A 72,089-nucleotide genomic window follows, 5' to 3' on the forward strand; every position below is an offset into this window, starting at 1 on the left:
TGGAGGGGGAAAAAGCAACGGCTAAAATTTCGCTATTCCCACGAATTTCGAATTTTCACACCTCCCACCCATCAAATCTTGGAAGATTTAAGTACCTACAACTTGCCCCCACCCTGCAAATGCCCTGCAACCTGCATGCACCTCGACATGACCTTGCACAAACTTTGGTTTACCATTGTCTTCTTTCACGTAAGTTTTCTATTCTTTGCTTGCCTCACCAGCTAGCTTCTCTAGGTGTATTCTGGACTAATTGTGGCCATGGCGTTAATGGCAAAATGCAACTCGCCATGGCATGCACCATGGTTATTTCTTTTGATTCCCTATTAGTGCTAACTCACCATTAAGACAATGCATAAAAAAAGATAGGACTCGTTAAGTTTATAAGATTTAAGTTATAATGTTTTGAAGAAATAGAAGTCTACATATTTAATTGATGAACATGAAGCTCTTCCCTTTTTTTCAAACCCAAAATAATGAAAACTTAAAAAATTAAAAAAGAGAAAAAAATGCAATTGTAAAATAAGAACATTGTAAAACAATGAACACAAATCCATGTGTGATGTGTGGGGAGAGGTGGCACACTTCCTCTCTAGTTATTTATAATACGAGAGAGGGGCCCCTCTCTTGTCAGCTAACTATTTTGTTTTTAGCTCTCCTTTCTGTCTAGCTCTTATTGCTTAGCTTTCTATTTTTCTTCACTTACTTCAAATCTTGAAAGTTAACCTATAATGGTTTCCTCGTGTGCTTTTTATACCTACAAAGCAATGGAAACACGTGTTCAATTGAGAAGTGGAAAGAAGGGATTCACAACATAAATTATTTATTAAAAAACGTGTAATTGTTTTTTATGATTTTTTTAAAAATTAAATTTGAAAGAGAAGGAACATCACTAGCACATGCAACCCAACACAAAACCGGTGCTTTTCTCCATATAGCTAAAAAGTGGCTGGCTACTACATGCGCATACAACACTATTGCGGATTGTTTGGGTAATTGCAAATGTTTCTCCTTAAAGATTCTTGCAAAATTAGGGGGAATTCTGTTGGTTTTTAAAAATGTGCATAAAATTTACAGTAAAAATTTATCATAAGGCTAAAATATACAATATTTTAGGTTCTTGAAAATTTTCAGAATATACAATATTCACTAAAACTAGACACTAAAACTTCTCATTTTGGGATGCAAGGAAACTATAATGAGACGGTATGTAATTCAATACCCTAAAAGATATTAGAAGATATGAGCAAATGAAACATTATTAGATTTTTTTACTCCTTTTATTGAATTGGATCTAGTGCTTGTACATACACATAATTTATCTCTAAATTTCTTACAATTTGAATTAAATCAAGCATTATTGCTTTACATGCACACATGATGCCTCAAATTTTATTAAATTTATGAAATGATCATGCTTGAAATCATGAAGATCACAAGATAAGTGCAGCAATTCAATTTTTAGCTACATACTCTGAAAGATAAGAAATGAAACTATTATATACAGCATAGCTTATATTTGTCATTTAAATTTGTTAAAATTTGAAACTACTAAATATTACATTGTTTGTCACATCATGCTCGAGATAGATTTAATAAAACCATGTTTGATGGTATTCAATGTGGGGCATACATAAGATATATCATCCTATAAGGTAGAGAGTTCATAATGCATTTTGGGTATTATGCAGAAATCTTGCAAAGTTTTAATGTCACCACTTTTGATCCAACTTATCTCCACTCAACTTCACCCATCCATAATAGGAGGATGACGGAATAGGAGGAAGGAGGAAACATTGGAGAAGGATTCAACTCAAGGCAAAGAAACAAAGGAAAGAAGAAGAAAAGGAAGGCAAGAATAAGAAAAGGAAGAAACTAAAAGGATGGATAACATTGGCTTCAAAAATGTGGAACATTCAAAGGGTGTAATAAAAAGCTATGAGCAAGACAATAATAGAAAGAAATGAAAAACAATGAAGGTCCATACCTATATCAAACGTGGAGGTCTTGCAAAGATGAATGCACTTACAAAGTCTTGCAAAGTCTATATGGAGTGTTAGAGTAGATGGACTTCCAAAAAGATGGCCTCCTCATAATATTCAAAATCTCTAGGGCATGGGAAAGGGGAAAAAATTGAGGTGCCTTTAATGAGGGGACCTAAGAGAAGGAAGTGATGAAGCTAAGAAGGCTGTCGGCTATGGTAGCCTCGTTACTTCCTTGCTCTTTTCCCATTGAGACTTTGTGAGAATCCATTATCACGTGGAAACACTCATGTCTTTCATATGTGTATATGATAATGTTAGTAATCTTAAGTGTGTCAAAACTATCTTAATAAAAAAGGACAAATACAATAGCTTTTTTGGTTCAAGATCTACCATGTTAGTGAATGATGGTTCTAGTGATGGAACTGTCTTGAGAGCAATACCAATTTGAAATTGTACAACTAGTTGAGAATGGCTTCAAGGATGGCTCCATTGACAAAACTATCCTCAAAACCACACCAATTTAAAATCCTACAACTTAATGAGATTGACTTCAAGGATGGTTTCATTGTGGAATTGTTCTGAAAGCTACACCTAATGAAAGACATATGTGTCTCAGTCTGGGTCTAGGCTTGAGTTTCATTTTGAGTCAGAGTTTGAGTTCTGGTTTGGGTCTAGGTCCAAGTTTGGGAGTTTGAGGTGACTTTGGTTCAAGTCTAGTCTAATTTTGGGCCTCGAGTTTGGGAGGGGTTCAAATTTGGGAGGGAAATTCAAGATCAAATTCCACACTTTGAGAGGGAACAAATTTGGGGGGGGGGGGGGGAGTTTAGGATCTAGTTCCAATCTAAAGGGGACTACATTTGACTGAGCTAGTCCAAGAGTCGAGGACTAGAGTTACCCAAGGTTTCTAAATTTGGGGGGCCTAGATTTGGAGCCAAGGGGTTGAATTCTAGGAGGCCTAGATTCAAAGGGTGAGATCGATATCCTAAATCTATTCAAAATTTGAGGACTAGATTTAGCTCCAAAGGGTCCAAATGTAGGGGGTCTAGTTGGAAGTGAGTTCAAGATCCAAGGAATAGCTCCAAATAAAAGACAAATGTCTACCTTCAGTTTGCTAGGTTAATTGCCGATCTCATGGAAGTGATCGACTTGGTCTTCTATTGATATAATCTTTTATATCTTCAAGGATGGTTCCATTGATGGAACTATCTTGAGGGCTACATCATCATTTCCAAATTTTTTGAGTATGGTACACCATATGCACGGCTTTCCTTTTGGCAGTTAAATAGCTCATTTCTATTGTCGAGAACATTACATAGGAAATCCAAGTTCCCATTTGGTTGAGCCAAAATGGGCACAATCACCATCTCAAATGCATCCACATGCACATGGAAGCTCATGTTCCATTGTAGGAGAGGGGCTTTAATGGCTCTCCCTTACAAGATATGAAATGCTTTTGATCATGCTTCATTCCACTCAAACTTTGTATCCTAGCTTGTTACTGATGCAATGGTCAGCTAAGCCAACAAATTTTTTAATGAACCATCAATAGAAACCAAGGAAGCCCACGAATTACACACTTTATTGGCATCATTTAGCTCTTTCATCTTTTTTATGGCATTGGTTTTTTGAAATTTTGGTCATGATGCCTTCAGCTAAAATGTGTCCTAGGAACACTCCTAAAAAGTAGAGAGCACACACTGGTAGGGGTTGAGGGAGATTCATGTCTATTGACAATTTTGGAACACTTTTGCAAAAATTCCAAGTCTGTATGCTTCGTGTTGAAGATAGAGAAATGATCCAAGAAAATTGTGAGGAACTCATCAATTTACTCTTGGAAGGTTTCCACCATGAAGCACTGAAACATGGCCAGTGCATTCTTCAACCCAAAATGGCATTGCTTTACTTGAGCCATATGCTCCCCATCTGATCATGAGGGCTGTCTTTTCGTGCTCTTTGTTGGATTTTTGTCTTGTGTTGGTCGTTAACCTCATAGGGGCAACATCTAGTATCTCTAAGGTCCAAGAGTGGTAGGAAATTTCGTGACACTAGATAGCTTGGCATGCAATACTAAACATGGTTTGGTGGCTCTTGGAACCTCAAACATTTTGGGTCCTTTCTTCCTATCAATTCACGGAAGCTTCACTCCTGAGAGAGTCACAGCAGCACGGTGGTCTTTGGGATGGCGATGGAGCTGGCTAATTAGAGACAATTCATTGTGATTTTCTCTTGGTAGAAGATGGTTCCTTGCTAGAGAAGGTGGTGACTTTTCCTTCTTGGCTACATCCATCTCTTGGGCAGTGTCATGGTGCCTACGGCTTCTATTGATATACATTGTTCTTAAGAACAAGTGTGGCATATAGTGTTTCTAGAGGTTAGTATTTCTTTAGCTAGTCTTTGAGTTCATAGATAGCCTATGTGGGGTTTTTCTCTATCAACCTATGTGGTGATCAGTTAGAGCCTTGTGTGTTAGCTTTTGTAGATGAGTACATGAAGTGTTTTTGTGAACCACAAAAAGTCGAGTAGGGATGATTGGTGGTCGTCTCCCTAGCTAAGTCTTTCTCCATAATAAAAGGTGTGGTTTCAGGTGTTCATATATTCTTTCATGCAGTATTTTATGTGGGCAATCTCTATCTATTTGTCTTCCAATTTGAGAGTTAAAGAGAGGTTGCTTCTTTGATTTCTAACACTGGTATCAAAGTGTTTTTGTACTAGGAATCTTCAGTCTTTTGCTGAGTCAAGATGGAGAATTAGTCCAAGTTCTCCACCAAGTCGGGTTTGCTAAAAACTTCAAAAGTAAAGTTGGATGTGAATAGTTTCCCCCCTTGAGAAACAAAGTGCAAAAACGAAGGATGGAGGGAGCCAGCAAAAGCAGAATGCCAAAGTAGAGGGTGACCAAGCAAATGAGGAAGCACACAAGGGCGAAGAGCAATGAGCTGTTGAGCCAACAAAGATATAATTAACCAAAGATGGAAGGGGCTAGCAAACAACACACATACCCATTAAGAGGTTGATGCATAGATGAATCAAGTAACCAGTGACGCTGTAAGATAGGTAGTCAAGGCTAAACGATAGGGAGCTGAGGGGAAGAACAAGACCTAGTCTACTAATAAAGTGGCAATGGAGCTAGTGGTTGTAGCCAACAAAGTTGCAAACAGAGCAATCAAAGCAAATAGTAAGACCATGGACAAAGTGACCAAGGAGCTGACAACAATGGAAGACAAAACGCGAGCAATCAAAGAAGAAATAAGGCAAACCAAGGAGCCCAAAGCACAAGCCGAGTAGGAAGCAAAAGTTGCAAGGCCCTCGAGGCCAAATTCCTAGCTTCGCTCAAGCAAGGCTATAAAATCGATGAGGTTGAATGGAGGAGTATTGCTAAGTAGAGGGAATAGTAGCAGGAATGGTAAAAGAAGAATCGATCGGCCTAGATCTCTTGAAGCCACCATCTCCATGAAAGACCCGGCAACAAGCTCATTTACAGGCAACAGAAGGAGGAAGGGGTGAACACAATGAATAGTCCTCTCCCCATCGATCCCCCTCAAGACTAAGTAGGCATGCAAATGAGCCATCATACCTAAGGCTCAACCACATGAAAAAGATCCACAAAGTGGCCACGAACCATAGATTGTCATTACTCGACAATCTACACACTTCAGTTGCTCCAAGATCCACAGAACCAACATGAGTCAATCGTTAGTATGAAGATGGCTAAAGACATGTATCTAGCAAATGAACAAGATATGGGTCATTGAGGCCTACAATTTGTTTGACTTCTTCCTAGAATGTTGGATCCTTCTAACCCCTCCATAGATAATACGTGCCAACACTTATATGGTAAGAACCAGTAGGTTAGAGCCAAGAGGATGTGGCTCAAAACAGAGGTGCAAAGAGTATTGACCCTTGAATGTGACATTTTGGGTATTCGACTTCGGTTAAGGTAAAGTTCATAAACTGAAAGACGAAGCATGCAAATGAGATCTTGAATGAAGAATGATTGGAGCAGCTAGCAAAGGATTAGGCAAAGCAAGGAAAAGCTTGGACTGGTGGCCTGTCAACATCATGTTTAGGATGCCCAGTCCATAGGCAACAAGGATGGATTGTGTGTCAAGGTCACCAAGGCCATTGCATCACGTGGAGGTGAAGAAGCTAAGTCCAATGGTGCTAGATGACAAGGTAAGAGGCATGCAATGGGCACAGATGCCAAGAAAAGCATCATTACGTTAATTGACGAAGAGTCATACTATTGGACCAAGGACGTTGTGAAAGGCCATGCATAGATAATTCATCTAGGCTAAAGTTCTCGTCAGCTTGGATGGGGGCACTAAGTTATGGCACATACCCTCCCAATAAGGGAGGTGCAAACCATTGTAAATGTGGTGAATGTCAATTAGGAGTCTTGTACATAAGGTGCTAGAGTCCTAGAAGTTAGGTTGTTCCTGCAACATAGGCATGTAGATGCAGCCTAGAGCTATTTGTATGCAAGCTTATTTGGCTAAGTAATAGAAAGACTCCAACGAGTGATCTTTAGTTCTCTCTTTCTTTCAACATTCGCTTCGTTTTGAGTTGTTAATTTTGCCTTACCCCCATGCTACGCATATGTTCACTCAACTCTCCTCTAGTTATGCGGAAAAGGCGATACCCAGATGAACAAAGAACCATGGGATGTAGAGCCGAATAGGTAGAACCATCACCAAAATTAGCATATGTTACAATATTCAAAAGTTTCAGGGCTATTTATCAAAGAACCCATTCGCATTCTCTGTGGATCACCAGGCCTAGTTACAAGACAATTATGAAACTAATATTGATTAGATGCATGCTTCTACTTCAAGAGTTCAATTTCAAAATTGTTCATAAACCTGGTTTATCCCTATGGAGTAGATTATTCATCTCACATGGAAGACAACAGATTTAAAGAAAAGATGGATGGTGTGTACAATTGTTCTCTATTTCAATGTACAAGGATATGAATGAAAAGATCTGACAATACCTTTCCACATCCACATTTCTTGAAGATTCATCAATATAACAATGACGGATTGCACTTAAATCCTAAAAATACACATTGATCATTGGTCATCTATAGGCCCCCACGATGACTTTTTTTCGTGGATTAGTATCCGTAGCAAGGAGGATGAAAAAATTAAGCTAAGCGAAGGCACAATGATTAAAAGGTAAGCGAAAGCAACGCAAGCGATGATTTAATGGCTTTGGGAAGCTTCTAGCTTATTCGGGAAATGTCCTTCACTACCTTGCCTCCCTTATATCTTCCCTTCATTCCTACATCTCCTTCTGCGCCCCCTCCAACCCTCTCTCTCTCTCTCTCTCTCTCTCTCTCTCCTTTCATCTACCACCTCTCACCCCCTCCCTCTCCCTTGCTACCTCTCTCTCTCTCTCTCTCTCTCTCTCCAGGCTCATCTTTTGCCCCTCTCTCCCGGCATCATCTTCCGTGTCTCTCTCCCTTCATTAGCTAGGGGGATGATAAATCAAGCTTAAATTAAGCTTAATCAAACACATGAAAACATAAACCAATCAAATTAAGCTTAATCAAACACATGATTAATCTTAATCAAACACATGAAAGCATAAACCAATCGAATAGTCGTCCCTCTCTCACAAGCTGTCATCCAAGATGTAGTAGCCACTTGCAACTATCATGGAAATTTCGTTTACAAAATTAGGCAAGTGATTAGAGCTATGAATGGTTGTTAGATCGTTGGATATGAATTTGCGAAGTGAGGAGAGTGAATAGGTGAAAAGACTATATAGAAAGGGAGGGGATATGACCTTGGACGATGTGGCTTTCCACATGAAAGGGAGATAGTAGCACATTAAGGAGTGATAGGAGGTCATTTCTTGATCCACATCATAGTAAAGGAAGGCATGAGTGCCACATCAAGAAAAGGAAATTCAAGGAAGACATCGTCATGGGGTTTGTGTAGAGACATCGAGATCCCCAACAAACATCCATTCATAATAGAGGAATTTGTAAGGGGCTATGTGTTGGCGAGACAATGTGAAATTTGGAGGGCTAGGGGGTAGCGAAATATGAAAGCCTCTCCGCCTATAGCCATACACGCCTAGATGGTAGTGAAATGTAAATGTTGGTGGTAGTGAAATATGAAAGCTGTAGCCATACACGCCTAGATGGGAATGCTCACTTGGACACTCTAAACCCAGCCTCAGGCTACTTACGCCGACGGACCCTTGATGAAAAATAGAGGAATTTGAGGAAAGACTGGAGCTTCCACTGCCAGTTAGCTCTTCTTGTGTGGGATTATGCAGTTTCTTGATCATGGTGTTGGGATTCTCCTACGGCGATCTCCTCTTTCTGATGGTTGGAACTGTTGTACTTTTAGGTTCGTCCTCCTGCTTGTCAAATTCATCTGCATTTCTTCGGATTTCTAAGCTCTTTGCTTCACTTTTGCCTCACAATTCTACCTGCCATCTTCTTTCAGGTCCCAAAGACCTTCCCATCGTCGCACGAGCAGCTGGCAGGTTGACTGGCAAGGCCGTAGGCTTCATGCAAACCATGCGCGGCCAAGTCGATGCACTCATGCAGCAGTCGCAAACCAGCCAGGTTTCTGCCTCCTCATTCCATCATTTCATTTTTTTCTGCGAATATATATTGGCGAAGAGTCGTTTGATGATATAATTTGACCAAGAGGGCTGCTTTGTATACTTACGCAGGTTCAGAAAGAGCTGCGTGACACCATGGCACAGCTGGACGCCATTCGCCATGAGATTCGTACCGGCATGTCAATCATGCATCCAGGACCTCTTGTAAGGGAGAATATGGAGAACTCTCAGTCGCGTTTGCAACATGGTCGCTTTTTAACCCTATCTCCTCACACTTTTGGAGGTTTTTTATCAGCTTGGAAGTTAGGATTTCAAGATTTTGCATTCACTCTACTCAAGTTTGTACTGTGGTAAAGTTTGCAAATGTAGTCCACCGGAATCGTAATTGCATATTGAGATGGATATGATGGACACTCACCCCACGGGATTGTTTCTGAGGTCTATTCTTCTTGGTCTTTTTTGGAATGCAGCCTTACAGATTCCTTATCTCGTTTGCAGCAACAACGGTGGTGCGGAAATTTGAAAGTACTCTAGATCGATTTGTTGATTCTACGGAGAAAGAGCCACGTGCTGCAATGGAGAGAGAGTCACATGCTCCAGTTGAGGTGCACGCTGATTGACCGAAGTGTGTATAAATCGTTGACAGTTTTAGCTTACCTCTGAAAATATAACCGAAAAATCAACCAACTCGTATGTCTTCATCTTTTGTGGGTCTGCCTTCATTATCTTGGCATTAGATACCTTCTTTGGAGCTTCTTTGTTATTCCCCATCATTTATTCCGTGCCAGCTGCTCATAAATGTTGTGGCCTCATCTTTTACGTCAGACATATGATTTTGCCTTTGCTCTACTAGCAGTGATGGTGACCTGAAGATATTCTCTGAGTTGGGGCTTGTTTCGTGGAGCTTTCTAGTATTTCTGAAGTCTCCTTATTAATACCTCCGGAAAAGAGCTGCTGCTTCTCTATCGTCATTGCAACACCAAATGATTGGGACCAACGATAACCTAAACCACCCCTTTTTTTGGGATATGCCACCAAGTCTTTTTTGCTTAATGCTTGAGCTTTCGATAAGGTATTCTTGCCAAAGGATTTCCTATTGGTCTGCACTTTGAAATGCCTTCAAGTATGAGCTTGCTCTCAGCTTCTTGCCATAGTAGCCCACCAGAATGGTGCGATTTTCAAATTTTAATTCAGCAAACCAAAGCTTGGATGCCTCTTAATATTTTCTCGTTGAAATAGTAGTGTAGGTCTCGAGCCCATGCAGGCAAAACAAGAGTAGGGTATAGTCATGTGAAGACGATGGAGAAGCAGAAGGGGGCACATGGAGTCCTCTCGAAGACTGCATGGATTTATCTAGATTGTATCAAGGAATACTTGCCGAAAGCAAACCCCATTTCTATTAGATTGAGAGAATCTGGGGCGGGAAGAAGATTGTCAACCAAGTTGGTTCTTCCTTCATGAATGGGGAGTGCAGATACGATTTTGATAGAAATTGAAAGATGGGGACATAAAGTGAAACTTGGCGTGAAAACATCAAGTGTCAACTAGAATTTCCATGCAGAGCTGTGGGTTCACACTCCAAGGGTAGTTTGGTCATATGCAAGGAATCTGATCTGTTCCTGCATGTCCTAAAATACAAAACGAGCAATGTTGAGCTACAGCCTGCCAGGGAATCAATCCAGAGAAGTTGGACTATGTGCGTAGCCTGATTCAAGGGTTTCTGAGATTTCCATGTGCATACCCCAACCCTTCACTATGAGTTTATGGTTTTCAATCTTATGAGTGACTATCGTGAGATTGAAACTGCACTATGTTGTGTTTTTAGAGGATGAGTTTGGGAATGTTCTTGGATTCATCTACGTATATGCTTCTGCCGTATTAGCGGACATGCAAATTTCACCTTGTGAAGTTTTCGTTCAAGTTGCGGCCTGCTGGTATTGCGATAATCCTTTCTATCTTAAATGGTGCGTTGCCCTATCAGCTAGATTTAGATTTAGATGCTCATTTGGGAGAGACTAAAATGAAATCGTTTAGACTTCACAAGCAGTTGTAGCTTGAATGAAGAGATTTGGACTACTTTTTGATTAGCCTTCTCCTTTAGTGGTAGCCTTCATTATGGCTGAGTTTGCCCTTCACCTTCGGAGTGCCGATAGAAACTTAAAACGAAGACTTTGTATAAATGGATGCTCAAGTATGTGTGGGTGTGTGGATTTGTATGTGTGAGACCATACTTTTATACTATGGTCTACACCCACTGTTGGGCGCTGATGAGGTCAGTGGGGTTGTATAGTAGCTAGTCCTTGCTATGCGTGATGGAGTTTATGGTTTTCAATCTTATGAGTGACTATCGTGAGATTGAAACTGCACTATGTTGTGTTTTTAGAGGATGAGTTTGGGAATGTTCTTGGATTCATCTAGGTATATGCTTATGCCGTATTAGCAAACATGCAAATTTCACCTTGTGAAGTTTTCGTCCAAGTTGCGGCCTGTTGGTATTGCGATAATTCTTTTTATCTTAAATGGTGCATTGCCCTATCAGCTAGATTTAGATTTAGATGCTCGTTTGGGAGAGACTAAAATGAAATTGTTTAGACTTCACAAGCAATTGTAGCTTGAATGAAGAGATTTGGACTACTTTTTGATTAGCCTTCTACTTCAGTGGTAGCCTTCGTCATGGCTGAGTTTGCCCTTCACCTCCGGACTGCCGATAGAAACTCAGTACGAAGACTTTGTATAAATGCTCAAGTATGTGTGGGTGTGTGGATTTGTATGTGTGAGAGCATACATTTATACTATAGTCTGCACCCATTGTTGGGCGCTGATGACGTCAGTGGGGATGTCATAGTAGCTAGTCCCTGCTATGCGTGATGGAGTTTATGGTTTTCAATCTTATGAGTGACTATCGTGAGATTGAAACTGCACTATGTTGTGTTTTTAGAGGATGAGTTTGGGAATGTTCTTGGATTCATCTAGGTATATGCTTATGCCATATTAGCGGACATGCAAATTTCACCTTGTGAAGTTTTCGTCCAGGTTGCGGCTTGCTGGTATTGCGATAATTCTTTCTATCTTAAATGGTGCGTTGCCCTATTAGCTAGATTTAGATTTAGATGCTCGTTTGGGAGAGACTAAAATGAAATCGTTCAGACTTCACAAGCAGTTGTAGCTTGAATTAAGAGATTTGGACTACTTTTTGATTAGCCTTCTCCTTCAGTGGTAGCCTTCATCATGGCTGAGTTTGCCCTTCACCTCTGGAGTGCTGATAGAAACTCAGTACGAAGACTTTGTATAAATGGATGCTCAAGTATGTGTGGGTGTGTGGATTTGTATGTGTGAGAGCATACTTTTATACTATGGTCTACACCCACTGTTGGGCGCTGATGACGTCAGTGGGGATGTCATAGTAGCTAGCCTTGCTATGCGTGATGCAGTTTATGGTTTTCAATCTTATGAGTGACTATCGTGAGATTGAAACTACACTATGTTGTGTTTTTAGAGGATGAGTTTGGGAATGTTTCTGGATTCATCTAGGTATATGCTTATGTCATGTTAGCGGACATGCAAATTTCACTTTGTGAAGTTTTCGTCCAAGTTGCGGCCTGCTAGTGTTGCGATAATTCTTTCTATCTTAAATGGTGCGTTGCCCTATCAGCTAGATTTAGATTTAGATGCTCATTTGGGAGAGACTAAAATGGAATTGTTTAGACTTCACAACCAATTGTAGCTTGAATGAAGAGATTTGGACTACTTTTTGATTAGCCTTCTCCTTTAGTAGTAGCCTTCGTCATGGCTGAGTTTGCCCTTCACCTCTGGAGTGCCGATAGGAACTCAGTATGAAGACTTTCTGTAAATGGATGCTCAAGTATGTGTGGGTGTGTGGATTTGTATGTGTGAGAGCATACTTTTATATTACGGTCTACACCCACTGTTGGGCGCTGATGACGTCAGTGGGGATGTCATAGTAGCTAGTCCCTGCTATGCATGATGGAGTTTATGGTTTTCAATCTTATGAGTGTCTATCGTGAGATTGAAACTGCACTATGTTGTGTTTTTAGAGGATGAGTTTGGGAATGTTCCCGGATTCATCTAGGTATATGCTTATGCCGTATTAGCGGACATGCAGATTTCACCTTGTGAAGTTTTCGTCCAAGTTGCGGCCTGCTGGTATTGCGATAATTCTTTCTATCTTAAATGGTGCGTTGCCCTATCAGCTAGATTTAGATTTAGATGCTCGTTTGGGAGAGACTAAAATGAAATCGTTTAGACTTCACAAGCAGTTGTAGCTTGAATGAAGAGATTTGGACTACTTTTTGATTAGCCTTCTTCTTTAGTGCTAGCCTTCGTCATGGCTGAGTTTTCCCTTCACCTCCGGAGTCCCGATAGAAACTCAGTACGAAGACTTTGTATAAATGTATGCTCAAGTATGTGTGGGTGTGTGGATTTGTATGTGTGAGAGCATACTTTTGGTCTACACCCACTGTTGGGCACTGATGAGGTTAGTGGGGATGTCATAGTAGCGAGTCCCTGCTTTGCGTGATGGAGTTTATGGTTTTCAATCTTACGAGTGACTATCGTAAGATTGAAACTGCAGTATGTTGTGTTTTTAGAGGATGAGTTTGGGAATGTGCCTGGATTGACCTAGGTATATGCTTCTGCCGTATTAGCGGACATGCAGATTTCGCCTTGTGAAGTTTTCGTCCAAGTTGCGGCCTGCTGGTATTGCGATAATGCTTTCTATCTTAAATGGTGTGTTGCCCTATCAGCTAGATTTAGATTTAGATGCTCGTTTGCGAGAGAGTAAAATGAAATCGTTTAGACTTCACAAGCAGTTGTAGCTTGAATGAAGAGATTTGGACTACTTTTTGATTAGCCTTCTCCTTTAGTGCTAGCCTTCGTCAAGTGCGGATAGAAACTCAGTACAAAGACTTTGTTAGAGAATAGGAGGGAATGAATCACTCAAACCTCCACCCAAGATCTCTCCAACTCTTACACACACTCAACTCATATAGATGATCATAGATGCAATAAACACTCACTCAGAAATAACTTGGACAGAGAGAGAGAGAGAGTATATTCATCCACCGGATGGTGGGCAGAAAAAACAGCTCACAGGGAGCAATACAAAATATAGTAAACTGCCGGAGAATACTGAAGGACTCTCTCTCTCACAAACTGCTCCAGAACTGAGTGCACATCACAGCCTTGGAAGGAGGCTTTCTGAAACCGGCCTCTAATCACTTAGAGGGCAGTGGAACTAAACCTTTAATCACTTCAGCACTTATTTACAGCTCACAAAGCATATATCACAACCATTAACCATTGCATGATCACCTTTTGGCATTTACCCATTTGTTCACAAACAAAACCATTGAAAAAGGGATGGAGGATAGAATGCCCCTGCTCAACAAACATAGACAAGTGCACCCGATTGGCCCCAAACATCGTGGCGCCCCTTTCGGTATTTTTTTATATTTCACAGTGAAATGATTACAAGTTGCATCTGGGAGACCTTCCTTGCAACTGAGCACGCAGCCCCAATTCACTAAGCCTTCGCAAGGCTTTCAAGCATAGAACACCATCACATAAGTGCACTTAATCCATAGGCTCAACCCAAAGGCATTCTCTTTTCCTAGTGCAATTCCATTGGCTGTCCAGATGCAATCACACTGCACCCCATCTGCACACTTTTTGAGTGGTTTCTAGATGGCATTCACAAAGCTTTTCAAAGCTCCAAAATAAAATCAGCAAAGTACCCAACCAAGGAATGACTCATGTAGCACTGTCTGGGCACCTGTGAGCCAAGAAAGAGGCGGCACACGAGGCCAACCAATAGCTTATGGCAAAAAGAAATTGCAGCAGCAAAATCACAACTCACCAAGCCCTGAAAACTTGAACCAAGTCCTCAATCGCCAGGAGGACATAGTAGCCAATGCCCAATTGCATTCTCAGCCAAAGAGGAGTGCAAAGGCATGAAGAGAGAGCATTTACAAGAGCCGACCAGCAAGAATTCCACTGAAAAATGCGAAAAGAAGCACTTTTGTCGCGAAGAAATGGGAGTTCCTGGGCTCAAAAGAAGCGTGCTTTAGAGAGGAATGCATCGAGAAGGTTTTGGAGAAGTTTCATCGCCGGAAAGTCCTCCAAAACTGAGAAAAACCAGTCAACCAGCGCGTGGGACCACTCGAAATTCAACAAAAAGCTGTAGCTTTGCAAGAGGAGAGGCCCAGGAGGCGGTAGAAGCAAAAAGGTCCAGAAAAAGCCACTTTTGCAAATTCGACCAGCAAAAGAAGTGCTCAGCTCTGCCCGTTCTACCAAACGCACGGAGGGAAAAGCATATCACTACGAAGGGGAGGCAGAGGGGAAGCCATCGGGCCAAACGGAAGTTGAGGAATCCAAATGGGTGAGGAGTTATGAAGAAAAACGGAATTCAGTTGAAAGAGGCTGAAAAACCAGTCCAAAATCTCAACAAAGGGAGAAGATGAGAGAGAAAACCACACATGTGAAGTTTAGAAGGCCCAGGAAGGTCCAGGAATGGCAAAGGAGCATGTAGAAGGCACTAGAGCCACCTGGAACTCTAGGGGGGCCACTGAAGGTACATGGCCCTCTAGGGGGTCCATTAAAAATGCCACATCATCATTTTCCAACAACCACTCTTTTGATTCCTTGGAATGCCTTTGGGCCTAGGGATTAATTACGCTTATGTGCTAGGCACCATGCCGTGTTTAATTACACATTATTAAGCCTATGCTTGGACTTTTAAAACCAAAGTTGTCACGGTCTTGTAGTACATTAAAGTACTTATAATTTCACGCCCCCGTGACACTTTCAGTCTTGCACTGGATGCTGGAGTGACTAAAGGAGTGGGCCTTTTATAGGCATTGCCTAGGCCCTTGAGTTGACCGACCAGCAGGGTCGGTTCCCTGTCTGGTGGCCGACCAGGTGGGCCCTAGAAAACCGACCAGGGTTGGCCCTGGTCAGTGGCCCTGGTTGGGTCGACTTGGCCTGCCACAGGCCCCTATTTAAGGGTGCCCTGTGCAGCTGCAGGCACCTCCAAGTGAGGCCTAAGGCCCCTGTTTCCCTGCTGTTGCAGGCAGCAACCAGCCCGTGTGCTGGTTGCCTATGATGCCGGCATGAGTTTCTCTCTTTCCCCAGCCCTCCTACCTCTCACTGCTCCTTGTCCCCTCAAATCGAGGGCTCACAGGTGGGCACAGTGAGTTTCTAACACCCCCCCTCAATGTCACAACTGTGGGCCAATCCCTTTGATGAGGTGCTCCATCTGTTCTCGAGGGAGTGCCTTCGTGAAGAGGTTGAACAAGTTGTCGGCGGTCGGGCAGTACATAATCTCGATCACGTCGTCGATGATGAGCTCTCGAACAAAGTGGTAATGAACTTTGATGTGCTTGGTCCGCGCATGGTACACTGGATTCTTGGCCATGGCTATGCAACTCTGATTGTCGCACATCAGCATTGTTGCGTCCTCCTGACACACGTCCATGTCCTCCAAAATCCACCTCAACCACAGTGTCTCACAAGCTGCTGTACACGCGGCTCTGTACTCTGCCTTTATAGATGAAAGGGCCACTGTGGGTTGCTTCTTACTCAGCCAAGAGATGGCACCAGATGCAAGTAAGAAACAATACCCTGTTGTTGATCTTCTAGTGTCAGCATCACCCGCCCAATCACTATCACAGAACCCGCCTAGTTTGATGCCTTTGGTGTAGGTGATCCCATAGGTGCAAGTACCCTTTAGATACCTCAGCACCCGTAAACCTGCATCCCAATGACTCTTCCTGGTAGAAGCAGAGAACTGGCATAATAGCCCAACTGCATAACAAATATCAGGTCGAGTATTGGTAAGGTAAAGCAAGCTTCCTACCAATCGTCGGTACAGAGGAGTATCGACCGGCTGAGATGTGTCATGAACACTTAGCTTGAGCCCGACCTCCATGGGAGTTACTGCTGTCCTGCAATCCTCCATCTGAAATCTCTTCAGAAGTTCTTTGCAATATTTCTCCTGTGAAATGAAGATCCTGCCTTTGGCGTGCTTTACTTCTATCCCAAGGAAGTAGTGTAATAACCCAAGGTCAGTGATCTCAAACTCAGACATGAGTAGCTCCTTGACCTGTGAAATCTTCTTGACATGGTCACCTGTCAAGATAAGATCATCAACATAGAGGATGAGTACCAGTCGCAATCCCTTCTCAATGAACAAGTAAAGGTTTGCCTCAAACTTAGCCCTATCTTCTAAAAGAATACATCAATCCTTTGGTACCAAGCTCTGGGGGCTTGTTTCAGCCCGTATAACGCCTTCTTCAACCTGCAGACCTTTAATGGGGACCCTGGATCTTGAAAGCCCAGTGGCTGCTCCACGTAAACCTCCTCCTCCAAGGTTCCATTAAGGAATGCGGACTTCACGTCCATTTGAAAAATAGGCCACTGGAATTGGGCAGCAAGGGCAATCACTGTCCGGATAGTAACCATGTGGGCTATGGGAGCAAAGGTTTCATTAAAATCTATGCCTTCAGTTTGAGTAAAACCTTTGACTACTAACCTTGCTTTATACTTATCCAAGCTGCCGTTTGATTTGTATTTAAGTTTGTATACCCACTTAGTGCCGATGACTTTCCGTCGCGGGGGCCTGGCCACTAAGTCGCAGGTAGTGTTCTTTAGGATAGCATCCATCTCTGCCTGCATGGTAGCCTGCCATTCTGGATTGTCCTTCGCCTCCTCGAAGGTCCTTGGCTCGTCAAGCTGAGCCACCAACACAAAATTCACGGAGGGGGTCTTTTGAAGACGTTGGGACCGACGGAATCCGGAACTGCTACTCTCAGGTAATTCGGTGACCCGAGACTCTTCCAATGTCCTTAGGTACCATTGGGGCAACCTTTTCTGCTTCTCAGTGGGAGGAGGAACTGGAACTGCTTTTGGAACATCCTGCTCTTTCTCAGTATCTTGTGGAACATCAACTTCTGATTTTGCCACCTCTTGGATGGTCAACTTGGGGCGGGGTGGGTACGGGGGTTGAACAATCTCCTCCTCCTCAATCTGAGGCTCCTCCTGGGGTTCAGGTTGCTTTTCCTCGAAGACAGCATCCCGACTGATAAGGATCTGCTTCTTTACTGGGTAAGAGTCGATAGGCCTTGGATTCTTCGCTATACCCAACAAAGATACATTTTCTGCTCCGGGAATCAAGCTTGGTCCTGTCTTCCTTGTGCACATGCACCAATGTGTTAGAACCAAAAATGCGAAGATGAGTGATAGAGGGCTTCTTACCATTAAATGCCTCATATGGAGTCTTGTCCTTGATGGCCTTCGTCTTGGTCCTGTTGAGAATGTGTATGGCTGTATTGATAGCTTCACTCCAATAGGCTTTAGAAAGGTTCCTCCCTCGGAGCATAGCAAGCCCCGTCTCTGTGGTGGTTCTATGCTTCCTCTCGGCTACCCCGTTTTACTGAGAAGTATGTGCTGTGGTGAGTTGTCGCTTGATCCTATGCTTGCGACAAAATGTGTTGAACTCATTTGAGGTGAATTCTCCCCCCCTGTCTGTGCGGAACGTCTTGACATCCTCCCTTGTCTCCTTTTCAACTCTGGCCTTCCAGTCCTTGAACTTCTCGAAAGCTTGAGACTTTTTAGCCAAACAATATACCCAGGTCATTCTACTGAAATCATCCACAAAGAGAAGTGAGTAACTGGATCCTGCCCACGATGCTGTAGACATTTGGCCACAAATGTCGGCATGAACCAACTCAAGTGGTTTGCTGGCCCGAAACGAGGCTTCTTGTGGGAACTTATCCCTGTGCTACTTGCCTTCTAGACAAGCCCTACAGACATCATCCTTGCCTATAATTGATGGAAGTCCATCCACCATCTTTGACTTTGACATTTCAGCCAAGATTCCATAGCTGACATGACCGAAGCACTCATACCAAAGTTTGGACTTTCCGTTGTCTTCATGAACCAACATTGCACTGAGGCAATACAGTCCGTTCTCTTCAACTCCTTGAGCCACCATGTGTCCATTTGCTTTGGATGTCACGGTGACCTTGCCATCTTGAAAGAGAACTGCCTTGTTGTTTTTGTCCATCTGACTTATAGACAGTAAGTTCTTGCAAAGGTTGGGTACATAAAGTACTCCAGAGATATCCTTCTCCTCACCCGCGGTTGTAATGAAAGGAATGCTACCGATGCCCTTCACAGGACACGTCCGGCTATCCCTGACAGAAACTTTGGAATCCGGATGTGTACGTTCCATGGTTTTGAACCAAGTCCTTCTGTTGGACATGTGCTTGGAAGCACTGCTGTCAACATATTAACCCTCTTTACCTTCACTGACTGCATATGCTGAACAATGTTCACTGATTAAAAACAACTGTCCAGTCGTCACATTGGCAGAATAATTCTTAGGCTCTTCTTTGTTCCCGGTTTCTCTCTTCCGCTTCTGATGTACCTTCTTCTTTTGGCATTCTTTGGCGGAGTGGCCAAGCTTTTCACAATAATAGCCTTCATTTTCTTCTTTCGGTGAGCGACCTCTGACTTCTTGAACTCCTTTGGCTTGCCTTTTCCAGGCTTGTCTTTGGCCACTAATGCCTTCTCGTCGGTTTGCGTAAAGAGTTTCTCTTGAGCCTCCTCCTGAAGCAGGAGTGGGCCAAGCTTCTTAAAGGTGATTGGCTTAGTCCGTTGACCCGCAGTGACCGTAGTCACAAAACTTTTGAAACTCCGTGGCAACTTGTGAAGTGTGAGCAACGCCAATTGACTCGAGTCCACCTTCTGACCAACCGCTGCGAGCTGGTCCTGCACGACTTTCACCTTTGTCAGATGATCATGCACACTACCACCCTCATTCACATCAAGATAAAGCTGATGCTGAAGAGTAATGATACGGGCTGTATTATCAGTTTCATACAGCTCCTTCAGTATGGCCCACGCCCCTGAAGACGTCTCTGCCAACTGGATATGAGGAATCACAGCATCTGCTGTCGTGCCAATAAGCGTTGCTAAGGCTTGAGCATCCCTCTCCTCCCATGCACTGAGTTCATCCGCATCTGCTTCAACTAAAACTTCACCTCTTTTGTCCACAATGTCCTGTAAAGATAGTGGGAGAGAGGGAAGGAGTCTCACTTGCGGCTTTCTCACATACACAATGGGGGAATACACACAAAGGTGGAGACTGAAAACAGTTTTGCTCTTCTTAGTTGTATAAGCCAAAAGAACTCTAGTACAAAGAAATAGAAGAACCTATACGTGGGTCTCAAACCAAACTCAGCTAACTAAGGTGGCATGCTAACTAAGCCACGAATTAGAGTACATAAGGATACCTGTCATCCAGCTATTATTCATGGGCGTTGTACCAATCGCATCTGCAGCTAACAAGTCGGTGACATAAATGCACAACGGTCACCCTGGCATATCACGAGTGGAGCTCGATATCTCAACACTCCCCCTCGAGCTCAATCCCAATTCCTGCACACCAAGCAGGTCTTTGAACTTGCGCAACTTCTCTGCGCCCAATGCCTTTGTGAATATGTCAGCTACCTGATCCTCTGTCCTGACATAAACTAGATCAATAAGACCTAGTAAAACCTTCTCTTGCACATAGTGATAATGCACCTCAATGTGCTTTGTTCTAGCATGATAGACTGAGTTATTTGCCAACATGCAGCCATTGCTGCACCCCTGTACTCAGCCTTTATGCTTGACAAGGCAACTGTAGGCTGTTTCTTGCTGCTCCAAGTGACTGCAGCACTTCCAAAAGAGAACACATATCCACTGGTAGATCGTCTATCAGAAATACTACCAGCCCAATCAGCATCAGTGTATCCATGCAACTGCATCTGAACCCCAGCCTCATAAAATAGTCCATACTGCAATGTGGACTTCACATACCTGAGTATGCGTCTAGCCGCATCCAAATGCGGTTTCCTTGAAGCCTGCATAAACTGACTTACCAATCCAACAGAAAAACTCAAATCTGGCCTGGTAATAGTCATATAAATCAAACTTCCTACTATGCGTCTGTACATAGTAGGGTCTTCCAGAAGCTCACCTGCATCTACGCTCAGCTTCACATTCTGCTCCAAAGGAACTGAAATAGGCTTACAGCCTGTCATCCCATATTTGGACAGCATGTCCAATCCATACTGCCTCTGCAAGGGTTGTATTCCACTTGGTGATCTAATCACCTCAATGCCCAAGAAATAATGCAGCTCTCCCAAATCCTTCATCTCAAACTTCTGCTTCAATAGCATTTTCACATGAAGGATATCTTCATCACTATCACCTGTGATGATCAAATCATCAACATAAATGACAAGCAGCATAATACCTTTCTCTGTTTTTCTCACATAAAGTGAGAAATCTGCCTTGGAAATCTGAAAGCCAATAGTGACAAGATACTGTTCTATCTTGTCAGACCATGCTCTAGGTGCTTGCTTCAAGCCATACAAGGCTTTCTTCAACCTGCAAACAAACTCAGGATGAACAGCATGAACATAATTTGGTGGCTGCTCCATAAAGACCTCTTCTTACAAATCACCATGCAAGAAAGCATTCTTTACATCCATCTGATGTAAAGACCATCCCTTTGATGCAGCCATAGCAATGATTGCTCTTACAGTTGCCATCCTTGCAACCAGATTGAATGTTTCTTCATAATCAATGCCATATGTCTGCGCATATCCCTTGACTACTAATCTTGTCTTGTATCTGTTCACAGAACCATCTGCATTGTGCTTGACCTTATAAATCCACTTACAGCCAATTGCATTCTTGTAAAGAATGCTTTCTTTACATGCAAGAAAGCATTCTTTACATTCATCTGATGTAAAGACCATCCCTTTGATGCAGCCATAGCAATGACTGCTCTTACAGTTGCCATCCTTGCAACCATACTGAATGTTTCTTCATAATCAATGCCATATGTCTGTGCATACCCCTTGACTACTAATCTTGTCTTGTATCTATTCACAGAACCATTTGCATTGTGCTTGACCTTATAAATCCACTTACAACCAATTGCATTCTTGTCTTTAGGCAAAGGCACCAATTCCCATGTAGCATTGGCTTCCATGGCATCCATTTCTTCATCCATGGCTTTCTCTCATTTTTCTTTTCCCATGGCTTGCTCAAAAGAAGTGGGTTCTGGTTCCTGTATCACTTTGACCATATAGGCATAGTGAATGGCTCTAAATCCATCATATTTCAGCCTATCCACATGATATCTAGCTCTGGTTGACCTGCGCAAAATAGGCTCACTTTCAGGTGCTCCCAAAACATCCCTGGTCTTCCTTACTTCAGGTGTAACAACAGAAGGAATACCCAACTCATCATCAATGCTCTGTTCTGAGCCACTGGATTCACCATCCACATAAGAGTGACCTGCATTCACATCAAACATGGGCTGATCTACCTTCTCTTTTTCTTTTCGTGATACCTGCATACCACTATCTGCATTGCTTTGAGGAGATTCTCCTGATCTCAATTTGCCTGTCCATGGCGAAGTATGTGAACCACTGCTAGAGGACACTACAGGTCCACTAATATTTTGTGATTGCTGCTGTGAATTCTGTGCAGCATTACCATTTTGTGCATCTACATCAATCATCACATTTACTGGTTTATACCAGCTGCTCATCTCATCAAAAACATCTCTGCTTACTGTAAACTTACGAGTAGAAGGGTTACAACATCTATACCCTTTCTGCTGCAGAGAATAACCAATAAAGACACGCTTTTTGGATCCAACTTGGACCTCAACTTATCTGGCACATGAACATAGGCAATGCAACAAAAAATTTTCAGATGAGAAATATCTGGTCTCCTACCAGTATACATCTTCTTTGGCGTCATGCCATGTATTGCTGCAGTGAGAGTCCTGTTCATTATGTAAACTGTTGTAGCAATTGCTTCAGCCCAATAATAATCTGGAAGGTCTTTTTCATTTAGCATGGCTCGAGATACCTCTCCAATATGCCTGTTTTTCCTTTCTGGAAGTCCATTTTGCTGTGGGGTATGACTGCATGAATATTGCTGCTTTATGCCATGCTCCTGCAGGAACCTTGCAAACTCATTTGAGAGGTACTCTCCCCCTCAATCTGACCTTAGGCATTTTATTTGCTGGCCTGTTTCTTTTTCAACCATAGCTTTAAAAGCTTTGAAGTGCCCGAACACTTCACTTTTCTTTTTCATAAAATACACCCAAACTTTTCTGCTGTAGTCATCAATAAAAGTGACAAAATAATGACAGCCTCCAATAGATGCAGCTTTAGTAGTCCACACATCAGAGTGGATTAATTCCAATGGCTTCTTACTCTCTTGAACATGCCTAGGAAATTGTTTCCTTGCCTAACATTGCTGCACTCAATTCAGGCATGTCCGCATCCAACGTAAACATCCTGCCCTTCTTCTTTCCTTTTGCTATCAAGCGACCGTTATTTTTCATATCCTCAACAAAGCATCCATGAGGATTAAATCTAACGTGCAAGCCCTGCTCAACCATTTGACCAACAGAAACCAGGTTCTTGGTGATGTTCGGGACATGAAATACATCAGACAGGTATTTCTTTTTCCCATCCTGCATAGACAAAGGAATTTTACCAATCTGCACAATAGGATGTGCAGTATCATCACCAGTCTCCACAAATCCTGGTCTTTCCATTTTCCTTCCATCCTGCATCCATTCTGCATGACCTGTCATGTGGTTTGACGCACCTGAGTCAACATACCACACATCATTTCTTTCTTCTACACTTGTCATAGAATTGGTCATGTGTTGCACCATAAATAGATGCTCTCATCACCCTGTCTACTAGAAGATGCATAATTGCCTTGTTGCAATTTTCCATTCATAATGTCATTCTGCTTTTTGTAGCAGTCTTTAGCCATATGACCCATTTTACCTCAGTAGTAGCATTCAACATTGCTGTTTGCATTTTGGCCTCTCTGCCATCCACCACGGCCTCTTTGGCTCCCCCTGCCTCTAGAGTTACCACGTCCTCCTCCATATTCTGATTTCTACCACGGCCTCCAGATCGGCCTCCTCTACCTCTGCCTCTACCTCTGCCTCTACCTCTTCTAGCATTTGAGTAGAAGACAGTTTCTTTTGAAGTTCCTCCTGAAGAAGATGCACCACCATTTCTCTGATCTTTAGAAATTAGAAGAGCAAACAACTCCTCAAAATTAGGAAATTTTTCACGGACGGCAATGGATGTGCGGAACTGTGCATAATCCTTTCCTAGACCATTCAAGGTCACAGAAACTAGATCATTATCTTCCACTGGTGACCCAATGGAAGCAAGTGCATCTGCAATTTTCTTCACCTTCATGTGGTAGTCATTGATGCTCATATTTTCTCTCTGCACATTGTGCAACTCCTACTTGAGCTGCATTTTCCTGGCTCGCGTATTTGTGCTGTACATTTTTGCCAAAGTATCCCATGCCTCCTTTGGCATACTTGCATCCTGAATATGCACAATCATAGAATTCGAAATACTAATAGACAGCTAATACATAACTTTTTTGGCTCTCTCATGCCATCCTTTAAATGCCTGCATTTCCTGTTGATTGGGAACATTAGGAAGAACTGGTTCTTCTTCATTTCCTGTAATGAACTCCCAATAGTCTTTTCCCATAAGGAAATTCGTCATTCTAAACTTTCATGTCTGGAAGTTGTTCTTGTCAAGCTTTTCACTGACAATCTGTGAAAGAGAATCAGACGCCATTACAGAACACTGCAAAATATTCTGTCACTGCAAAAAACACAGCTTTTGCCTCACATGGGCAGATCTGCAAAACTGACAAAAGTGGTATTTGACCACATAGTCACTTCCTAGTGACGATTTTGCATCAACAGGTGGTCGCACAGTAAAAACATGGTCTTTTTCTGAGTGCCTGCGAAGAACTTCCGCCTTTAAAAGAGGCCCCGAAATGGCCTCGGCTTTCTCACATACACAATGAGGGGATACACACAAAGGTGGAGGCTGAAAACAGTTTTCCTCTTCTTAGTTATATAAGCCAAAAGAACTCTAGTACAAAGAAATAAAAGAACCCTATATGTGGGTCTCAAACCAAACTCAGCTAACTAAGGTGGCATACTAACTGAGCCACGAACTAGAGTACATAAGGATAGCTGTCATCCAGCTATTATTCATGGGCGGTGTACCAACCGCATCTGCAGCTAACAAGTCGGTGACATAAATGCACAACGGTCACCCTGGCATATCACGAGTGGAGCTTGATATCTCAACATGTCCTCCGGCTTCTCCTCGGTCCCAATCACTATCTTCCACAGCTTCCATGCCAACAGATGGCTTCGGATCTTGACTTTTCAGATTGGATAGTTCGTCCCATCGACCTTTCCAGTTTCACCAAAATTGGGAATAAATGAAGGAGGAAGATGACCAGAGAAGAAGGAAGGACGAGCAATGGGTGTAGAGGCTTTTGAACGCTGATCCATCTCGGTGAATAGCAAACTGAAAAGCTAAAGCAAAAAAGATGTACTGACCTCCCGTGCTAGCCTGAGCTGAAAATAGAATCCCCTTTCTGCCAAAGGACTCCTTCCTTCAGAGAGTGCTTTGATGAAGAAGAGTTGAGAGCCTACGGCTCTGATACCATGTTAGAGAATAGGAGGAAATGAATCACTCAAACCTCCACCCAAGATCTCTCCAACTCTTACACACACTCAACTCAGATAGATGCTCACAGATGCAATAAACACTCACTCAGAAATACAGACTTTTTATAAATGGATGCTCAAGTATGTGTGGGTGTGTGGATTTGTATTTGTCAGAGCATACTTTTATACTATGGTCTACACCCACTGTTGGCCGCTGATGACGTCAGTGGGGATGTCATAGGAGCTAGTCCCTGCTATGCGTGATGGAGTTTATGGTTTTCAATCTTATGAGTGACTATTGTGAGATTGAAACTGCACTATGTTGTGTTTTTAAAGGATGAGTTTGGGAATGTTCTTGGATTCATCTAGGTATATGCTTCTGCCGTATTAGCGGACATGCGATTTCACCTCGTGAAGTTTTCGTCCAAGTTGCGGCCTGCTGGTATTGCGATAATTCTTTCTATCTTAAATGGTGTGTTGCCCTATCGGCTAGATTTAGATTTAGATGCTCGTTTGGCAGAGACTAAAATGAAATCGTTTAGACTTCACAAGCAGTTGTAGCTTGAATGAAACGATTTGGACTACTTTTCGATTAGCCTTCTCCTTTAGTGGTAGCCTTCGTCATGGCTGAGTTTGCCCTTCACCTTCCGAGTGCCGATAGAAACTCAGTACGAAGACTTTGTTTAAATGGATGCTCAAGTATGTGTGGGTGTGTGGATTTGTATGTGTGAGAGCATACTTTTATACTATGGTCTACACCCACTGTTGGGTGCTAATGATGTCAGTGGGGATGTCATAGTAGCTAGTCCTTGCTATGCGTGATGGAGTTTATGGTTTTCAATCTTATGAGTGACTATCGTGAGATTGAAACTGCACTATGTTGTGTTTTTGGAGGATGAGTTTGGGAATGTTCCTGGATTCATCTAGGTGTATGCTTTTGTCGTATTAGCGGACATGCAAATTTCACCTTGTGAAATTTTCATCCAAGCTGCGGCCTGCTGGTATTGTGATAATTCTTTCTATCTTAAATGGTTTGTTGCCCTATCAGCTAGATTTAGATTTAGATGCTCGTTTGGGAGAGACTAAAATGAAATTCTTTAGACTTCGCAAACAGTTGTAGCTTGACTGAAGAGATCTGGACTACTTTTTGATTAGCCTTCTCCTTTAGTGGTAGCCTTCGTCATGCTTGAGTTTGCCCTTCACCTTCAGAGTGCCGATAGGAACTCAGTATGAAGACTTTATGTAAATGGATGCTTAAGTATGTGTGGGTGTGTGGATTTGTATGTGTGAGAGCATACTTTTATACTATGGTCTACACCCACTCTTGGGCGCTGATGACGTCAGTGGGGATGTCATAGTAGCTAGTCCCTGTGATGGAGTTTATGGTTTTCAATCTTATGAGTGTCTATGGTGAGATTGAAACTGCACTATGTTGTGTTTTTAGAGGATGAGTTTGGGAATGTTCCTGGATTCATCTAGGTATATGCTTATGCCGTATTAGCGGACATGCAGATTTCACCTTGTGAAGTTTTCGTCCAAGTTGCGGCCTGCTGGTATTGCGATAATTCTTTCTATCTTAAATGGTGCGTTGCCCTATCAGCTAGATTTAGATTTAGATGCTCGTTTGGGAGAGACTAAAATGAAATCGTTTCGACTTCAAAAGCAGTTGTAGCTTGAATGAAGAGATTTGGACTACTTTTTGATTAGCCTTCTACTTTAGTACTAGCCTTCGTCATGGCTGAGTTTGCCCTTCACCTCTGGAGTGCCGATAGAAACCCAGTACGAAGACTTTGTATAAATGGATGCTCAAGTATGTGTGGGTGTGTGGATGTGTATGTGTGAGAGCATACTTTTATAGTATGGTCTACACCCATTGTTGGGCACTGATGACGTCATTGGGGATGTCATAGTAGCTAGTCCTTGCTATGCGTGATGGAGTTTATGCTTTTCAATCTTATGAGTGACTATCGTGAGATTGAAACTGCACCGTGAGATTGAAACTGCACTATGTTGTGTTTTTAGAGGTTGAGTTTCGAAATGTTCCTGTATTCATCTAGGTATATGCTTATGCCGTATTAGCGGACCTGCAAATTTCACGTGGTGAAGTTTTCGTCCAAGTTGCGGCCTGGTAGTATTGCGATAATTCTTTCTATCTTAAATGATGCGTTGCCCTATCAGCTAGAGTTAGATTTAGATGCCGTTTTGGGAGAGACTAAAATGAAATTGTTTAGACTTCACAAGCAGTTGTAGCTTGAATGAAGAGATTTGGACTACTTTCTGATTAGCCTTCTCCTTTAGTAGTAGCCTTCGTCATGGCTGAGTTTGCCCTTCACCTCCGGAGTGCCGATAGAAACTCAGTACGAAGACTTTGTATAAATGGATGCTCAAGTATGTGTGGGTGTGTGGATTTGTATGTATGAGAGCATACTTTTATACTATGGTCTACACCCACTGTTGGGCGCTGATGACGTCAGTGGGGTTGTCATAGTAGCTAGTCCCTGCTATCTGTGATGGAGTTTATGGTTTTCAATCTTATGAGTGACTATCGTGAGATTGAAACTGCACTATGTTGGGCTTTTAGAGGATGAGTTTTGGAATGTTCCTGGATTCATCGAGGTCTATGCTTCTGCCGTATTAGTGGAGATGCAAATTTCACCTTGTGAAGTTTTCGTCCAAGTTGGGGCCTGCTGGTATTGCGATAATTCTTTCTATCTTAAATGGTGCATTGCCCTATCAGCTAGATTTAGATTTAGATGCTTTTTTGGCAGAGACTAAAATGAAATCGTTTAGACTTCACAAGCGGTTGTAGCTTGAATGAAGAGATTTGGATTACTTTTTGATTAGCCTTCTCCTTTAGTGCTAGCCTTCTTCATGGCTGAGTTTGCCGTGCACCTCCAGAGTGCCGATAGAGACTCAGCACGAAGACTTTGTATAAATGGATGCTCAAGTATGTGTGGATGTGTTGGATTTGTATGTGTGAGAGCATAATTTGTATCTACACCCACTGTTGGGCGCTGATGACATCAGTGGGGATGTCATAGTAGCTAGTCCCTGTTATGCATGATGGAGTTTATGGTTTTCAATCTTATGAGTGACTATCGTGAGATTGAAACTGCACTATGTTGTGTTTTTAGAGGATAAGTTTGGGAATGTTCGTGGATTCTTCTAGGTATGCTGTATTAGCGGACGTGCAAATTTTGGTATTGCGATAATTCTTTCTATCTTAAATGGTGTGTTGCCCTATCAGCTAGATTTAGATTTAGATGCTCGTTTGGGAGGGACTAAAATGAAATCGTTTAGACTTCACAAGCAGTTGTAGCTTGAATGAAGAGATTTGGACTAGCTTTTCATTAGCCTTCTCCTTCAGTGCTAGCCTTTGTCATGGCTGAGTTTGCCCTTCACCTCCGGAGTGCCGATAGAAACTCAGTACGAAGACTTTGTATAAATGGATGCTCAAGTATGTGTGGGTGTGTGGATTTGTATGTGTGAGAGCATGCTTTTATACTATGGTGTACACCCACTGTTGGGCGCTGATGACGTCAATGGGGTTGTCATAGTAGCTACTCCCTGCTATCTGTGATGCAGTTTATGGTTTTCAATCTTATGAGTGACACTTCTGCCGTATTAGTGGAGATGCAAATTTCACCTTGTGAAGTTTTCGTCCAAGTTGGGGCTTGTTGGTATTGCGATAATTCTTTCTATCTTAAATGGTGCGTTGCCCTATCAGCTAGATTTAGATTTAGATGCTCGTTTGGGAGAGACTAAAATGAAATCGTTTAGACTTCACAAGTAGTTGTAGCTTGAATGAAGAGATTTGGAATACTTTTTGATTAGCCTTCTCCTTTAGCGCTAGCCTTCGTCATGGCTGAGTTTGCTCTTCACCTCTGGAGTGCCGATAGAAACTCAGTACGAAGACTTTGTATAAATGTATGCTCAAGTATGTGTGGTGGTGTGGATTTGTATTTGTGAGAGCATACTTTTATACTATGGTCTACACCCACTGTTGATGACGTCAGTGGGGATGTGATATTAGCTAGTCCCTGCTTTGCGTGATGGAGTTTATGGTTTTCAATCTTATGAGTGACTATCGTTAGATTGAAACTACACTATGTTGTATTTTTAGAGGATGTGTTTGGGAATTTTCTTGGATCCATCTAGGTATATGCTTCTGCCGTATTAGCGGACGTGCAAATTTCACCTTGTGAAGTTTTCCTTCAAGTTGCGGCTTGTTGGTATTACGATAATTATTTCTATCTTAAATGGTGTTGCCCTATCAGCTAGATTTAGTTTTAGATGCTCGTTTGGGAGAGATTAAAATGAACTTCACAAGTAGTTGTAGCTTGAATGAAGAGATTTGGACTACTTTTTGATTAGCCTTCTCCTTTAGTGCTACGCTTTGTCATGGCTGAGTTTACCCTTCACCTCCGGAGTGCCGATAGAGACTCAGTACAAAGACTTTGTATAAATGGATGCTCAAGTATGTGTGGATTTGTATGTGTGAGAGCATACTTTTCTACTATGGTCTACACCCACTGTTGGGCGCTGATGACGTCAGTGGGGATGTCATAGTAGCTGGTCCCTGCTATGCGTGATGCAGTTTATGGTTTTCAATCTTATGAGTGACTATCGTGAGATTGAAACTACACTATGTTGTGTTTTTAGAGGATGAGTTTGGGAATGTTTCTGGATTCATCTAGGTATATGCTTATGTCATGTTAGCGGACATGCAAATTTCACTTTGTGAAGTTTTCGTCCAAGTTGCGGCCTGCTAGTGTTGCGATAATTCTTTCTATCTTAAATGGTGCGTTGCCCTATCAGCTAGATTTAGATTTAGATGCTCATTTGGGAGAGACTAAAATGGAATTGTTTAGACTTCACAACCAATTGTAGCTTGAATGAAGAGATTTGGACTACTTTTTGATTAGCCTTCTCCTTTAGTGCTAGCCTTCGTGATGGCTGAGTTTGCCCTTCATCTCTGCCGATAGAAACTCAGTAGGAAGACTTTGTATAAATGGATGCTCAAGTATGGGTGGGTGTGTGGATTTGGTTGTGTGAGATCATACTTTTATACCATGGTCTACACCCACTGTTGGGCGTTGATGATGTCAGTGGGGATGTCATAGTAGCTAGTCCTTGCTATGCGTGATGGAGTTTATGGTTTTCAATCTTATGAGTGACTATCGTGATGCACTATGTTGTGTTTTTAGAGGATGAGTTTGGGAATGTTCTTGGATTCATCTAGGTATATATCCCAAGCCTTTATATTGCATGGATTGCTATATTGGGCTCCACTTGGGCCTCCCACGGCCCAAAGATCTCCAAACAAGCCTTCATTGTTGTACCCTCCATGCTGCTGAGCATCAAAAGTAGATGCTGCAGTTTTGGAATAAGGTAGGTCCTCGAATGAAACACTCCCACCAGCTCATACGAGCTGTGCAGGGCTTTGTAGTTGCCCTCGCTTTAAGGGTTTTACCCTTTCTTGAGGTCTATGGTCTTAGAATAAATTGGGAAGGATGTTCATCAATAAATTGAAGTTCGTTATGAAATAACTTCAAGAAGGAATGATGATGAATACAAAATGAAATCGTTTAGACTTCACAAGCAGTTGTAGCTTGAATGAAGAAATTTTGACTACTTTTTGATTAGCCTTCTCCTTTAGTGCTTGCCTTCGTCATGGCTGAGTTTGCCCTTCACCTCCGGAGTGCCGACAGAAACTCAGTACGAAGACTTTGTATAAATGGATGCTCAAGTACGTGTGGGTGTGTGAATTTGTATGTGTGAGAGCATACTTTTATACTATGGTTTACACCCACTGTTGGGCGCTGATGACGTCATTGGGGAGCTATGTGTGACTGAGTTTATGGTTTTCAATCTTATGACTCATGAGTGACTATCGTGAGATTGAAACTGCACTATGTTGTGTTTTTAGAGGATGAATTTGGGAATGTTCCTGGATTCATCTAGGTATATGCTTCTGCCGTATTAGTGGACATGCAAATTTCACCTTGTGAAGTTTTCGTCCAAGTTGCGGCCTGCTGGTATTGCGATAATTCTTTCTATCTTAAATGGTGCAATGCCCTATCAGCTAGATTTAGATTTAGATGCTCGTTTGGGAGAGACTAAAATGAAATCGTTTAGACTTCACAAGCAGTTGTAGCTTGAATGAAGAGATTTGGACTACTTTTTGATTAGCCTTCTCCTTTAGTGGTAGCCTTCGTCATGGCTGAGTTTGCCCTTCACCTCCAGAGTGCCGACAGAAACTCAGTACGAAGACTTTGTATAAATGGATGCTCAAGTATGTGTGGGTGTGTGGATTTGTATGTGTGAGAGCATACTTTTATACTATGGTCTACACCCACTGTTGGGCGCTGATGACGTCAGTGGGGATGTCATAGTAGCTAGTCCTTGCTATGTGTCATGGAGTTTATGGTTTTCAATCTTATGAGTGACTATCGTGAGATTGAAACTGCACTATGTTGTGTTTTTAGAGGATGAGTTTGGGAATGTTCCTGGATTCATCTAGGTATATGATGAGGAATACGAAAGCAATATTGGTTTCTAGTCTGTCTGATAAGCATGCAAGCATGAATTACTCCGAGTGAAGACTTGACATGGCCATGCAAGTTCTAACTTGAGAACATTAGGCATATGAAGCAGATAGCTCTTCCGAATCTGAGAAGTGGGAGGATTGGGCGGATGACCAAGCGATGTTGGAAGCACAAAATTTCAGCATTGGATCTCATTTGAGTCGCCCCTTTGATAGCTGACCTTGTTAGCATGGCAGCCTTCGTGAAGTGCACAACACCAACTTTCACAGCTATCTCGTAGAGAAAGAAAGAAAGAAAGAAAGAAAGAAAGTCTATTAACGTCCACTGGAGACCAAAAGGTCTATGGGACAGCAAGAAACCCTCTAGTACATCTGCTTTAGGGAGGGTACATGGCAGCTCCCAAGGAGTGCAAAAAGCCACCCCCATTATTTAGAATACCTACATGATAGTCTAGAAGAGTGAATAGCCATACATCAGTTGAAGACTGAGAGTCTTTTGGTTTTGATTTGAACTCTCTAATTAGTGCTACGCCTTCATGGTAAACTGCCCATTTTCCATCCTTTTTGGCAGCCCCGACTTTAGCTAATTCAGTTGCCTTAATCTTAAGTTGAGCTTGTGTTAGCTCCTTTGCTATCCATACTTTGGTGCCCTTCAACGACCTTTATAGTGCAAAATAGAAGCTGGCTTGGAGTTGTCATCATCTTGCTCATCATCATCCACCCATTCAATGTTGGGCAAGCTTGCTTTGATCTTTGTCAATATTTCACTATATGTGTCCTCCTCTTTGTACCAATCTTCTAGGAGTCCCCCTATTCTAATCTTCAGTGCATTATCACATCTAGCTTCGTGTTCTTTAATCTCTGCTTGAATATCTGACTTACATGCTTTGGTGTCCACTTCCACATCTTCCTTAGCTGCCTAGTAGGCCTTTACCGTCCATTATGCCTGCCATTGCGGCAAGCAAGGCACTTCTCGAGAGTGCCTTCTTGATCTTCAGATCTTTGTGACCCTGCCACACTGCAACAGTCTTGGCTTAATTGCACTTGAAGGCTTCATTCCGAAGGTACACATTTGTCATAGATTGGAGAACATTGAGTCACATTTGCAGGACATTGAGTCTTTTCTGCAGGACATTGAGTCAGATTCTCATATATTGGATCACATTTGCAAAAGTCTCAGCAAAATTTGGGGCTTTTCTGCATTTGCCCTCTTTTTGGCCTATTTGCCCTCATTAAATTGGGGCTTTTGCCAAATTCGCTGTTTTTGCAGTGAACATTGCTTGACACAGTCACATTTGGGTCAAATCTGCATTTGCCCTTTGATTTGGGTTGGAAATTTGCAGAATATTTATTTGCAGATATTTGCTGTCATTTTTGGACAGCCAGCTCTTTGCAGTGATAGCCTTAAGGCTTTTGGGTTTTCAGGTCTTTTTCAGGGTATCCCATTTGCAATGGCTAGCAACAATCAAGATCTATTTGGCATTCTTCGTGAAGATGATAAGTTGGATGGCACCAACTATCCGATGTGGTCCTATCTCATGAAACATATTCTTGTTGCAAAGCATTTGTGGAATATTGTTTCTGGGGCTGATCTGAGGCCAGCCAATACTACAGTGGTTGCCTCTACTGTTGGTCCCTCTGCAGGGGGTACTCCTCCTGATGCCTTATCTTCTAGCACTCCTGCTACTGCTCCCCCAACTCAAGAACAATCAAGATGGGATGCAAGAGATGCGAATGCACATTCGTGTATTGCTTTATCATGCAAGAGAATCATTATTCCACACATCCGGTCTTGCAAGACAGCAAAGGATGCTTGGGACAAATTGGCTTCTCTTTATCAGATTCGCAATGAAGCACGTGTTGCATATTTGAGAAGGCAATTACAGGAAGTCAATATGAATGAAGGTGACTCTATGGATGCATACCTGACAAAGGTCAAGGACCTCATGGAACAATTTGCCAACATTGATGAGGTGGTGCCAAATTCACAGTTTGTCAGTACCACATTGAATGGACTGCTAGATACATATCAGGGGTTGCTACAACCCTTCGATTAGTGGTCATGGGTAATCCTAACCACTATTGTTTTGATCAGCTAGTTACTTTGCTTTTGCAGGAAGAGCAAAGTAGAGCTAATAGACAAGCCATTATTCCTGATCATGCATTTGCTTCACAGCAGACAGGAAGAGGCAAGGCTTCCAAGCCTATGGGTAAGCCAAAATCTGCGCATAGCAGCTGCAATTCCTCCCATGCATCTAAAAATACAGCAGATAAGTCAAAGAAGAAAAGATGCAACTATTGTCGCAAGCCGGGACATGACATTTCAGAATGCAGGAAGCACATTGCTTCGGAGAAAAAGAAAGCAGGATTGACAGTTAATGCCTCACATGCTATTGAATCCCATGAGCCAGCAGATGCTTCACATGCACATGCTCTTCAGGATGATTGGGCATGGGCTGTCCATTGCTCATTTGATCCCTCCAAAGCTGATGCACTCGTTACTAGTGATGATGCTCAGTCCTGGTACTTTGATAGTAGTTTATGACCTTCGTGATGACAATGCCATAGTTCTCACTGGCACTTTGCAAAAGAAGCTTTATCACCTTGATCATCACTCAGTTGCACTTTCTATTGAAGCATTTGCAATTTCAGATTCAAAGCTTGCTGAAACTCATCTTTGGCATGAGAGAATGGGTCATCTCAATTATAGAGCTCTTGCAAAGCTACATTCACAGCAGATGGCAAATGATGTACCTCAAACTCACATAGTTTCCAAACATGTGTGTGAGGGTTGTCTTTTGGGTAAGATGCATCGGTTTCCTTTTCAAAAGAATTGTCCAAAACTCTCACAAAGGAAATTGCAGCAGTGCATAGTGATGTCTGTGGCCCAATGAGGACAAATGCCATTGGAGGGTACAAATATTTCATGACTCTCATTGATGATTTCACAAGATATTGTTGGATATATCCTTTAAAAGCCAAATCTGATGTGTTCTTCTGCTTTCAGAGGTGGCTGAATATGGTTGAGAATGAATCAAGATGCAAGCTTGTCACCCTCAACACAGATAGGGGGGGAGAGTATATGTCAAAGGAGTTTGATGCATTTTTGTCTTCACGGGGCATTGTTCACTCATGCACTACTCCTTACACTCCTCAGCATAATCCTGTTCCTGAAAGGAAGAACAGGCTACTATGGAGATGGCCAAATGCATGCTTAGAGCCAAGTCTTTGCCCAATAAATTTTGGCTTGATGCAGTGATGTGTGCCAACTATGTGCTGAATAGATCACCTACATGCGCATTGAAGACTGTTACACCTTATGAAGCATGGAAAGGCAAGAAGCCTTCACCTTCACACATGAGAGTTTTTGGGTCTCTTGCAATGTTCATGTACCATCTCAGCTAAGACATAAGCTTGATGACAAGGCAATCAAATGCATATTTATTGGTTATAGCCAGGAGAGTAGAGGGTATCGGTTATATCAACCAAATACTAGGAAGATTATTGTCAGTAGAGATGTAATCTTTGCTGAACATTCAGCTTCTCCTCTTGTGGACTGCAAAGCTAAGCCAGATGTTGACATGTTTGATGCCTTTGAATCTTGGTTACCTTTGCCCTTCTCAGAAGAGGACTTTGACCAGCAACATGAGCCTCTTGCAGGCCCTCCACCAAGCAATAATCAGCCACTACCCCATGCTGATTTGCAGGTTTCTCTTCCAGCACAAAATGATTCCACTATTCATGATGCAGTCATTGAAGAAAGAGCTGTCAATAGACAACAAAGGCAAGTTCCCAAATGGCTTCTTGATACATTGAGGGACAGTAAACAAGATCAGCCTTTTGCTGCCCGGACAAGATCAGGGAATAGACAGATGCATGGTCACTTTCTTGAGTTTGCACTCCTTGCTACAGCTTGCAATGAAGAGCCTCTGTGCCATAAAGATGCTTTTGACAGCAAAGAGTGGATGGATGCAATGGAGCTGAGTTACATTTCATTGCTAAAAATGACACATGGGAATTAGTAGATCTCTCTCCCAGCAAGCATGCCATTGGAACCCGGTGGGTCTACAAATTAAAAAGGAAATCTGATGGCAGCATAGATCGATACAAAGCCCATCTTGTTGCAAAAGGGTATGCCCAACAACAAGGCATTGACTTTGAGGAGACATTTGCTCCCACATCCAGGATTACTACCATTAGATGTGTCATTGCCATTGCAGCCCATCATCATTGGCAAGTGCACCAACTTGACATCAAGACTGCTTTTCTTCATGGGGATCTGCAGGAAGAAGTATATGTCACACAACCTCCTGGCTTTGAGGTTGTTAATTCTGAAAATAAGGTATGCCGGCTTAGAAAAGCCCTTTATGGTTTGAAGCAGGCACCCAAGGCATGGTGTGCCAAAATTCATGCACACTTACTATCCCTTGGTTTTCAGAATAGTCCCACAGAACCCACTCTTAATGTCCGTGGGAGTGGATCTGATTTTTTAGTGCTGATTTTATATGTGGATGATATGCTCATCACAGGCCCAGATACTCAGCAAATTGCAGCTTTCAAGGCTGATTTGCAGCAGATTTTTGACATGTCAGACATGGGATAGCTCCATTATTATTTGGGCATTCAGTTTGCTCATGTTGAGGGGGGTATCATGATGTCTCAGTCCAAGTATATTGGATAGCTCCTTGATCGTTTTCAGTTTGAGGATTGCAAGCCAATCTCTACTCGAGTGGACCCTGGCTTCAAATTCTCAGCTCATGATGGGAGCCCACCATGTGATATCACTCTTTATCAGCAGGCTGTTGGATGCCTTATTTATTTATGTCACACCAGACCTGACTTGCAGTATGCAGTATCTCAGCTCACCAGATTCATGCACATGCCTAGTTCACAGCATTGGCAGGCAGTGAAGAGAGTCTTCAGATATCTCAGAGGCACTCAGGATTTAGCCCTCTTCTATGGTGATCAGGGTTCACTTACCATGCATGCTTACACAGATAGTGACTGGGCAGGATGTTCCGACACCAGAGTGTCACATACTGGCAATTGTTTTTTGCTTGGCAATTCATGTATCTCTTGGCTCAGCAAGAAGCAACCAACAGTTGCCACATTTAGCTATGAGGCTGAGTACAGGGCAGCTTTTACCGCTACAGTAGAGTGTGTCTAGCTTCGGTTACTTACAGATCTTGGTATTCGCCAGACATCCTCCACTATGGTCTACACTGACAGCGAGAGTGCTTTGGCCATTGTGCGTAACCTAGTGTTTCATGCACGTACCAAGCATATTGAAGTTTACTATCATTATGTTCGGGAGTGGTTGTCAACAGGAGACAGAGTTGTCCTATCTTCCCACAGAGGACAACATAGCAGATCTATTTACAAAGGCACTTCCTTGTCCCAAGTTCGAAGTCTTCCACCAGGCTTTACACTTGGTTCCCTTTGTTACATGATCGGACATACCTTGTACATTCATAGGTGGCTATATCCTTTTAAGTGAACATGTGCCACCTGGATCAGAAAATACCAGGTATTTTGAGATGTTTCTAGAATACTTCAGCCGATACCATGGAGGGGGGTTTGTAGGCCATCTTCTCGCAGTTCTAGTGATGCCCTATAGGCCCTGATATGTGCCTTGTAGGCATTGGTATAGGCACTTAGTTTATTGTGTGCCTTTTATGCCACATAGGACACTTAGTCCTTCGTGACACGTAGGTCTAGGTACAAGTTACTATGTACTTTGTTTTTACACACTACTCAAGATTGACGTGACGGTTGTTTCTTTCGACTCTTTGTACCTTACACTCGCTCTTTCATTCAACGATCCTACAGTCCAAAGGGGCTGGGCCCTGCATGGAACAAAGGACCAGCAAAGGGCCCTAAATAGGGCTGGATAGGCAGCCAACCAGCCAACCAACTGGTCGGTTGGTTAGGGCTGCTACAGACCAGCCAGTCGGCCCACTTAGGGCTGGCTGGTCGGTTGGTTCTGGAGGGCCTTGTGCACTATATAAGGAGGGCCTTTGTGCCCTCATAACTCATTCTCTGGAGCAGCCAACCACCAGCAGATTGAATCAGCAGGGAGGACCTTCCTTGGGCCTACATTGAGGAGGTGAAGGAGGCACATAGAAGCTGCAGACAAAGCTGAGAAAGGGCTGCCTACCTAGGCTGATCTACTGGCAATAAGGGAGAGAACCATTTTGGATGGAAGGTCTATAGACGCTCGAGGTGGAGCACGCGGGCTCGAGTCTAGAGATAATTGGCAGATAGGAGAAGGACCTTGTGGTAAGATCGGAGGACCACACCATTGGTGGGACTGTGGATCTATCTCTTTTGTATTGTGTCCATGGCTTTGGAAAGAAATATATTATTTTGGTAGTTTCTCTATCTGGCTGGTTCATTGTCTATTGATGAGTCTGCACATCTATTTTATGGACATAAGTTAAGAAGTTTGTGATTCCACACCCCACACCACACTGTGTGAGATCCTGGGCATTACTATCAGTCTTCCGCTATGCGTACCCTCTGTTGGGTGATTTCTAATACGTCATCCTCCTCCTCAGTGTTGACAATCTTGTTTTTAGTATGGGAATCTGAGCAACATCTGTCGTCCTCTGCCTTAACAAGGGAATCTAATTCTTTGAACTATTGCTCCATGTCTTACATTAGTAGAATCACGCCACTGTTTGCACATCTGGTCTCGGGGACGCATGGAGCAACCATTTATTTTTAAAAAATAGCATTATGGTTGATATGCATACTAAAAAAGAAATAGGTGAGTGACGAGTCTCCAAATTTGAAAGTTTTTGTTGGAAAGGTCACCTCCTCATCTATAAGCTTCCATATGAGGAGAGCATGGGGGAGGGAGACCTAGGGCATTTGCCTTGAGGGAAAAGCCTGGAGGGGGGGTTGCCACATGGGCAACACCTCACAGCAAAGAAAAAAGGGCTAAAAGGGCTGCCACATGGGCAGCACATGGCCTGCCATGTGGGCAGTACAACAGCCGGGCAGTGGCGCAGCAAAGCGGGTGTCTACGGGCTGGAACAGGCCCCTAAAAGAGGTGCACAGGTGGCGGGACAGAGGGCCAGCCCATGGTGCATTAATGGCAGGGGGGAACCAGCAGGAGTGTCGGCCACATGGAGGGGCTGGTTGGGCTGGTTGGAGCCAGCCAACCAGGCCTTATATAGGCAGACAAATGGGGCTGGGACCCTGCCTTGAAAGGAGGGCTAAAGCCCTTGGAGTGTGGGCCAAAGGCCCTAGAAAAATGAGCCCCACAGGGGCATTTATAGGCAGACCAGGGCAGGGCCTGGTCGGCCTGATTGCGTCGGCCATAGGCAGCCTGCCTGGTCGGTTTTTGCAGCAGCCCTTGGGGGCTAAAAGGAGGGCCTCCAAGCCCTCATTCCTCATCATTTGGAGCACCAAGCAGGAGCAGCAAAGACCAGCACCCTTGGAGCCTATTCTGGAGGACCAAGAAGAGTTGGAAGGCTGCAGACCTAGCTCAGCAAGGTGCTGCCCACCTGGGCTGATTCACAGGCAGCAAGGTGGAGAAGATCATTTTGGACAGAAAGTCTACAGACGCTCGAAGTGGAGCACGCGGGATTGAGTCTAGAGATATCCAGCAGTTAGTAGAAGTACCTTGTGGTAAGCTCAGAGGACCACACCATTGGTGGGACTCTGGGTCTCTCTTTTGTATTGTGCCCATAGCTTTGGACGGAAATATGTTATTTTGGTGGTTTCTATTTCTGGCTGGTTCATTGTTTATTGATGAGTCTGCACATCTATGTGATGCACATTAAGTCAATAAGTTTGTGATTCCACACCCCACACACATTGTGTGAGCTCCTGGGCTGTTCTATCAATCTTCCGCTGTGCGAACACTCTATTGGTCCATTTCTAACATGGTATCAGAGCCCAAGTAGGAGGCTCAGGTGTGGGAGCCTGAAAGCAGGGACCTTGTTGAAGGACGACCCTGATTCAGAAGCTCTTGGCAATCGACTTCCACGATTGGAGGACAGTGGCCTTTTCGAGGAGGGCGACTCAGCTTCAGTGAGGTGGATATAGAGTTCTGGTATATGGAAGGTTGAGTTTGCTCGAGTGTGATGTGTGGTTTAGCAGCACAGATAGCGATCTCTTCAGCCTCTTCAGCCCGTCCTCTCCCTTCCTCCTTCCCCATATTTTTTTCTTTCACCATCCTTAACTTTGGAGAGTCTGTGAAATTGGATGGGACAAATTACTCTATCTGAAAGATGAGGATTCAGAGTAATTTAGAGGCTCGGAAGCTATGGGAAATTGACAACGGGAGTGAAGGCGAAGCTGGAGGATATGGTAGACAAGGAGGGGAAGATACTCATACCAGTAGATGGAGAGAAGCTCGAAGCTTGGGAAGACATTGATCATAGGGACTACGGCGGACTTTGTGCTTTCTCACATCTAGATGGTTGACTCGTCAGTAGAGGTGTGGACCATTCTGAAGGATTTGTACGAGACAGACAGCACATCCCGGATCTTGCTTCTTGAGCATCAGCTTTACACCCTGGATATGGATGAGGGAGATTTGGTACATGACCACTTGGCGAAAGTCAAGGTGGTGAGGGATCAACTAGCATCTGTTGGTCAGAAGTTGGACTCGTGCCAGTTGGCCTTGATGGTACTAAGGAGGCTACCTTGGAGTTTCAAAAGCTTTGTTACGACTGGGGCAGTAGGACAGAGGACCAAACCTCTGACTTTTGAGGAGTTGGGTCCATTACTGCTACAGGAAAAAGCTAGGGAGAAGCTCTACAACAACGACAAAGATGACAAGGCGTTGCTGGCGAAGGATTATGTTGGCAAAGGGAAGGGCAAGCTTAACGGTGGCAAGTCCAAGAAGGATGACTTTGATGATGAGGACACGTCCAAGAGGAAGCAGCAGAAGAAGTGCTTCTACTGTGCCACCCCAGGCCATTTTGCGAAGGATTGCAGAAAGAAGAAGGCGGATTAGAAAAACAAAAGGGAGTTCGACTCAGATTTAGAGGGGAACACAAAAGCCAAAGCTAATGTGGTAATCGAAGAGTTGTTTTTGGTGACATCTCCGTGCATTACTGAGGTTAGATATGCCGACCTAGAAACCATAGTGATGATGTCTGACATTGAGATGTGGGTCGACGAGGAGTCAGAAACCTTTGTGAAGGTGCAGGACAGCATGGAGTGCTTGATATCTTCCAGGCGCGTGGATTCGATGGAGTGCCCTAGGGTCTCATGTTCAGATGGTTGCTGTACTTCAGAAGGGGACAATACATGATTACACAGTCTGCTTTTGGAGCAAGCGCACACAGGCAACACGACGATCTTCACACGGGTTCAAGTCTAGAGATAGCCGGTAGATAGGAGAAGGACCTTGTGGTAAGATCAGAGGACCACACCATTGGTGGGACTTTGGATCTCTCTCTCTTGTATTGTGTCCATAGCTTTGGACAGAAATATATTATTTTGCTGGTTTCTTTATTTGGCTGGTTCATTGTCTATTGATGAGTCTGCACATCTATGTGATGCACATTAAGTTAAGAAGTTTGTGATTCCACACCCCCCACACACTGTGTGAGCTCCTGAGCTATTCTATCAGTCTTCTGCTGTACGTACCCTCTGTTAGTCCATTTCTAACAAGTTTAAATTCAAATTTCAGTCTTTTTGAGAATCATAACTTACAAGCTGTAAGTCTGTTCATTGTTGTAGACTTCCTTCATCAGAAGATTTTAGCTCTTCATTGTTGAGGGACACGCTCCGAGACTCGTCATTGTAGCGTTGTAGCGGAGGCCTTGAAAAAGGGCATTATGTCACGGGCATCCACAGCCCGTGGCCATGCTCGGCGGCCACGCAGGCAGCCAGCTCAGAGGCAGCCGACACAGGCAGCCACATCAGCAGCTGCCATGTGGGACTGCTACGCAGTCAGCTGGTAGATGCAGGACACGCAGGCAGCGCAGGAGGACATGTAGGCAGGCGCAGCAGCTGCCACGTGGCAGCACTGACATCAGCACCTGCCACATGGCCTGTCGGCTGTCACGTCAGCAGGTCAGGGGTCAGTGGACCTGGAGAGCTCCAGTCAGTTCAGCAGCAGCAGGAGTCGGCCCTGCTGGTCGGTCTATTTGGGCCCAAGGGGCCTATAGAAGGCAGCCCCTTGGTCCTCATTCGTCATCCCACACTCAGGCATTCCAGCCTTCAGTCCAGCAGCAGCTAGGCCTCCCCTCAGTAGACCAGCAGGGTAGCCTCAGCCTCTGCAGGGATCTCTAGTGTGGATTCACCTCCTCTCTTCAGTATCTAGTCTAGGACAATTTTGCAATGAGGGTTTCAGCCTGTTCATACAGTTGTATTCAGCCCTTTGGCCATTCATTACTCAGTTGTATGTATCCTCTTCGGAGGCCCACTATATTTTCTCCCTCTGATTCTCTCACTCACATCCACAGCATCACTTGTGTATTGAGTGCATCACTCTATCAGTTTAGTTAGTGTTGAGCAGGAAAGAGAGTGAGTCAATCTATCTCCTGCTACATTGGTATCAGAGGTTGAAAATTTCTTTTCTGAGATAGGGAGAGTCAGCTTAGGGGCAGCTCTACTGTATTTTGGTTCAGACAAGATCCGATAAGGACCCTGAGCATCAGTGAGTAGTCCAACACAAGGGGGGATGAGGGTTTAGTTCCTCAACCCCCACCACAGAATCCTGCCGATACTTCCATGTCTGCCATGATGACCGTGATGCAGATCATGATGTAGATGCGGCAGTAGCAGTCTGATGCTCTCCTCAACCGCATGGCCCAGCTCTAGGAAATGTGGGATGATTGTGAGCATGCCGCCAGAGAGTATGACAGAGAAGATCGGAAGGTGAGGCAAGAAAGCGATCGGGAGGAGCAGGAAGCCAGGGAACCCCGGGACCGCAAGGCTTAGGAGGCCAGGGAGCGCAGAGAATGCCACTTAGGAGGAGAAATAAGAACGGGACTGGCAACTCCTCCTCACTCTTCTTTGACCATTAGGAGAGGATAGGGAGAGGCCCCCACCACCAGTCAAGCCTTCTTGCTCGAGAAAGCTCAACTTCACGCGGTACGATGGTAAGCAAGAATCTTTGGTGTTGACATCATGGCTCAATTAGTTTGAAAGTTATTTTTCTGTGATGGCCACAAGGGACAACGAGCAGTGCATGCTAGTATCCATGCACCTTACAGGCGAGGCGGTTACGTGGTGGCTCAAGTGGCAGAAAGACCACTTTGATGCAGATCAGGGGACACCTCTTTACAATTGGACGGAGTTCGTGAAAGACCTGAGATGACGATTCGTGCCACCGCAGTACGTGAAAAGGCTCTAGAGTTAGTTCTATGAGCTACGCCAAGGGGACACCGAGATTGCGAATCATTATGCCAACAAGTTCACTAGCAGAGGCCTTGATAAAGGGCATTGACACTAGAGCTATTAGAGGAGTTATTGGTTGAGGAGCTCGAGGATAGTGCAAACACTGCTGAGTGCCCAATTCATTCGAGGTTGCATTTTAGTTTGATACAAGCGAGGATGGGTTTGTTGAGAAGTGGAGTTTTTAGAAGCATAAGGATTGACTTTTGGTTTTTGAGCATTCACTTCTAAGTTTTGATCATTTATATGTTTATTATTATTAATGATAATGTCTAGACTATCATGTCTACACTCTCCAGTCTATCTAGCTTCTAGTTATGAGTATAGACAATGCTCTATCTAGTTGCTAGCATCATGCATGTTTTACTTTTTCTGAGTCTAGACTAGAGTTAAGAGTACTAGTCTTGACTCTTGCATTATGCATATGCATGCAGCATATTTGACATTTACATTGGCTCATGATTTATGATTTTGTATGGATTGATTCATATCATGGATGACTTGCGAGTATTGACTTTAAGGCTTCATGTATGAGTAACATGTATGACTGTTCAACTATATCGAAATATCTTACGTGCAACAAGCTAAAATTCATTGTAGGATTTAGGACTTTAGAACAACAAAAATCTGAATTTGTATGATTGGATATATTCTAGTCCTACAAAGGTATATTTTTCTATCGTCTTAGCGGACATGCAAATTCTTTGAATTTTTGTCCAAGTGGTGATCAGCTGTTCAACTATATGGAAATATCGTACACGGGTGCAGAAGCCCCAACATCTAAGATGTGTTGGTGTTTTTCTTGATGAAGTGATCTTACAACAAGTTCTTGGCAATCGCAATGCAACCTTGGTTATGACATTGGCTCCCTATTGCATCCTCTCAAAGACTCCAAATCCTCTAGAATCTATTCAAGCCATAGATGTCTCACAAGCCACTAAATACTCAATACTCAATACTCAGCATCACTTGAAGAAAGAACAACCATCAGTTCTCCTTGGCATCTGACCCCAAATTTTATTTCATAGAGAGTTTTGAGATCAATCGGGATGACCTATGGCAGGTACACATCCGTAGGACATGGATATCTCCCATGCAGCCAGGTGGGACTAAGATGGCCTTCCTAGCGAGGACGGCTTCATTCAAGTGCCAAGATACTTATAGATCTATCTCTCCCATGCAGTACGGATCACCATGGGCCAGCTTAGGACCTCATCTCATAGATTCCAGATGGAGGTAGGTCGTGAGATTGTAGCCACAAGGCACCATAGAGATTTGAGACTGTGACTCTAGCTCGACAGAAACTCAGTACGAAGACTTTGTATAAATGGATGCTCAAGTATGTGTGGGTGTGTGGATTTGTATGTGTGAGAGCATATTTTATACTATGGTCTACACCCATTGTTGGGCGCTGATGACGTCAATGGGGAAGTCATAGTAGCTAGTCCTTGTTATGTGTGATGGAGTTTATGGTTTTCAATCTTATAATGTTGAACAAAAGGTCATGGCTTTAATATTTATATTCTAGTCCATCTCCGAGCTAGAGATGTGGGCTTTCTGCCTGAAGAAGCCTTTGTCATTCCATAAAATATAGAAAGCATGAGAGAAGGGATTACTGACAATGGCTTCATATGTTTCACAGAGTCACAATCGACATTCTGTTGAGTTTCAGCGTCAAGCTACTTCTTATGCACGCTTTGCTGGACACCTGGGCGACATGAAGTCTCAAGCTGTGACAGCTGAAAGTGCCATTGGTGTGACACAAGCAGATTTCTCAAAGAATAGCAGACAGATCCCTGTTTTACCGATATCTGCTGTCAACATGGGGCTTTTTCCATCAAGGGAAGGTAGTCTTGTGTGCCTTTCATTTCTTTTTGCATTGTAGATCTCAAGAATCTCATGACAAGAAGTAGGATTCCATAAGCTTTTGCACACTGGTACATTTTTTTGCTGTCGCTGTTTCTTGCAGGCCCTTTATCAGGAGGCTCAGATCTTGTGGTAGAAGCTCTAGCTGAAAGAAAGGTGGCAGAACAAGCCTTAGAATTCCTGGAGCATCCAAAGACCTCTGCATGAGTGTATGCTCTCTCTCTCTCTCTCTCTCTCTCTCTCTCTCTTTACTCCTCTTGTGCTTGGCACCCACAACCCTCGGTTGTCTCTCTAAATTGTGTATTTGGTCTTGTAATCTAGTCAGTAAGTTTAAATTAAAAAATAAGTTCAAAGATTGAGAGACTGTGAGCATTTCCCAATATTATTGCTTGTAAGGCTGGTTTTTGCAATATCTCATTTTTTTGAAAATAGTTTGCCGCTCAAGGCCCCTTCATTTTTGAGGTTTTTCTTCCCCTTTTGATGGGGTTTCTGATTAATTTCAAGGAGTTCCACGGTTCATACAACAAATTCTGGTGCAGCAGGTGGGAGTGGTGCTCCATGGAAGGAATGCTGTTACAGCTCTGCTCTTAAGTGGATCCCTTGGTAGGCCCGGCCCTCTTGAATCCACAAGAAACTAGGTTCGTACATTGCTCACGTCTGAGTTAATCCTGGCTCTAAGTTCTCCAACATCGCCCATATCATTGCGGCTTCTACTGAAGCTACTACGTGCTATTATCTGGAGGCATCTGCAGAGGACAACCCTCATAATTGAAAAGATTGTAACAAGCTGTAATAGAACAGCTCTACGTGATCGTAACATCAAAGCTGCTAATCTATAGACCTACTTGGATGTGTTCCTGGAAAAATCTTCCTAAGGGGTTGTTAAAGGGACAGCTGTAACAGCTCCTAAGGAGCTAGTCAATACTTATGTGGATGGTCTAGAACATGTTAGGTTGTGCCAACTGCAAAGTAGATCTAGAAAATGCGTCAAAATTTTCCTTGTTCTGGAATTTGCCGAGCGGTGAAGTTGGTCTGTTGGAAATTTACTATTTTCCAAATATGGGCTAGTCACATATTGCATGCGAATTTATTAATGACAGGATTGTAAGCTGTGCTATAGGATAGAGAAGTGTGAACAAAAACACCTTCTCATTGAGAGGAGAATATGCGAGTAATGTGAACTGACTGTGTATATTGATGAAAAGAGAACCATTTAACATAAACAGTGGCATGATCTGAGGGGAAACCCTCTCAAATACACAAGAAACTGGCTTCACATACTGCCCACGGCCAACTTAGACATGGCTCCAACATCGCTGATATCATCACAGCTTATGACTAGGTGCTATCAGTCCGGAGGCATTCAGGAGTTGTTAGACTGTGAACACAACAGCGGCAATAGAGCAGCTGTATTTGGCTAGACAGAATTATAATCTGACTCAAAACTGCGAATCTATAGGTAGATACTTCTCCTATTGAGTTAGCCTTTGTGACCTTTCACCTTGTGTGTCTAGAAAATTATTTAAACATATTTCTTGGTCCCTTCAAGGAGATCAACTTACATCCATCCTCTAACGAAGCTTCAAACATAGATATCAAAGTGCTACATCCGTAGCTATAGTTGGAGTTCAAATTCTCTTATGAGGCCCTCCAAGTGACATTGTTTGTTTGTCCTCTTCTTATACCAAGGCTACTTGGATGGTTCGTCAATATGTGAACAACTCTTCTTCAAAAGTAGCTTAGTGCTTTCAATCCTTTTTCAAAGTTTAGACTAGACTATTTTGATAATTGTCTTACCAAGCCTTTAATCATTGCACTTTATTGGTTTTTTCATTTCAATTGACTGTCTCTAGTGAACTTCCTATATGCTTATTGGTTCCAAGTAGTGGTGCCCTGTGCCCTAGCCACTCCAGTCCATTATGCACTCATTACTGGCTAGGTATGAAAGTCCAAATTCTTGGACGTACCAAGGGTTATAGGTGGCATGCTGCCATGCGTTCTCATTTAGGGATGTTATGCTTACACAAGCTTCCTATCAAGCCCTTACAATTCGCTGTCAAAGATCTTGTAGATTGTACGATTGATTTTGGTAGCAACATGGGGAGCTTTTATCTTCCAAATGCTAGCCAATAATTATTGCACGCAAAATCAGTATTCTACATCATCAATATAATAACCTACCTTTAGTAGTGAAAATAATAATTATGAAACGCAATGAAACACAATAGACATTTGTTGAGAGGGAAGTGAGTTAAATTGTGTGTGAAATGATGTAAGGAGAACTATTTAGTGTGGATAGCAACTACGAGGGAGGGCCTTGAGCCTTGATGAATATCGAAAAAGGTGGCTTAACTCATTTCATGACTCTTGTCTACAATTGCCAAGGGCATATGACCCTTATTGTGATGTGATTCGTGAACGTCCTGTTCGAATGTCATAGTTCGCATAATAGTGTTCATGAAAAAAGAGTGAAACATGCTAGGATTTTGACGAAGGTTTGAAGATGTTGAATGGAAACCAAGGTAAGAAAACTATGGAGAGTGATTTACATCTAGGCTATATGGTGAATAGAGAATGCGTGATTAGTGGCTTAGATGTTAGATCTGTTAGAAATCGACCAACAGAGGGTATGCACAGCAAAAGACTGATAGAATAGCCCAGGAGCTCACACAGTGTGTGTGGGGATTGGAATCACAAACTTCTTTACTTAATGTGCATCACATAGATGTACAGACTCATCAATAGACAACAATCCAGGCAAATATAGAAACCACTAAAATAATATATTTCCGTCCAAAGCCATGGACACAATACAAAAGAGAGAGATCCAAAGTCCCACCAGAGTGTGGTACTTTGATCTTACCACAAGGTACTTCTACTATCTGCTGGGTATCACTAGACTCGAGCCCGTGTGCTCCACCTAGAGCGTATGTACCATCCAAAGACCTCAGCACCTTGCTGCCCTAGAAGACAGCCTGGGTTCCAGGAGCTCAGTCTGCAGCACCTCTGGTTCTCCTCTACCTCCTGGATGTAGGCCTGAGGGTCAGTGTACTGCTGCTCCTGCTGTTCCCAAAACTTGCTGGCTGCTGGATGATGAAATGCCCTTCCAAAGGGCTGCTTTTATAGGCCTCTAGGGCCCCTTGCAGTAGCCGACTTTTCCAGACCAGAATGACCAACTTTGTCTGCCCCAAGAAACCGACTGGTTGGCTGCCCCTACCAGCCCAACCAGGGCCCTATATAAGGGTCTTTACTGGCCCTTTCCAAGCATTTGTTCCAGGGCACAAAGCCCTCCATTTATTGCAGGTCCAGCCACTCCTGTCCTGCCCTCTTCTAGGCACGGTAGGCTGGCTGGAACCAGCCCTATACCTGGCCGACCAGGCTGCTGGTCACCCCCTCCATGTTGCGCCACATACAGGGCCTGCTTGAGGTTGTTTTCCTGCCCACACCCTTTGCCATGTGGCTCGCCATACAAGCGCCTACCTCTTGGGATATCTTTGCCCTTGGGTGCTGCTCCAAACATGCCTCTGACAGGCCAGATCCAGGCTAAACCTCCATAGCCAACTTTCCGTCCATGAGCTTCATTTGTTGCAGCCACCATGGCTCCTCGAGGTTCTTTTTTCTTTCTCTGATCTCTGCCCCCATGGCAGCCATGATGCTGCCCATGTGGCCATCTCTTAGACACCAGGTTCACCCCTCCCATGCTCTCCTCATATGGGGGCTTATAGATGGGGAGGTGACCTTTCCAATACCCCCTCTCACCGACACATCTTGGCCCAATGCCAACACATTGATGGCGATGCTTCAGTAATTCCCTAGTCGTAGTTCTCTGGAACATTTCGATGTCAAAATGTTTTCCTGGCTTTTCATCCAGCTGCCCTAGCTCCACCAGGTCCGGTTCTGTGAAGAACCAGCCTTTTCGAGAATGCAAATGTGTGCAATGCATGCAGAATTCGGATGCCAATTGGCCCTCCAATGGGGAAGAGTGCCCTCGTGAGAGTACTTGTTTCTATTTTCGACCTACATGCAAGATGTGTGAGAGATGGCAGATGAAAACAAGGTGAATGAAGAATGGTACGTCGGATTCACAATGAAAGGGTGATACCCTTTCATTAATGTCCCTTGAGATTACTCAAGTTCCATCTTCCCATTTACACCTACCCTTAGCCTATGACCCATGCATCTACCATTCAATGCACCTTAATGCACCCTTCCCTTCCTATTGCCGCCAGGACCTAGACACGTGTGTGCACATTTTATTAATAGAATAAGTGTCATATGTCCAAATTCGATGCCGTCTGAAGTAGTGGCTCTAGCTCGACTAATCCTATCTACTCAGATGATCCACCGGCATACTAAATCAGTCGGTGTCCATCATAAATACAAATACATGTTACACCATTGGCGTATAATAAATAATAATGTTTTAATGTCTACTAATCATGGATTAGTGATTTCTCTTGTCATGACACTCCCTCTTGCTTGAATGGACAGAAGTCGTCTTCTGGATCCTCTCTTGTCTCTTTCTCTTGCGTACGCTTCTCTTTTACTTCTGCATTTGCATCTCTTTATTATTTGCAAATTTTCTTCTCTTGGTACTACACGATCTCTTCTATCAGAACTTAAATCTCATCTTCAAGTTCTGGTTCCTCTTGATGCTGAATATTCAAAATGAAGAAGTACCACTGCAATGCCTCTTCAGTATCTCTTCATGCTCAGAATCCTCTTCTGAATACCAAGCTGCTGAAATCTCTTCATAATAACCTGCTTAATAAGATGAAACATGTTCTCAACAAACTAGTCAGTATTAAAACGATTCTCTCACCCAAATGTTTCATTGAACTAGGTAGTCCTTGGCCATAGTTGATTTTGCGATGGAGAACTACTTAGTCTATAGAAACTATAAACCTTCAATCTCTTTTTCCAACTCCTCTATCTCAGCCCTATTCATCCTATCAGAGGCTCTACACGGAGGAGAAAAATATTTATTCTCTGTCCATACTCTACAATGAATATGCCCACTCTCTATTCAGTTCACACATCCATACACCAGTGTTGGCTGAATGCATAGCATTTGCTCTTGGTTCTATGTTCACTGTAGAGTGTTGGGATGAGGAGATAGAAGCCTTAACCTTCTTGCTTGGATGCTTTGCCTTTTTCTTTTATAGAATTGGTTTTGGCAATGTTGGCTAATAGAGTAGGACATTTATGCCATGGATGCCTTGGCTTATGTTTCTTACATCCGAAACATTTACCCTCCTTAATTAGCTTTTTCATCTCATTGTCAGTCATGAAAGGAAATGGTATCCATCCAGGAGGTGATTAGCTGTTAACATTTTGTACAATAGCTTTCTCCTTTCCTTTGTTGAAGGGTTTACGAGGATTCAATTTCCTCTCAGCAATCTCAGCCAATTTAGTGAGGTCTTTCAAGGTGGTTGGGTTGAACATTTCAACCTCATACCTCACTTTTGGGGTTAGTGCTGCTGAATACTTTTTCCTTTTATCATCCTCACTCTTCTCAGGTAACTCTACAGAGAGTTTTCAGAACCTAGATGTAAATTCAGCGTTACTCTCGTTATCGAATTGCTTGAATCTTTCCCAACAGAAGGTTAATTCTTCATGCCTTGGAGGCATGAAAGTGGCCTTAAGCAGCTCTATAATTTGACCCATTGAAGCATAGGCTCTTTTCCTGTTTGTGATAAGGATCATCACATCAAAGCATCCTTCTGTAGATGCAGTGTGACAAGAGCAAGTTTCTCGTGATCGATCTTATCTTGATGGGCAAAATTTAGCTCAAAATGGCGAATCCAATTGAGGATTTTATCCGCCTCTCGTGCGCCATCATACTATAGGAATTCTATTCTCTCTCGAGGTAGAAATTTAGCTCTTTGAGAGGATACTTAAATCTTCATCCCCAAAATTCAGCACTCTCTTAGTCCCAAATTTTGTCATAATGGACTGTTCAAGCATATGGCTAAGCTGAGAAACCAGCTTACCAACGGGAGACTCCTCTCTCCCTCTTGCACTTGGATTATAAACCATGTGTATAGGATTTTGAGTTAAAGGCGTAAACTCAATGCCTTGCTCTTGGATGAACTCGTTTCTCCCTTCATTTTTGAAGGAAAACTCTCTATTAAGAGATCTTGAAGGAGAAATGAAGGTAATTCTATAAGTGGGTTATCATACTCAATATGTGTGTAACTCTCATCTACATTATCCTCTTCAGGAGGAGGTGATGGTGTTCTCTCCCTATCTCCTTGGTAGTGGAGGAAAAAGGACATGTTCATTATGTTGGGGTAAAGGCACATTGCCACCCTTTTGAAGTTATGACACCTATGACTGTCTTAAGACAGTCATAGGGTGAATCCCTAATCCTAATAAAACTCTATGAGTTTGTGGTGTGGCTCAACACTTTTACACACCCACACTTCTTGTGTCTCCCTCTCTCTCTGTGTCTTCATCGTTCCATTCCCTCACTCTTTCCCTCACAACTGGTATCAGAGCCTCTACGTCTCCCCCTCTCTCCCGTCTACCCCTCACTCTACCTCTCCCCTCGGGCCTCGTGCCCTCAGCAGCGAGCAGGACGCGGCGCGCGAGCAGGGCAGCAGTGGCTAGGCCAGGGCGCAGCAGCAACAAGCTGGGGCGCCGCCACGCGCAGCAGGTGCGCGACCCGCCGCGCGCAGCAGGCGCACACGCAGCCACAGCTGCAGCAGCAGCTAGCTGCGCACCGCACAGCACCGGCGGTCGCAGCCTTCCAGGCGCGCGCAGTGCGCAGCACGGGCTGCGTGCAGCCCGTTGTACGGATAGGTACGGCCATCCGTACCGACTGTACGGACGTCGTACAGGTTGCCGTACCGTACGAACGTGGTCGTACGGACGCTGCGACAGGAGGTACAGGTCGGAATTTTTTTTGGATTTCGTGCCCTCGCAGGTACAGGGTACAGCAGGTACCCTGTGAAGGGCCTGAAGGGGGAAGAAAAGGCAAGAGGGAGAGAGTGAGAGAGAGAGAAGACTCCAATGTGCGGGTGTGAAGTGATGAGCCACACCACAAACTCATTAGTTTTATTAGGATTAGGTTTTACCCTATGACTGTCTTAAGACAGTCATAGGTGTCCTATCTTTAATGAAGGGTTGGCAATGTGCCTTTACCCCAACAACCTCCCACCTAAAGGCCAATGTGCCTAAAGGGGAGAAAAGAATAAAATTACAGCAATATACAGTTACTGTATACAAGACCATAAAATAAGAATGGTCTCATCCTAATCCCATGATGTGGCGGCAATGTGCAAACCGCTCTGTGGGCAAGCTCTTAGTGAGCAAATCTGCAGGATTATCATCAGTATGCACTTTCACAAGCTCAAGTCGCTTGTCTTCCAGTACCTCCCTGATGAAATGATATTTCACTTCTATGTGCTTGGTCTTCTGATGAAAGACCGGATTCTTTGCCAACATGATAGCACTCTGACTATCACAATGCAAAACTGGCATATCTCCTGTAATGCCCAAATCTCCCACCAGCCGAGTAAGCCATATTGCTTCCTTGCAAGCCTCAGTGGCTGCAACACATTCAGCTTTAGTAGTTGACAGTGCAACGCATTTCTGCAACCGAGACACCCATGATATAGCACCTCCTGCAAATGTGAAAATATAACCGGTAGTAGATTTCCGGTTATCTGCATTCCCTGCATAGTCTGAATCTGTAAAACCATGCACCAATGCATCCTGCCTACCATAGCATATGCACAAGTCTTTGGTACCCTTGAGATACCTCAAGACACCTTTCACTGCTTCCCAGTGCCTCTTGCTTGGATTTGCCATATACCTGCTGATGACTCCCACCGCAGAAGCAATATCCGGACGAGTGGCAACCATGGCATACATCAAAGATCCAACTGCAGATGCATACGGAACCTTGGCCATTTCAGCCTTATCATCATCTGATCTGGGGCTGTCCTTACTGCTGAGTTTTAAATGTGGAGGTAACGGGGTACTAATAGACTTCCCCCCCTCCATTTTAAAGCGCTGCAGTACTTTGTCAATGTACTCTTTCTGTGACAGAAACAAAAGTCCCTTGGACCTGTCACGAGTAATCCGCATGCCAAGGACATGATTTGCATCACCCAAGTCTTTCATGTCAAAAGACTTATGCAGTTGTTTCTTCAAAGCACTAATCTCATGCTGAGATTTACTGGCAATAAGCATGTCATCCACATATAGGATGAGTAACATCAAACTGCCACCCTTTGCCCGTTTGGTGTACAAGCAATGATCGGTCTCACACCTATGATACCCTTGGGACTGCATGAAGGCATCAAACTTCTTGTACCATTCTCTTGGCGCCTGCTTGAGTCCATACAAGCTCCTCTTGAGCTTACACACAAGCTGCTCTTTCCCTTTAACAGCATATCCCTCTGGCTGACTCATATAGATCTCATCATGGAGATCTCCGTGAAGAAAAGCTGTCTTCACATCCATCTGACATAAATCCATGTCGTCATGAGCAACAAGAGCTAACACTGCTCTCAAAGTAGTCATCTTGACTACAGGGGAAAAAATCTCATCAAAGTCAATGCCCTTCTCCTGCTTAAATCCCTTGGCAACCAATCTGGCCTTATACCTCGGTAAAGCATTTGAATCCACTTTGACTTTGTAAACCCACTTGCATGGCAAAACCTTTCTGCCTGCAGGTAACTGCACCAAGTCCCATGTATCATTTTGAAGTAGGGAGTCCATTTCTGACTGCATGGCTTTCTCCCACTTCTTTTCTCTGTTCTTCCCATAGCTTCCTTGAAGCTGGAAGGCTCACCACAATCTGTCAGCATGATAAAATCAGCCACATTATTGGCTCCTGGAACAAACCTGGCAGGAGGCCGTTGTGCACGGGTGCTCCTCCTAACAAAATGTTCCGGATTAGGCTGCTGTCCAGCCTGTTCTTCATGCATGACGGGTGGCTGTACCACCATATCTGGCTGTTCTACAGCCCCATCTGCTGGCATATCTAGTGGTGCATCATTGGCAAAATTATCTGGCTGATTTTCAGCCTGTATACCCTCTTGAACAGGGTTATCTGCAGCAGCCTGCTGCTGCATATAAATGGGCATTCTTTGCTGTCCAACATCATCATAAATAACCCTCCTGTATTCCACAGGTTGCACGGGTTCCTTGTGTACACTATCCTCTTTAAAGATGACATCATTGCTGCGTATAATCTTCCGTTTAACGGGATCCCATAACCTGTACCCCATTTCACCTTCGTCACCATAACCCATAAAGATGCATCTGATAGACTTTGGATCCAGTTTGGTGCGCAGTTCTTTGCGTACATGAGCAAAGCACTCGCAGCCAAATACACGTAAGTGCTTATATGAAGGTGGCTTGCCAGACCACACCTCCTCTGGCACTTTCAACTCCAAAGCCTTGTTTGGCGACCTGTTAATAATGTGAACTGCTGTTTGCACGGCTTCTGCCCAAAAGCCATGGGGTAATGCAGCATAAGACAACATACATCGAACCTTCTCCTGAATAGTTCGATTCATCCGCTCACTTGCACCATTTTGAGATGCATTATGAGGAGCTATGAGTTCCTGTTTGATGCCCTTAGCTTGGCAAAACTGCACAAAAGCATGTGACACATACTCACCCCCATTATCGGATCTGAGGCATTTCAGCTTGCGACCTGTCCGATTCTCAACCTGAGCGTCAAACTTCTTGAAAGCATCTAAGGCATCGCCCTTATGCTTCAAGAAATAGACCCACACTTTGCGTGTGGCATCATCAATGAAAGTAATAAAATATTTTGCACCCCCTAGTGATAACTGTGGCATTTCACACAAATCAGTGTGCACTAGATCAAGTGGTGCTCTATTCTGGGGAGACGGCAGATAACCCAAACGTGATAGTTCTTGCATTCCTTTAACAGACATGTGTCCCAACCGGCTATGCCACAATGAAACCTTTGGCAGCTCGGTTATGGCAACAACATGATTACCCACACTGGAAACATAAAGAGGGTACAAGGTATCACTCTTAAAACCCTCAGCCACTACAGCCTGGCCATCAGTAATCACCCATTTAGAATCCCCAAATGTGGTGTGGTAACCACTGTCATCCAATAAGCCAGTGCTAATCAGATTTTTCTTGATTTGCGGCACATGGCGGACACCATCAAGCATGAATATGCGTCCATCAGGAAATACTATCTGTATACTGCCAATCCCTGCAATCTGACCTGCATAGTTGTTCCCAAGATGAACAACTCCATGAGTACCTATGTAGGAAGTAAACCACTCCCTATGAGGAGTAACATGAAAAGAAGCACCTGAATCCAAGAGCCAGGTGTGCATGTCATGACCATCAATAATCAAGGCATGTGCTATTACAGCAGAAGAGCATAAAACATCATGTATGTCACTGTCACTGTCCTCTGCTGCAACATTCACTGCATCCAAGTCATCTGCCTTGGCCTTGCCTTTGCTTTTGCTTGCATTTCCTGCATCCTTTGTTTCAGCCTTCTTGGCTTTCTGATCCCGTATGAACTTGAAGCACTTAGACTTCACATGTCCCTTCTTGCCACAATAAAAGCATTCAATATCCTTTTTACCACGGGACTGACTTCGGGATTTGGACTTACTAGCAGATCTCCCCTTCTGCTGAGTTCTGCCTCTTTCCTGTACCTGCAAGGCATTTGAAGACTTGCTGCTCGCATTATTCTTCCTGCTCATCTCCTCCATAAGGAGAGAGCTCTCTACATCAGCATAAATAAGAGTGACATTCGAATTTGACAGGGTGGTCTTGAAAGTGTCCCAACTCTCAGGGAGGGTACACAGCAAGAAAGTAGCCTTGAACTCCTCATCAAGATTCAATCCCTGTGCAATCAGCTGTGTAAAGATGGCATTGAACTCACTCAAGTGTGAGGTCATAGCTGTACCTTCCTTCATGCGAAGATCAACCAGCTTCTTCAACCAATAAACCTTACTGGCTGAGCTCTTTTTGGCATACAATTCTTCTAGCCTTTGCCATAGACCATAAGAGGTCTTTTCAGCCTGAACATTGAACACAAGGGTGTCAGAAATAGTGAGCATGATAGCTGCCCTTGCGGACAAATCAAGCTCTTCCCAGTCATCAGCTGCCATGTCAGATGGCTTGACACCCTTCACCCTTATGGGCTTAGAAATCTTCTTTAATAGAAGTACATTCAAGCACTGTTCTGCCCATAATGCATAATTGTGTGCTCCTTCCAGTTTCTTTATGTTCAGAATTGAAGAATCACTTCCCCCTGATGCCATATCAGATAAGGAAAGTATCTGACTCACTGGAAGTAAAAAAGACTGAATAAAAAATCTGATTTCTCAGAAAAAACCTGCTCTATTAAGAGCCAGGAGCACTCACAATAGTGCTGTTTTTTTTTTTTTACTGTCAGGAAAATCTGCAGTAAAACAGTAAATGTCCCTGCAAAGACTGTATCTTCTGGCACACTGTACCGTGCTCAAAGAGGCATAAAAACAGTAATTTCAGACTGCTGCAGCTGCTCAACAAGTGCTTAACAGTGCATAATCAGCTGACAAGGCACAAACACTGCTGTAAACACTGCTGTACTGACTGTACTGATCACTTCTCCCACCTCAGATGAGGTATTGCACTGAGTTAATATGCATAAACCACTTGGTAAACTCCCAAAAAAAAATGACACTTCAGCCTGTCACAAAACCTGCAACAGAAAATGGGATCAATCCCAAGCAATCACCCTTCTGCCAAGGGGATAAAATGCATCTGAAGATCTCTGTCGGTGACCCAAGTGCTATCAAACAAAATCTGGGCAAAAGCCCCTTGATTTGACACCTGAACCAAGTGAAAAACACCTCAACACTGAGGTAGTATGCAATATGAAAGTCTCTCTGACAAAATCAACCAACAGTGTAATGCATATACTGTCCTGTGTAAAAATGACATACACAGATCCCAACGTACAAACACTCAATGAGGAACCTTTTGAGCACTGTCAACGATGGACAGTTAGGGACCGAGTAAACTCGATGCGCCCTGGCCAAGCGTGGCTCAACTGAGGTTCTCTGAGTTTTGCACAAGAAATGTGACCTGCAAGAAAATGTCACCTCGACACTGCGGAAGTCAAGACAAATGTGTGCTCTCTAGCACCACACTGCCTCAAGGCATACAAAGCATCAATTGCCAGGCAAAAGCCCTATGATCTGCTCACCTGTAAACTGAGATTCAAACCCAGTAAAAGCATATGTCCTCTTGCAAAATCAAGGCATTACCTTCCCAGAACAAAATGACTGTGCAATCAACCACACACTGTGGTTCTCTTTTCCTCAAGTACGAGGTAAATGAAGGTACTTGCTGTACTTTCAAGAAAACACAGTTCTGTGAATTGAAAAAAAAATGATCCTGAATCAAGAGGAATGAAGAGCAGAGTGCTCTTTTTCCTCTCTTTCTTCCCCAAACAAAAAAAATATGCGCTTGCTGTACTTCCTGTACTTGCGCAGTGTACGGAATCCCAGAAGAGGGAAAACTAAAAATTTCGAAAGTTTTGCCCTGTTGTAGTTCCCTGCAGGTACGGCGGCATCGTCCGTACGACTGTACGGCAGTCCGTACGACGGGCATCCGTACAGTCGTGTACCTGTATGTGCGACGCTCGAGAGCTGCTATGCAGCTGCTGTGCAGCTGCTGGTGTGACGCGGCACCGCCCTGCTGCTGTTAGCAGCTGCTATACAGCCCGCGCCCGCGCCACAGCCCGAGCTAGCTCCCGTGCCCACGCTCGATGCCCGCGCTTGCGCCCTAATCCAATCCGTGCCCACGCTCGATGCCCGCGCCCGCAATGCCGTTGCTGCTCGAAGTCTGTCCGTACGACTGTACGGACGTACGTCCGTACGGCGCTGGCTAGGTAGAGGTCCAGGGGTAAGGGGGCTGGTCAAGGGTAGAGGGGAAAGGTGGCTCTGATACCAGTTGAAGGGCCTGAAGGGGGAAGAAAAGGCAAGAGGGAGAGAGTGAGAGAGAGAGAAGACTCCAATGTGCGGGTGTGAAGTGATGAGCCACACCACAAACTCATTAGTTTTATTAGGATTAGGTTTTACCCTATGACTGTCTTAAGACAGTCATAGGTGTCCTATCTTTAATGAAGGGTTGGCAATGCGCCTTTACCCCAACACCTTGCGCAGGTACAGGAGGTACAGCAGGCACAGAAATTTTGTTTTGGGAAAGAAGGAAAAGAGAGAGCACTCTGCTCTTCATTCTCGGAATTTGTTCAGTTCTAAAACTATGTGTTTGAGGTACAGCAAGTACACTCGTGTCCCTCGTGCTTGAGGTGACTATTGCCACAGTGTGTGGTGGTTGCACAGTTATTTTGTTTCGGGGAGGTCAGATGCCTTGATTTTGCAGAGGGCTTTTATGCTTTTGCTGAGTGCAAATCTCAGTTTTTGGGTGACAATTTCAAAGGGCTTTTGCCTGGAAGTGTATGCAGTGTATGCCTTGAGGCAGTGTGGAGCCAGGGTGCCCACATTGGTCTTGTTTCCGCAGTGTATTCAGTGACATTTCTTGCAGGTCACATTCTGTGTACAACACTTTGAAAATCTCAGTTGAGCCACGCTTGGCCAGGTTTACTCGGTCCCTAACTGTCCATCGTTGACAGTGCTCAAAAGATTTTCTCTTCAGTGCTTGTACGTTGGGATCTGTGTTGTTACTGTGTACACAGGGCAGTTTATGCATTACATTGTCAGGTGAAAGTGCCAGGAGAGCGCTGTATTTTGTATGCTACCTCAGTGTTGAGGGTGTTTTTCACTTGGTACAGGTGTCAAATCAAGGGGCTTTTGCCCAGATTTTGCTTGTGAGCACTTGAGTTACTGTTTGAGAACTTCAGATGCCTTTTATCCCCTTGGCAGAAGGGTGATTGTTTGGGATTTGTCCCATACTTTGTTGCAGGTTTGTGACAGGCTGAGGTGTTCGGAGCCTTTTTTAGTGGACAAAACAGTGTATGACAAGTGGTTTATGCATATGAAATCAGTGCAATACCTCATCTGAGGTGGGAGAAGTGTCCAGGACAGCAGTGTTTTGTGCTTCGTCAGATGATGATGCACTTGTAAAGCACTTGTGGAACAGCTGCAGCATTCTGAAGTTACTGTTTTATGCCTATTTGAGCACGGTACAGTGTGTCAGAAGGTACAGTGACTGGAGGGAAAATTTTCTGTTTTGCTGCAGATTTTTTGACAGTAAAAAACAGCACTATTGTGAGTGCTCTTGGCTCTTGATAGAGCAGGTTTTCTGAGAAATCAGAATTTTATTTAGTCATTTTTTGACTTACAGGGAGTCAGGTACTTTCCTTATCTGATATGGCATCAGGGGGAAGTGAATCTTCAATTCTGAACATAAAGAAATTGGAAGGGGCACACAATTATGCATTATGGGCAAAACAGTGTTTGAATGTACTTCTGCTAAAGAAGATTTCTAAGCCCATAAGGGTGAAGGGTGTCAAGCCATCTGGGATGGCAGATGATGAGTGGGAGGAGCTTGATTTGTCCGCTAGGGCTGCTATCATGCTTACTCTCAGTGATTCTCTTGTGTTCAATGTTCAGGCTGAAAAGACCTCTTATGGTCTATGGCAGAGGCTAGAAGAGTTGTATGCCCAAAAGAGTTCAGCCAGTAAGGTTTATTGGTTGAAGAAGCTTGTCGACCTTCGCATGAAGGAAGGTACAGCTATGACCTCACACTTGAGTGAGTTTAATGCCATCTTTACACAGCTTATTGCACAGGGATTGAACCTTGATGAGGAGTTCAAGGCTACTTTCTTGTTGTGTACCCTCCCTGAGAGTTGGGACACTTTCAAGACTACTCTGTCAAATTCAAATGTCACTCTTATGTATGCTGATGTGGAGAGCTCTCTCCTTATGAAGGGGATGAGCAGGAAGAATAATATGGGCAGCAAGTCTTCCAATGCTTTGCAGGTACAGGAAAGAGGTAGGATTCAGCAGAAGGGGAGATCTGCTGGCAAGTCCAAATCCCGCAGTCAGTCCCGTGGCAAAAAGGATATTGAATGCTTTTACTGTGGTAAGAAGGGACATGTGAAGTCTAAGTGCTTTAAGTTTATATGGGATCAGAAAGCCAAGAAGGCTGAGACAAAGGATGCAGGCAGTGGAAGCAAAGGCAAGGGCAAGGCCAAGGCAAATGACTTGGATGCAGTGAATGTTGCAGCAGAGGACAGTGACAGTGACAGACATGATGTATTATGTTCTTCTGTTGTAATTGCACATACATTGGTTATTGATGGCCATGACATGCACACCTGGCTCTTGGATTCAGGTGCTTCTTTTCATGTTACTCCTCATAGGGAGTGGTTTACTTCCTACACAGGTACTCATGGAGTTGTTCACCTTGGGAACAACTATGCATGTCAGATTGCAGGGATTGGCAGTATACAGATAGTATTTCTTGATGGACGCATATTTATGCTTGATGGTGTTCGCCATGTGACGCAAATCAAGAAAAATCTTATTAGCACTGGCTTGTTGGATGACAGTGGTTACCACACCACATTTGGGGATTCCAAATGGGTGATTACTGATGGCCAGGTTGTAGTGGCTGAGGGTTATAAGAATGATACCTTGTACCCTCTTTATGTTTCCAGTGTAGGTAATCATGTTGTTGCCATAACCGAGCTGCCGAAGGTTTCATTGTGGCATAGCCGGTTGGACACATGTCCGTTAAAGGAATGCAAGAACTGTCACGTTTGGGTTATTTGCCGTCTCTTTCATTTTCAGATTTGCCTACTTGTGATCATTGCATATTTGACAAGCATTCTATGACTCCTCATAAGAGGAGAACTCCCCAAAATAGAGCACCGCTTGATCTAGTGCACACTGATTTGTGTGAGATGCCACAGCTATCACTAGGGGGTGCAAAGTATTTCATTACTTTTATTGATGATGCCACACGCAAAGTGTGGGTCTATTTCTTGAAGCATAAGAGCGATGCCTTAGATGCTTTCAAGAAGTTTGTCGCTCAGGTTGAGAATCGGACAGGACGCAGGCTGAAATGCCTCAGATCCGATAATGGGGGTGAGTATGTGTCACATGCTTTTGTACAGTTTTGCGAAGCTAAGGGCATTAAACAGGAACTCACAGCCCCTCATAATGCATCTCAAAATGGTGTGAGTGAGCGGATGAATCGAACTATTCAGGAGAAAGTTCGATGTATGTTGTCTTATGCTGCATTGCCCCATGGCTTTTGGGCAGAAGCCGTGCAAACAGCAGTTCACCTAATTAACAGGTCGCCGAACAAGGCTTTGGAGCTGAAAGTGCCAGAGGAGGTGTGGTCTGGCAAGCCACTTCATATAAGCACTTACGTGTGTTTGGCTGCGAGTGCTTTGCTCATATACGCAAAGAACTGCGCACAAAACTGGAGCCAAAGTCTTTCAGATGCATCTTCATGGGTTACGGTGACGAAGGTGAAATGGGGTACAGGTTATGGGATCCCGTCAAACGGAAGATTATACGCAGCAATGATGTCATCTTTAAAGAGGATAGTCACAAAGAACCCGTGCAATTTGTGGAATACAGGAGGGTTGTTTATGATGATGTCGGACAGCAAAGAATGCCCATTAATATGCAGCAGCAGGCTGCTGTAGATAACCCTGTTCAAGAGGGTATACAGGCTGAAAATCAGCCAGACAATTTTGCCAATGATGCACCACTGGATATGCCAGCAAATGGCGCTGTAGAACAGCCAAATATGGTGGTACAGCCACCCGTCATGCTTGACGAACAGGCTGGACAGCAGCCTAATCTGGAACATTTTGTTAGGAGCACCCGTGTACAACGGCCTCCTAACAGGTTTGTTCCAGGAGCCAATAATGTGGCTGATTTTATCATGCTGACAGATTGTGGTGAGCCTTCCAGCTTCAGGGAAGCTATGGGAAGAACAGAGAAAAGGAAGTGGGAGAAAGCCATGCAGTCAAAAATGGACTCCCTACCTCAAAATGATACATGGGACTTGGTGCAACTACCTGCAGGCAGAAAGGTTTTGCCATGCAAGTGGGTTTACAAAGTCAAAGTGGATTCAAATGCTTTACCGAGGTATAAGGCCAGATTGGTTGCCAAGGGATTTAAGCAGGAGAAGGGCATTGACTTTGATGAGATCTTTTCCCCTGTAGTCAAGATGACTACTTTGAGGACAGTGTTAGCTCTTGTTGCTCATGAGGACATGGACTTATGTCAGATGGATGTGAAGACTGCTTTTCTTCACGGAGATCTCCATGATGAGATCTACATGAGTCAGCCAGAGGGATATGCTGTTAAAGGGAAAGAGCAGCTTGTGTGTAAGCTCAAGAGGAGCTTGTATGGACTCAAGCAGGCGCCAAGAGAATGGTACAAGAAGTTTGATGCCTTCATGCAGTCCCAAGGGTATCATAGGTGTGAGACCGATCACTGCTTGTACACCAAACGGGCAAAGGATGGCAGTTTGATGCTACTCATTCTATATGTGGATGACATGCTTATTGCCAGTAAATCTCAATAGGAGATTAGTGCTTTGAAGAAGCAACTGCATAAGTCTTTTGACATGAAAGACTTGGGTGATGCAAACCATATTCTTGGTATGCGGATTATTCGTGACAGGTCCAAGGGACTTTTGTTTCTGTCACAGAAGGAGTACATTGACAAAGTACTGCAGAGGTTTAAAATGGAGGGGGGGAAGTCTATTAGTACCCCGTTGCCTCCACATTTAAAACTCAGCAGTAAGGACAGCCCCAGATCAGATGATGATAAGGCTGAAATGGCCAAGGTTCCGTATGCATCTGCAGTTGGTTCTTTGATGTATGCCATGGTTGCCACTCGTTCGGATATTGCTTTTGCGGTGGGAGTCATCAGCAGGTATATGGCAAATCCAGGCAAGCGGCACTGGGAAGCAGTGAAAGGCGTCTTGAGGTATCTCAAGGGTACCAAAGACTTGTGCATATGCTATGGTAGGCAGGATGCACTGTCAACCACTGAAGCTGAATATGTTGCAGCCACTGAGGCTTGCAAGGAAGCAATATGGCTTACTCAGCTGGTGGGAGATTTGGGCATTACAGGAGATATGCCAGTTTTGCATTGTGATAGTCAGAGTGCTATCATGTTGGCAAAGAATCCGGTCTTTCATCAGAAGACCAAGCACATAGATGTGAAATACCATTTCATCAGGGAAGTACTGGAAGACAAGCGGCTTGAGCTTGTGAAGGTGCATACTGATGATAATCCTGCAGATTTGCTCACTAAGAGCTTGCCTACAGAGCGGTTTGCACATTGCCGCCACATCATGGGATTAGGATGAGACCATTCTTATTTTATGGTCTGGTACATAGTAATTGTATTTTTATTCTTTTCTCCCCTTTAGGCACATTGGCCTTTAGGTGGGAGGTTGTTGGGGTAAAGGCACATTGCCACCCTTTTGAAGTTATGACACCTATGACTGTCTTAAGACAGTCATAGGGTGAATCCCTAATCCTAATAAAACTCTATGAGTTTGTGGTGTGGCTCAACACTTTTACACACCCACAGTTCTTGTGTCTCCCTCTCTCTCTCTGTCTTCATCGTTCCACTCTCTCACTCTTTCCCTCACACATTATTAAATATCCCTTCTCCTTCCATTCTTTCCTTTTAGTAATACAAGAGAAAATGACTTGATGTAATTTCAGAAAAGAGGTTTATTTTACAGCTAAAGTCAAGGGCCAAGGCTAGAGAAGGTTTAGTTGGAGGACACTCAAGTGCAAGTGGTGATGTGATTGGAAATGCAAGATACTTGATTTAGATCATTGTCTTCGCATTCGATTATGTAGGATGATTCCCTATGCATGAGTACGAGGACTGCATGATGATGTGTCTTCACTGAAAAGCACATTCTAGGTGGTCCAGTAGAAAGGATATTTCATAGTGTCTATTTCCTAGAGTGCCAACTCCCTTTCGTAAGAAAACCTATCAAAATCTTGAGTATAAGATGAATTTAACAATATGCCATGAGTAGAAATTATTCAAATTAACATGGTTGTATTCTACACTAAAAGAGCTTTAAATATGTCTTTACACCTTAAAATTTGGGTAACACATGAAAAAGTACATTAATTTTAAAGGAGATGGGTTTTCATATTTTAGTATATTTTTCGTTTTACCCCCCTCATCCAAAAGACCCCACCTCCCCCCCTTAAGACTCATATATTATGAAAGATATGTACAAATCTTAAAATCTTGCATATATACCTATAAATCTTAAAAACTTGCATATTTTTCAAGGTATATGCCTTATATTTTGTGAAAAGGGGGACATGAAAATTTCATATTTTTCTCTTACATATTTAAAATTTTTAAAGAAAATCCAAGCATATTATATATGGACCTTATCCCCCCATATCCTAGATTTTGGCTGGTGGCCAATACTTTAGGTACAGACCTATGAATATGTCAAAAGTGGTGATGTATGCTAATGGACTACTAAACCAAAACACAAGGAATTCGATCCCCTAACAACAAATGTTGCACAAAAACCATTTGAAAAATCAGGGATTGATTTTGTGGGTCCCATCTATCCAACAGCACAGTAAAGGGAACACAAGCACGCTGCATCATTGCGGCCACTGATTACTTTACCAAATGGGTTGAAGCTAAAGCACTCAAAAATGCCAATGCCAGAAGCACAACATGGTTCTTATATAAGAATGTGATCACCTAATTCGAATGCCCCATTAAAATTAGGTCAAATAGACGCACGCATTGTCACAATAAGGTTATCCAAGAACTCTTGTCTGGCTTTATGGTAATCCATAGAAAAAGCATACCCTACTATCCCCAAGAGAATGGGCAGGCTGAATCGACCAACAAAATATTATATACATTATCCTCACCAAGGTAGTAGAACCAAAGCCTTTTGATTGGACAGAGAAACTAAATGCAGCCTTATGAGCATACCGAACCACACTCAAGGTCAATACAGGAAATACACATTTTCAATTGGTGTACGGCCTTGAAGTTGTGGTTCCATTAGAATTTGTAATACCAAGCCTACGCTTAGTAGTACAAGAACGCATGGGAGATCATGCATCCTTGAAAGAAAGACTCTATTAATTAGAGAAGCATACAAAGACCAGATTAGTTGCCTGCTATGCCATGATAACAGAAAAACGTAGAAGAAAGACATGGTTTGATCGAAACCTTAAAGCCAAAGACATCAAGGAAGGTGACCTGGCTTTGCTATACAATGTCAAAGTCCATAAGAGCAAACTTAAATATTTAGTTCAAGGATCTTATAGAGTAAGAAAAATTAATCCCATCAGCGTTGTGCTGCTAGAAACGTTGAATGGATTCCAATTCAATACAATCATAAACAGGAGCCGACTGAAGCGCTACTACATCAACACGTAAGCTATCCTCGAGAATAATGAAGATTTGGGAACCCCAAGTTTTCAATAGTTAGCACTAGATTATTATACGCGTACTTACTAGCATATGCACATTTTTGCACATATAATTTACACTAGATTGTTACACGCACACACTAGCATTTGCACGTTTTTGTACATATAAGTAGACCTAATCAATTTTCATCTAGGGACGATTGAGTCTTAGTTGTCCTATGAAGTTTTACAAATAAGCATATAGTTAGGACCTACCTAGTCGATAAATCATGTGCACTCACACGATTTTGCATAGCCACATAATAGATTGCATCAATAATAGTATCACACACTTTCATTTCATACTCTCAAAGCATGCAATGAACTCATAAGCAGGACAAGAATCTCTGTCAAATCTCAAGATGATTCGACAAAAGAGTCTATAGCCTCAGCATGAAACCCCGGCCAAGCATCACTGTCGTCTCCTAAATACACAAATATCACACTTGCATACAAATTGATCTACAAGTTCAATGATCTGGGTGCAATTCCATCCAACATGAATGCAAGATAGTAAGAAATGCCAGCCTCAACAACAACGAGACCTTGCCAAACCTCTTCCCAAGAAGATTCGACGACAAAGCCCGCAGCCTCAGTAACGAGATTCCCTCCAAAATTCATAGGCATCTATCTCTCCTCAAGTGGATACAAGCTTCCTGGCTATAGATTAGAAATTGTATGGTGGAAAGACATTACAGTAGGAGCGACTGGCATGCCCCTACAAGCTCAACAGCCCCATTGGGTTACGCGCATGAGATCCCAATTTCGAAATCAAAATAAGCCATAATGCGAGGACGGGTAATAAAATGGATCTAAGGGTATGTTGTCTCTGTGCCAACATGGACTTGAGTAGCAAAAAATGTGTATAAAGTAGAGGCAAAGCTCTACTTATACTTGCATAAGGCTAGGAATAATCCCTCTTAGGAATCCAACTTGCATGTTCTACATACAATTCCTACATGCAACTCCTACATGCAAGTCCTACATGTAAGTCCTACATGCAAGTTCTATATGCAACTCCTACATGCATGTCCTACATGCAACTCCTTCATGCATGTTCTACATGCAAGTCCTACATGCAAGTCCTACATGTAGTTCTTACATGCAATATGCAACTCCTATATGAAACTTGTAACTCCTACATGCAACTTCTACATGCAAGTCCTACATGCAAGTTCTACATGCAACTCCTACATGCATGTCCTACATGCAACTCCTACATGCATGTTCTACATGCAAGTCCTACATGCAAGTTCTACATGTAGTTCTTACATGCAACATGCAACTCCTATATGGAACTTGCAACTCCTACATGCAACTTATAGATGCAAGTTCTACATGTAGAGAGAGAATGTTTTACAATTCCTACATGCAGAGAAGGAAGCTCTCCAAGCTGTATAAATATCCCATAATGGAATGAACCCCACACTCTTTGGGACATTGTGTTGAGTTCTACTTTGGTATTCCAAGAAATTGTCTCCAAGTGTCCATGCTTCCTTGCACTCCATATCCAAAGGCATGTCCTAACCTTGCAACTCCTCCTCTCTCCTCATCCCTCCTCCTCCCTTCTCCTCCCTCTCCTCCTTCCTCCCTCCTCCTCTCTCTCCTCCCCCATGCTCTTACACCTTCTTCCCCTCCCACTCCTATGCTCCCCCTAAACCCTTAGTCCATCAACCCTTGACCTCCATGATCTACGAGAGAGACGAGTTCTCCACCATGTACTCTACCCTGAACCTAGGATCCTCCTCCTAAGCCTTACACTCTTTCTAAACCCTGGATCCTCTTCTAACCTTGGAACCTCCTTCTGGACCCTAAACCTCCCTCTAACCCTTAAACTCTTCCTAAACCTTTCAACCCCAATGGAGGTGAAAGTCTTCATTATCCCAATCATGATGATACATGTTCCTTTCATATAAACATGCGTGATGTTTGCTTACCATACTTAAGCCTACGTCTCTCATCGAAATACGACCCGAGGTCCTAAGCTACACTTATACTATAAACAACACCGATATATCTGTAGGTGACCAAAAGCCTCGGAGCCCTACATACTGAGAATACCTTGATCTTCCTGCTGAAGCCATGGGAAAGACCCAACATCGACACAACAATGGCATTTTCAATTCCACCCATCCCACCCCTGACTCTACTAACCAATGCACCACACCCCCCACCAATCCCACTCCTACTACCACAATAACATCTGGTCCTTCACAACCTTCCACCTCATTGTACAACACCACCATACACACACACAACACGATGCAACATGAGCTTGTTGGCTCGAAGGGCCCAAAAGACTTAGGCGATTCTACATGGTATAAAATCATCAAGCCCATGCTCTTCTCAGATATCTAAGGTCGAGGATGGCAATGAGAAGATCAGTGAGAATCCCCAATGAAGAGGACTCTAGGCCCCCGCCCGACCACAACACCTGCTATGACGTGATCACGCCATTTAAGCTACTCAAGGATATTTCAACATAAACAGGTGGCAGCGCAAACTCTAGAGTTTTTCGTTGAGTCGTAAGGATGTTATGGAGTTCCATGTCCTCACTGAGATACTACAAAGAAGTTTTTACAAGTGGTGAACGGATCATCCCAAGCAGATGCACAGAGGCTAAATATGGTCGAATCCAAATAAAGTATTAAAGGCAGACAAAGAAGTACGTCTACACCAGTAAAGGTGGCTTCCATTTTTACAGCATGAGGCATTTTTGCATACTTACTGCTCAACAGACATGGATCTATGAGTCAAACCTACATATATGCCTCTTTGAAGACATTCGTCGTGGAAAGGTTTTGACTCCTCTAAGCCAAATATTTTGTATAACTTCCCACGACTAGATTTTCCAATGGTGGGCACCCTATGCACTTGCGGCACAAATGGAGAAGCTCAACAATACTTTCATGACAATCCTAGATCCAGCAGTCGCGGTAGCCACTGTGCATTGTTTCTACGTGCTCATCATTTTGCTGCAGAACATTCCTACACAAGAGCCCACGATGGAGGAAAATCTTTAGTGACTCCACTTGAGAATTGTCTTAGACCTCAACACCGGCCCTCAATTTCCACAAAGTATGCGCCTCTACTTACATGTCCATAATCTTCATGGTCATCATATGCATGCCTTCAAAGATATGTTCGAGAGACATTTTTAGAAGCCTCTCCATCCATTTTGCCACATCTCCCAAAGGTTATTCGACCATCATCACATCATGAATAAGCCCTCAAGTCTAACATCATGCATAGAGTCAGATCCATGAATGGATCGTGAGCAGGAAGGGAGACATGTTAACCGCCATGAACAAGTTAATAGTCTATGCAAGCGGACCGATATTTTGCAAGATAGCACTGAGAAGAAAGAGAGGATGAGAGGAAGACAATAAGAAATATTCCTTAGAGCTATATGGGCCCAAGTGCTTTGCATGCGCGGGCGTGTGTATGTGCGTGTGTGCGTGCGTGCGTGCGTGTGTGTGTGTGTGAGAGAGAGAGAGAGAGAGATTTATTAACATCTACAAGAGGCCTCGCGGGCCTATGAGAGAGAGTGGTAAGAAAGAATAGGGTTGGTCCTTCCTTCAAAAGGTTGAATGTATAAATAGCCAAAGATTTGACTTTGGTCTTCATTGTTGTATGCACAAGATTGGAATACAAGCTCTCTTTCTCTCCAAGACTTTTTTGAGTGTTCTCTTGTTTCCTTTGTACTCCATCCCTCTTCATTCCCCTCTTCTCTTTCCCCTCCCCTCTCCTCTTCATCTCTCTTCCCCTTTCCCCTCTCATGGAAACGCATTGCAACAATCTGACAGTCTCAAGAGTGACACTTCAGGATGGTTTGTGCTTACATTGCTCCCCTAAGGAGTAGTTAGGAGGAGATGGTCCCTTGGCATTCAAGATCCTAACAACACATGAGTTAGCGCCAGACTACACACTTGTAGGAAAAATTTCAGTAGGAGATATGGGAAACCCACCAAAAGTAGGTCTTTTGAAGGAGTCTAGGCATGTCAAATGTGATCTCTAGGCTCCACATCTACACTAACATCAAAGGTCCATTTTCCACTACACCTTTTTCCATTTTCAAGTTAATAAACCGAGTCTCTTAAAAAATGAATATCATCACATTCAAGTTGCTTTTACCCCACGTATTGTGCACCCACCCCTCAAAAACAGAGGTTGGGGGCCATAGCCTACCATTATAACCCACTACTATGTTGGAGCTTAGCCATAGAGACATCTCAATTAAAGGATTGGTTATGGATGTGAAGTTTTGGATTCGTAACTGTCAGATAGACTCCAATTTGATCAATAGTTTTTCCATCCTCTTTGTAGGTGTCGGCTCGACTACTTCTACTTGCTGGGTTATATAAAAACTACCCTCTCTTGTTGGTGGTAGGTCTTTCTCCATAGGTTTCTTTTTTGTTTGTAAGGCTTTTGAAGGAGTACCTATAAGACCACAACTCTAGCATATGATGACTTCTGCAAATATGACAAGGTATCATTTCTTTCGGCGTCCTTTGGTGGTAGCATATTATCATGTCTTCCATGGGCACTTTCAGCTAGCATTTCTGTGCTAGAACACACCCTGTAGCCTCCATGTTGAGGTATACCACCGGTTATGAACTCCAATTATGAATTCTTTCCTCTACTCTATAAGTAACCTTAAGTGTATCGACTATTTCCTATTTGCATTTGTTCAAACACAAGCTAGTCATGTAGCCCATCTCGATAAGAGAGAACTATTGTCACATAATCATGATTTGACTACCCATCACCCATTGTCACCTCACATCACTTGCTTTTCCCATCACCAAACCCTTCCTCTACTTGACATTCCATGCAATCGTTCGACTCATTCATCACTCCATGCCTCCCATCACTTGCATTCCTCATCACCAAGCTCTTCCTCGATCTGAAATTCCATATATTCTTTTGGCTCATTCATGCATTCTAATGTTGCCACCAATGGCAACTTTGTCTTTGCAATGGGGCAAATGAGCGTAGCCCAACACACATGGATGTCTTGAGTTATCCTACTTTTATTCCTTTTCTATTTTCTCAAGCCATTCCTTGGTTCTATGATTTCCCTCCCACACTTAAAATGTTTTTCCTACCAAATCCTTATACTTTGGACTTAATGAAAGCACTCTATTAAAGTCATAATTTTTTGCAATCCAAATCAAGTCCCATCTTGCTTTCTTTCTTCACTCACATCCTCAAAGAACACACTCTTAGGTTCATAATACATCTGCATAAGGAAAAATCCAAGGGAAGCATTCATGGAAACATTGCATGGTCCTATATAACAAGTCATCAACATGCTTCTCCTACATCGCTAGAAGCACTTGCTGATCCAAGTCATCATCGATATTTATCAAGATTTTCAACATCTTTACACTTCTTAATGTTACTCTTTCACACATTATGGGTCATATCTACATTTTGATCCCTTTCTTCTAGAGCCCTACCTCCCCTTCAATCCCTTTGAGAATATGATCTCTCAATTGGCACCTTTTCACCTCTAGTTAGTACTTTGCTCTTTTTATGTAGGTCATCATCAAAGATCTTGCAGTCAAGAATCCGAACCATCATGATTGAATCCAAGAATCCGAAACATCTTATTTTAGTAATAAGAATAAGTCTTTGATGGTCTATTTGTTGAGCTTCTAGTATTCTATGTACAATCTCAACTTGCCGTTTCCCTTAATCACAACAATTAAGATTGGGAATAGCCACTTGTTTTGATTGACTTAGTAGATGGATCCTATATGTTGAGGATTCATCTCAACATGATGTGATCATGTGCATAGCGCTAACATAAAAGAATGCTAAAAACCACAAGGGTTGAAACCCTAACCTAACCCTAAATGGATTTATATATATTCATTATTTTCAACTAAATCTAGTGTACAATTAGTCATTTGTGCCCTCTCTCCTCATCTCCACTCTTCGCCTCTCCCTCTCCATATTTGTTCTTGGTATTAGAGCATGGTTGTATCTTCCATTCTTCCACTGTGGCGCGATTCATGAGACTGTGAGAAGGTGATCGAGAGTTCTCAAGTGCGAGATCACTTCATTCACTTCCATTGAGTCGGATGTCATTTTTACGAGAAGAAAGCTATGAGCAGATTTACCCGAGCATGTTTTTTACAAGATTTAAAAAATTATCTTTCTTAAGGAAACATGGTTTTTTCACTTTTATATTCACTAGAACTAGATCCCTTTATCATAAAAATACACAGACTAGTCACTCATTCATTTTAACATAACATAAATTTTGTTATTCATAGACATCCCTAAGTATCCCTGTTATTACCTTTAAAAATTATTGAAAAATAATTACTTTAAGAAACATCCCTCATAATCTCTCATTGTAATAATATTATACATATATAATCACTTTTAAACACATTTATATCAATATGACAAGAGCTTTCTAGTGTGTTATAGCATTAATAACAAGATATTTATGGATATGTTTCTAAAGAAATTTAAATTACTATAAATTAATATTAACTTGGGCTTTTATATCACTCTCATAAAATACATGTAATATTTAATACTATAAATGTAAGATTTTTCACAATATTAACCCATAGATGTACTCAAATGGAATTTTTTGATCAATTTGAGTGGTTGAATGACCATATTTGAACATTGGATGTGAAAGTTGTCACTTTTAAAAGACTACTTCAAAGGAGTTTCACTGACGAAACTACCTTGATGGCT

General features: G+C 43.3%; 1 protein-coding gene across 2 annotated transcripts; it reads left to right on the plus strand.

Annotated features, from left to right (window-relative positions):
- The first annotated feature begins 8,104 nt into the window (after nt 1–8,104).
- On the plus strand, nt 8,105–46,104 carry LOC147880296 (uncharacterized). Of its 2 annotated transcripts, none has more exons than XM_087370995.1 (8): nt 8,105–8,209; nt 8,263–8,338; nt 8,438–8,559; nt 8,670–8,805; nt 9,057–9,163; nt 44,718–44,922; nt 45,045–45,150; nt 45,481–46,104. In XM_087370995.1, the coding sequence occupies exons 2-7, from the start codon at nt 8,275–8,277 to the stop codon at nt 45,146–45,148; spliced, it is 738 nt and encodes a 245-aa protein (XP_087227121.1). In that variant the 5' UTR covers nt 8,105–8,209; nt 8,263–8,274; the 3' UTR covers nt 45,149–45,150; nt 45,481–46,104. The 2 variants fall into 2 exon arrangements, with proteins under 2 accessions (XP_087227121.1, XP_087227120.1); XM_087370994.1 differs by having other exon boundaries at nt 8,106–8,209; nt 45,484–46,101.
- Nucleotides 46,105–72,089: the final 25,985 nt, after the last annotated feature.

The sequence above is a fragment of the Dipteris shenzhenensis genome, chromosome 32 (genome assembly GCF_047967505.1).
Source record: "Dipteris shenzhenensis isolate YYH24624 ecotype China chromosome 32, Dip_SZ_1.0, whole genome shotgun sequence".
NCBI lineage: Eukaryota > Viridiplantae > Streptophyta > Polypodiopsida > Gleicheniales > Dipteridaceae > Dipteris > Dipteris shenzhenensis.

Coding starts and splice junctions, on each gene's coding strand:
- LOC147880296 (XM_087370995.1), top strand. CDS start 8,275: ATGGTGTTGGGATTCTCCTACGGCGATCTCCTCTTTCTGATGGTTGGA. Junction 8,560..8,669: donor AGCAGTCGCAAACCAGCCAG/GTTTCTGCCTCC, acceptor ATACTTACGCAG/GTTCAGAAAGAGCTGCGTGA. Junction 9,164..44,717: donor AGTCACATGCTCCAGTTGAG/GTGCACGCTGAT, acceptor TATGTTTCACAG/AGTCACAATCGACATTCTGT.